Here is a 72089-nt window from a genome sequence, read left to right as displayed (position 1 = left end):
TTTTAATTGCACTCAAAAGTAGAAAGTAACATATTTTGGCCCCACAAGTAGTCAAATTTGATGTGCTGAATAAAAGTGGGTGGCTTCCATTCGATATGTTTAATTTGCTTGATGCAAGCCACCCACTTACATTCAGCACATAAAATTTGATTACATGTGGGATCAAAATAATGTATTTTCTACTTTTTAGTGCAAATGAAAGTATGTGCATTAAAAAGACTTGTGTTTTTTTAAACCTATATTTTCTTATTCTAAGTGAATGCAGTGGTGATCAGGGATTCGACCCCGAGCCCCACAATGCACAGTAGAGGACGAGGGACGCCCCCAATTTAGATTTGGGCGGACTTGGTGCTGGTGAGTTGAACGTTATTATTATTTCTCTACAGTGGCTTTATCGAAAGACCCAAAGAATACGAATTCCTGCAGTCACGAAAGCTTTCTCCAATCTTACCTATAAAAGTCATTTTTTGTCTGTCTGCGTGTCTATCTGTCTGTATGTCTGTCTGCGCGGGTACCTTGAAACGTTTTAACTGACAAACTGTGGGGATTACGTATCAAAAAAGTACACGGATACCACACCGTATGCCCCGGGATGAAAAGGCGCTATTCGTATTTCACATCTGTCAAGTTTAAAGTAGTTAAATTAACAATGTATTCCCTTTTATAAGCACAGGGTGGCGCAAGAGCACGCATGTGCGCATGTGCGAGAATGCCGGCTCCGTGGTGGTGGTTGCCCGAGCAATGCACACACGCGATCGGTGGAGGGAATTCTCAGTCGCGTTAAAAATGCAACAACAACTAAATTAATGCTGAGGTAAATTCTTCACAGTGTGATGTCCTCTTCTCCCCCCCCCATCCCAATGTGTGCACTTACTACTATAGGGTCAGTAGATACTGCTGCAGAGTCAGTAGTTACTACTATAGAGTAAATACATACTACTATAGATGCAGTAGATACAGTGATACCTCGGTTCACGAACTTAATTCGTGAACGGACTCTGGTCGTGAACCGAATTGGTCGTGAACCGAGGCACATTTTCCCATAGGGTTCAATGTAAATCCGGTTAATCCGTTCTGACCTTTTTTTTTGGTTTTTGAAGCACAAAAATATGAAACAAATGACAATACACATTACTGTAGTACTGTACAGTATAGTAATGTATAAAGAGAGAACACTAACCTTGCTTGAGATGACTTCTGGCATGGAGGAAGGCAGGTGGGAGGCGGGTGGGAGGCGGTTATTGTTTGGGAGTCCAGTACAGTAAGCACTCAAACGGGTGAACTGTACAATACAGTAAGTACAGTACAGTAGTACAGTACAGTACTGTATGTGCTAAAAAGCACACCAAAAATCAAAAAGTCACTGAAAGTGTCTTCACAGTACTCACAGTACTTTCTGTGTCTGCTTCTCTCCACGATCTTCCTACAGGAAGTCACGACCACGTGACGGCCTGGAATTAGCATAAAAATGGCCGCGGCTCCTGTTCGTGAACCGAAGCGGAGTTCGTGAACCGGAGCAGATTTTTATGAAATTTTCTGTTCGTGAACCGAGTTGTTCGTGAACAGAAGCGTTCGTGAACCGAGGTATCACTGTACTACTATAGAGTCGGTATATAATACTACAGTCTGTAGATACCACTATAGTAAGTATATACTGCTGCAGAGTCGGTAGATACAACGATAGAGTCCGTAGATACTGCTATAATCAGCAGATACTTCTATGGAGTCTGCAGATACTACTATAAAGTCAGTGGATACTACTATAGAGTAAATAGATACAACTATAGATTCAGTAGGTACTACTATAGAGTCGGTAGATACTACTATAGAGTCACAAGATAATATAGAGTTAGTTACTACTATAGTCAGTGAACACTACTGCAGAGTCAGTAGATACTACTGTAGAGTTGGTAGATTCTACTGTAGCATCGGTAGATGCTACTGTAGAGCCAGTAGATACTACTATAGTCGATATATACTACTGTAGACTCTATAGATACTACTATAGAGTCAATAGATACGACTGTAGAGTAGATAGTTACTACTGTAGGGTCGGTAGGTACTACTGTAGACTCTATAGATACTATCTTGATTTGAAGCTTTCGTGACTGCGATAAGTCGCGTCGATAGAAAAAATAATACACGAACACGACGTTTCGTCGTGTAATTCAAGACTCAAGATTTAAAGCTCATTGACTTGCTAATTTCTCCAGCCCCCACCCGTCCCTGCATGCCACAAACCCTCCCCCCTTATCCCCCCCCCCCCCCCCCCGTGAACTCCTGCAGCCACGACTCTACAAATCCCCCTCCCGTGCGTATATAAAGCCACAATAGCAGATCATTCTTTCTCACCTGATGATGGACGCGTGTGTTGCAACCGAAACATCGTGTTCCTATATTATTGTTTCTATCTACATGACTTTACCGAAAGAACCAGAGTATCTATAGATACTACTATAGAATCAATAGATACTACTGTAGAGTTGGTAGTTACTACTGTAGGGTCGGTAGATACTACTGTACAGTCAATAGATACTATTGTACAATACATAGATACTACTATAGAGTTAGTAAATACTACTGTAGAGTCAGTAAATACTACTGTAGAGTCAGTACATACTACAGACAGTAGATACCACTACAGTCAGTATATATTGCTGCAGAGTCAGTAGATACTACTACAGTCAGTGAATACTAATATACAGTCAGTAGATACTACTATAGTCAGTAGATACTACTACTGACAGTAGATACCACTACTGTCAGTGGTATATAATTGCAATCACTCCCCCCTTGAATCTTTGCACCTGATGAGTTAATGAGTTAATGATGACGTCACTCTGCTGCTGCTCTATATAAGAACGGGAGACAGCAGAGCCTCACCATTCTGGCGAATTGCCCGATGATGCTGGATGCAATTACCAGCGAAACGTCGTACTCAAATTGTAAATGTTGTGGCTTCAACACACCGGTGAGCTAAAGCAGTGAACTATTTGTCTTTGTCAACGTGACACATTTTTACTGATTGGCCGTGTCGGGTGGTGGAGGGTTACGACACATTTATAAATAACGCGATCTAAACCCAAAAACGTTGATTATGAATAACATTGGTCGCGAAAGCCTACGTGTTAAACAGATACCACTACGGTCAGTAAATACTACTACAGTCAGTAGATACTACTGTAGAGTGAGTAGTTAATGCTATAGTCAATGGATACTACTACTACAGTCCGTAGTTACTACTATAGACTCGGTAGATACTACTACAGAGTCAGTAGATACTGCTACACAGTAGTTACAACTATAGTCAGTAGATACTACTGTATAGTCAGTAGATACTACTGTGGAGTCAGTAGAACTACTGTAGAGTCACTACTATAGAATTACTAAATGCTACTTTACAGTCAGTACGTACTATTATAGAGTCACTAGATACTACTGACTATTGTATGTAGGGTGCATAGGTATGTATTCCTATGAAATAAAAGTTGGCTGGGTGCGAGGTGCAGAGAGATTTTTCTTTGGGCGGGGGGGGGGGGGTCGACAATTGTTTTAAACCTTTTAGAGCAACTATTTACCCCCTCACTTTCTATTACTTTTCAATTCAGGACTTCTGCAAGCCTCTAATAATTTTGTTGACGGAAAAATAGACAGACAAACAGAACGCCGGGCTTTCACATAGCTTAGTATTTGTGTACGTATGTTATGTTTTTAAGAGAAGACAAGTTTATAAATATATTTCCCCCCGGGGCAAAGCCGGGCACTTCCTGCTAGTAATATATACCTGTTTAATTGATATTGCTTGAATGTTAATCGACTGACAGGCACTAGGTAATGTTTATTGACTTTTGATTGAGTTTGTGGTAATGAAGATATGCACAATTAAGACTTTGATATTTAAGTTGATTTCAATATATAAACCACTTATAATAATTGGATCTACAATATTAACACTGGTGCGCAATCCCATTAACAGAGGAACCCAGCTGCAGTGTTGTGACGTGGAGGGTGTTTCTGATCGATATTTCAGGTACAAGATGTTCACTTTGAGTTGTATTATATTAAATGTGTCATTAAACCTGCCACCACCCGACACAGACAATTAGTAAGGTTTGTAACGTAAACAGAACATGCCAGTTCGTTAATAGTACAGCACACCAGTGTGCTGGAGAGCAAAGCGACAACATTTACAATCTGAGTACGACGTTTTGCCAGTAATTACAACCAGCTTCATCAGGTGATAGCCAGATTTGTGGAGAAATTCTCCTATTGCGTTCCTTAAATAGAGGGGTAGATGTGATGACATCACATGAGCACTTCTTGTGCTAAGTGGGGGGGGGGTGGGATTAATGATTGGCTGTGTCTGGTGCCGGCGGGTTTAATGACACATTTATATATTTACACAATGTAACAAAAAAACTGTATTATGGATAATATTGGTCGCGAAAGCCTACGTGTTAAACTTGTATATTTTTAGGCGTTTTTGCACAGGAAATTTAATAAGATGGCATCGGCCTCGTAGCGAGTTATTTAATTATATCTACGAGTGTTAATAACTTGTTTACTTTTGTAGGACTCGTACAAGGGTTGTCTTTCTCTCTCTTTATTTTCCTCTTAGAGTCCACCTTCGCCGCGCCACCGTTCCGCGTCTCGGCGCGGCCTCGCTCCGCTCCGCGTCTCTCTGCTGCGCCACCACTCCGCGTCTCTCCGTGCCCTCACTTCGCTCCGCGTCGCTCCGCGCCTCTCTACCTCACTATCGCTACGCTTGTCGTCTCTACGGTTTCTCCTACTCTGCATCCTTCCGATACATGGCTACCCTGTCTGCTCACTGCGTTCTCGCTACCACTGTCTCTCCATGCTTTACTCTACTGACACTGTCTCTCTACGCTTTACTCTACTAACACTGTCCCTCTACGCTTTACTCTACTATCACTTGCTCTGCGACTCCCTGGGCACCGTTGCTGCAGCTCCATCCACGACACCAACTCGTACAGGACTCCCTTCTCTCCGTTGCGCTCTGGCTTATATCCCCACACCAATTAATCTCCCTAATTATCTCTACCCCCCGCTTATCGCTCGCCCCCTGGCCCCCCGTATCACGTGGCCTTGTTTTCGCTGCCGGAGCGACGCCAGCTAATGCCCAATTACCTTTCCAGCCAATCACTGGCCTGTGTCCTCCCGGCTACCCTGACACCTGTTTCAACCCTTAACGACCCACTTCGCCTAAAGTCACAAAAACAACCATTACCTCACATCACCCCACTGTACTGTGCTTGCTCGCATAGCAACAGAGGCGGGCGATGCGTGGCGCGCTATACTCAAGCCCTACACTTTGATCAATCCAACTCGAATCAATCGATATAGCAGAGTTGGAAGATGATTAGTGTTTTGTTGTTGAAAATAGAGGTTGTTTTTGTAATAGTTGATAACATATGGTATTCATACTCTTTGGTTTTTTCGGTAAAGTCACGTTGGTATAAAATTAAATCAAATCACGACGTTTCGATTGCAACACAAGCAATCATCATCAGGTGGGAAAACCACAACAAGACATTTTTTACTGAAGTGGGAGAGAGAGTTGCCGTGGTAAGAGGTTATAAAGATAAGAAAGGGGGAGGGCAAGGGGAGAGAGGGAGGGGTGGGGGTGTGGGGTAGGGGGAGGGCGAGCGCTGGGTGGTGTCGTGGTACCCGGCAGATATGATAGACGACAACCAATACAAAGCAGTTAGGGTTTTACCTGGTTAATAACATCCTTCCAATGATTGCTCAATTTGTATCCGTCTTCTCGGTTGAAGTTATGTCCATGTTTTTATATCTGGATGGCTTCATGAACAAACATTTGATAGTACCCCGATGGTTTGCAGAGTACCTCGGTCTCAGAAAAAGCAATATCATGCGAGCCCACAGCGTTATAACATTGTGTTGCATTGCGCTGTTCATTGGGACGGCACAAAATTGGCTGACTTTGAGCTTGATTTTAACATTGAGCTAATGGGGTGAGCAGAATAGGTGTTTTGCAGAGGTTACGTTGCATAAGAAAGAATAATAGTTTTTAATGTTAATCGTCAGTAAAATATAATTGATCGAATTTACATATTCATATAATTCAATGTAAACATTTATTTATTTTACAAGTACGTATTGGTTCGTTTAAACAGTATTATCAGTAACTAGGAAGTTTAAGAGGTATACAGATGTTTGTCCTTTAAATGTTATTCGATACGATAAACAGCTGTATCATAATTGAGGTTTGGGCGGACTTTATGCTTAGATATTGAGTTGTGGTGTTGTGACAGAGGGTTTTTATGATCACGATAGCAGATACGAAATTGCCCTTCTGAAGAACACTTAAATAAAGTTTCGCTGTTTCACAAACCCCTGGTGCTCAGCCGTTGTGGAGTTGCCCACTTCTCTCCATAGGACAGAAGACAATGCGTCTCCGAACTTCATTATTTGTATCGTTGTTGCTGTTGTCTATTCATCCGACCTGTCCCCCTCGTTAGGACTCACGACTGGAGGAGGGACAGGGCGGATCGTCTACATGTCGTTGAACCTGGTTATTGTTTGGCTCGGTGACCAAACATCTCAACAGCTCACCAGTATTTGTTCAAACACTCCTGATTTCGCTGATGAGACACTAAACGTCAAAACTGGTACAGAGTTTGTTTGTATTGAACCAATGCCACTGATTGAGAAGGCTATGCGGATGATCGGTTGGAGAATTACAGCGATACCTTGAGTTTCGTCCACTTGACTTTCGTCGCTTCGCTCTTTCTGCCGTTTTCAATTATAAGCACATTTCAAATTTCGTCTACGTGGCTTTCCTCTTTCGTCCAATTTCATCCAACCTTCCACGACGTTCGCGCCACGCGCCATCTTTTTCGTTCAGTTTTTGAATAGAAGTTGTTCAGTGAGCATCTCTTATATATACTGTATATTCATCGTCCACTTACGCATGTGTAATAGCGTTCACGACTCTTGGACACTGGAGTTGGAGGCACACGGGTTTATTTAACACAGCACGTTCGTGGCATACAATACTGGAGGGGGTACTGGCCCCCTCACCCGACTAGCTGAGGATACACGTCCTAGCTGCTCCTAGCCTGCCTTCTAGTCCTCCACTAACGGGCTAGGGGAGGCTATCTGGCCCGACACTGGTAAGTCGGGCCCGGTACCCGGAGTCCCAGACCAGCACCGGCTCTGGCTCTCGGGACCACGCCGCTGGCTCGGTCCTGTTCGGCCCTTATAAGGACGGCGAACCAGGGGAGTCCAGGGCTCTATCTAAGACGTCTTCAGTCTTCCCTCGTTAGCTTAAACATAACTCCCGAGCCCTTTGATACATCCCCTTTTATACCCAACCCCTCGCTGAGGGGTGGGGCCCCGGGGGATCATAACGTCCGAATGAGCCCCCCAGGGTGCCTGGCGCGGACGTCGTAGAGGGCACCTCCCCGTGCACTCACGTAGCCCCGCCCACTGTGTTTGTTTGCCATAAGCTGCCATGCATAACGGGCTCTCTCTCTAACACCCCTACATCACTCCCCCCCACATAGCTTGCAGCCGTCCCGGCTGCCAACATACTAAAAAAAATGACAATAAAGGTGCATTCACCCCCTGACCGCGCGTGTGCCTCACTATTTTTCAACAATAACAGGAACAACAACAATAACGCAACAGCAAGAAGAGAAAATAACCCGGCGCACCCCCCACCCCCGAATAAATACGAATTCCGTCAAAAAAAAACCCCAGCCTATATACAGTTTGCAGGGAACCCACCACACACACACAACACATGGTGAATCCAACATATGTACATTCAATGAGCAGGGAACACACCACCCACACAACACACAATGAACACAACCTATGTACACATCTTCCGGCCTCACAACAGTCTGCGCATTTTAGCGCGCGTCCTTGCAGCGGGCCCCTCACACGGAGTAACCCCGGGTGGCGGACCGTCAGGTGGCAACTGTCCGTCTCGGAGTGAGTCCTCATCCGACGCCGCGCGACCCTTGGCATCCCCAGGAGGGGTGATCGGGCGTGAGCCCGTCACTCCTGATGCACCTGGAGGTGGCACAGCCGGCAAGGCATCAGGTGAGAGCGACGGAGACGGACCCAGTGAGTCGGTCGACCCCCCACATGTTTGGCCAGGCGTGTGTGAAGTGGGGATGTGTACCGCAACGAAGGGTTTTAATCTAGAGGGGTGCACGAACCACCGCCGCTTCCCCCATTTGATGCGCACGCACTGCGGTCGCAAAACCTCGACCACTTCCACAGGGCCCCGCCACGGCCACACCAGCTTAGAGGAGGTTGCCAGTGGCACCTGGGGACAGTGCAGCCATGCCTTGTCCCCCGGCTTCCACTGCAACATGTGCCCCCGACCCAGTCTGAGGCGCTCATTCGCTTTCTGATGGAGGTCAGAGTTTTGCATTGCAGCATCCCGTGCCTCTGTTAATTTGGCCAGATTAAATTTTACATGGTCAGCCAATTTAGTTTTTCCCTGCGGCTCGGGGATCTGCAGCTGAGCACGAACAGGCGGGTCTGATTCGCGGCCATACATGAGGTAAAAGGGGGAAAATCCCGTAGCTGCATGGGGTGCCATCCGATACGCCGCCAAGACCCCTTGAATTTGCAGGTCCCAATTGGTCTGCGAGTCCGAAACCTGCTGTGATAACATCGACGTGATGGTGCGATGCAGACGCTCGACCATCCCGTCAGTTTGTGGGTGATACGGGGAGGTATGAATTTTCTTCGTGCCCAGGAGCTCACAGACTTGTTTGAGTAGTTTACCGGAAAAATTTCTGCCCTGGTCGGTCAGCAGCCGCTCCGGAGCACCTTTGTCCAGGACGTATCCCTGAACAAAGGCCTCCACGATGGCTGCTGCCGACTGGTTGGCAAGGGGCCAGGCCATAGGCCAGCGTGTAAAATACTCCACACCAGTCAACAAATATCTATTGCCCCTGGGGGTGGCGGGGAATGGGCCCAAAATATCAAGCGCGACAAGCTCGTTTATTCTGGACACTTTGATCGATTGCAAGGGTGGGTTAGACTCCCGTGCCGGCGGCTTCCGTTGCGCACACCGAGGGCATGAACCCAATAAATCCCCAACATCCCTCGTCATGCCAGGCCAAAAAAAATCAAGTTGTAGCAAGGCGAGAGTCTTTTGGGTCCCCAGGTGTAGGAGGCGCTCATGAGCGGCCCACACCACCTTGCCCCGCAACCCAGCAGGGACCACCAGCCGATGTCGATGGGATTTCCCGTCCCAATGCATCAGCAGACCTTGCACCATTTCCCATGCGTCAGAATCACCCCTCCCCCGCCCAGCACCGCCGACGCGATGACGCCACCCGAGGAGGGAGGTATCCTCCATCTGGAGGCGCCCCCATTCAGTGACGGGCAACCCCAACAGGGAATCTTTTCCCTGTTGTTCGATCGAATTAGTAATCAATGTTTCGTCGTCGTCGGCGGCCGCCAAGACCGGAACCGATATGTCCCCTGGAGGCCTGCAACGTCCAGACCCCAGGAGGCATGCACATTCGGAGGTGGTTGGCATGCGTGACAGAGCGTCCGCATTGGTGTGGCGAACGCCCTTACGGTAGGTGGTTTCAAAATCAAAGTCCTGGAGAATCTCCAACCATCGAGACAATTGTCCCGATGGTTGTTGAACTCGCAGGGCGTACTGTAGTGCCGCATGATCTGTGCGGACGGTGAAATGCCGATCGTACAGATATGGGCGATACTGTTGGATGAAATAGACAATTGCCAACAGTTCTCGACGGGTGACACAATATCTTTGCTCCGCAGGAGACAACACCCGACTACCGTACGCGACCACCCGTTCCATGCCGTCAACCACCTGGGAAAGCACACCCCCAATACCCGTGTTGCTCGCATCGGTGTCGAGCAAAAAGGGCTTAGAAAAATCGGGGTAAACCAAGGGAGGAGCTTTTACGAGAGCGCCCCGAAGGGAGCGGAAAGCAGCCTCCTCCTCCTGTCCCCAGTGGAACCGAACCCCTTTTGACGTTAAAGCGTGTAGGGGTTTCGCAATCGTCGCAAAATCCGCGACAAATCGTCGGTAATACGACGCGAAACCAATGAAACTCCTAACCTCTCCCACCGAAGTGGGAGTCGGCCAGGAGCTGACGCACTGCGTTTTGGCGGGATCGGTAGCAATACCTGAGCGTCCCACGATGTGTCCCAAATAACGCACCGATTCGCGTAACAGATGACATTTTTGGGGTTTGAATTTCAAATTAGCAGCCCGCATCTTTAGGAAAACCGCCCGCAACCTCTGGCGATGTTCGTCAAATGTTTTACTAAAGACGATAACGTCATCCAAATAAATCAAGCACGATTCCCATTGCAATCCAGCCAAAACCAATTCCATCAAACGCTGGAAAGTTGCCGGCGCTGAGTGGAGTCCCATCGGCAACCGGTTGAATTGGAAGAGGCCGTGCGGTGTACGGAAAGCAGTTTTAGGCTTTGAATCATCATCCAGAGGAAGCTGCCAGAATCCCGAAAGTAAATCCAATGTGGAGAAGAATCGCGCTCCCGCCAAGGCGTCAAGCGATTCGTCCATCCATGGGAGCGGGTATGCGTCGGCAACCATAATTTTGTTAAGGCGCCGAAAATCAACGCAAAACCGCAACGAGCCGTCCTGTTTCTTAACTAGGACGATCGGCGCTCCCCAAGGGCTGTTGGAAGGAGAAATGATGTCGGCGGCTAACATGTCATCAACAGCCGATTTGACATGGTCCTTTTCGGCGGGACTTAACCGAAAAGGATTTTGGCGTATCGGCGCGCTGTCACCCGTATCAATATGGTGACGCAGCAGATGAGTGCAGCCCAAATCGTATTTGTCCCGACTGAAAACGTCGGAAAATTCCCGCAGTAGTGTTTTAAGTTGTTGACGCTCTGAATTTGACAGGTCCGTCGATCCCGCACAAAGCGCCTCGAGCCACCCTTCATCGCTGTCCGAATGTGGTCGCGGTGCAGGGACAGCGCTGACGTGATTCGCGACGGGTTCCTCACAGGGCACCGGCGTTGCGTGAGCAAGCACGGTCCCCTGTGGGACCACCACCGTCTGCGAGCCCACATTGAGGACCGCGATGAAGGGGTCTCCGTCCCCTCTTACTATGGTCTGGGCCGGAAGTAAATTAGGTCCACTAACCCCGGCCCTAGACGGTCCCAGCAGAACCCCTTGAGCCCCAATGCCCTTAGCGAAGGGCCGCCGAAGTTTCAAAGGAATCAACATTTGTGCCCCCGGAGGAACACGCACCGTTCTATCTACGAACGCCGGCACCGTCGCGAACGCCGTCCGACTCGTAACGGGGGATGGCAGAAACGCCATGCGTCGGCCCGACGGGAGCTCAATGCATCCCTGGTCGATTAATATCCTAATCGGCATTTTGGCCAGGAAGTCCGTCCCCAGCAGGCACGGAACCACCAGCGAGGAGGAAACAAAAATCGGCCCAGACAATTTAATATCCCCGATACAAATTTGGGCTCGAATCTGTCCGATGATGCCAAGTGAGCCCCCGTTAGCAGCAAAGAATGGCACATTAACAGGCATCAAAGGACGGCTCTGGGCAGGGAGAATATTGTAAATTAAATCCGAAATAATGGTCGCCGATGCTCCCGTATCGACCAGGATGCGCACCTCGACCCCGTCGATGTGCCCCACAATGGCCGACGACCCCGACGACGCGGCTACAACACGATGGGCCAACACGGACCACTGGCTGGGTTCAATCTGAGTACCCAAAGTGGTGCGTGTTGGTGCAATGGTGCGCGATATTGGCCCCCCATTCGCTGCGGTGTTTGAGTGTGTGACGGGCGTGTGCGTGGGCCAAACATGAGGGGTGCCGCGACTCGCCGGATTATGATGGTGGAGCTTGTGACGAGGGCCGGCGTCCCGTTGAGGTGTCGTCCCGCGCTGCCGAGGAGAGCGGCACCCTGAGGCGACATGGCCCCGGATGCCGCAGTTGTAACAGCGCGGGAGCGCTGGCGACGACGATGGATGTTGGAGATGGCTTGAACCGCCCCGGTCCACCCGTACTCCCGCTCCATGCTGCCGTTGATGGTCGATGGCGCAAACCTCTTCCGTCGGGAGGGTGGCTGCAGCGACGGCACGCCCGCTCGCCGCCTTGCTGGCCTTCCGTCGTTGTGAGCACAGGTTTGCGTGGAGGAGTCGGGCCGCTTGGAGGGAGCACATCTCTGCATCGTCCTGTGCGACGATGACGATATCTAAGTCGTCCGCCAGCAGGAGTATCTTCTCCGTAACCATGGCGTCGACACCTTCGTTGTCCATCCGTGGAAAGGCCGCCTTCGCCAGTGCCAGGAGGCTTGTGCGGTACGCCAGGGGCGACTCCTTTGCCCACCGCTGGCGATCGTAAAAGAGTTGCCGACAGTCCGACAGCGGACCGTATACTGCAGACAGTACCTGCATCGCCTTCTGCAGCGTGGAGCGCCTCTCCTTCGTTGCCGATGTTAGAGTGGCAAGGGCGTCGCTGTCGAGGAGTGCCGGCAGCGCGCGGAGAGCCTCGGCGTCCGTCCACTGTGCCGTCTCCTGGTGAGCGAGGAAGCGCCGCTGGAAGCCGCCCCAGTCGCCTTCCTCGGCCACAAATTCTTTGAGTGGAGGTAGTCGCTGATGTAAGGCAGCGGCTGCCGCGGAAGATCGCACTCCCTCGTCCCCCTCACTCGGCTCTGCGTCGGCGCGAACAAGCGATGGCATCGCCGGTCGCACCCGTGGTGACGTTCCGTCCGTTGGTGGTGACGCGGCAGGTACTGTACTCCCGCCGTTGGACGCGATGCTCAGACTAGCCACGCCCTCAACAGCAGCTACGGCGATGGCGGGATTTTAAAAACGGTGCTCCGTCGAAATGGCGGGAAGGCGCTGTGGTCGTCAGCTGCCGTCGCCCCGTGGCGGTCCAGCAGCCCCCAGCTGTGTGATGTGGTCGAGCATGGTGGCAGCGGCGTACAGCAGCTCGGCCAGCTTCGCGTGCGCCTGCCTCAGCCCCTCTGTCGACGGCTCCCCTTCCTCCAGCTGCTGTGGTGTGGATGCATCCGGGCCCGGCTGCTCGATGCCATCTTCAGCCGTCTCGGGCTCCCCGACTGCAGCGGTGTCCTCCGCCTCTGGTACGCTGACTCGAGTCGTCCGGCGCGTGTCCATGTTCGTAGTTGTTTCACTTCTGACACCAGATGTAATAGCGTTCACGACTCTTGGACACCGGAGTTGGAGGCACACGGGTTTATTTAACACAGCACGTTCGTGGCATACAATACTGGAGGGGGTACCGGCCCCCTCACCCGACTAGCTGAGGATACACGTCTTAGCTGCTCCTAGCCTGCCTCCTAGTCCTCCACTAACGGGCTAGGGGAGGCTATCTGGCCCGACACTGGTAAGTCGGGCCCGGTACCCGGAGTCCCAGACCAGCACCGGCTCTGGCTCTCGGGACCACGCCGCTGGCTCGGTCCTGTTCGGCCCTTATAAGGACGGCGAACCAGGGGAGTCCAGGGCTCTATCTAAGACGTCTTCAGTCTTCCATCGTTAGCTTAAACATAACTCCCGAGCCCTTTGATACATCCCCTTTTATACCCAACCCCTCGCTGAGGGGTGGGGCCCCGGGGGATCATAACGTCCGAATGAGCCCCCCAGGGTGCCTGGCGCGGACGTCGTAGAGGGCACCTCCCCGTGCACTCACGTAGCCCCGCCCACTGTGTTTGTTTGCCATAAGCTGCCATGCATAACGGGCTCTCTCTCTAACACCCCTACACATGAATAAAAATATTTCAAGGTATCATTTTGTTTATTTATTTAGTCTTGTTCATTTATTCTTACGTTTATTTATCTTTTATTTCTGTTTATTTAGGTTTCGCACGCATGTGTTATATAGTTACTGTAGTTATTTGCATGTACGTTTTTATGTTTACTGTATTTATTTGCATGTACGTTTTTCGCAGGCCAAAATAAATTAGCAAGCTAAATAAAGGTTCTACTTTCACATTTGTCCATTTTTGACATTCGTCCATGCTGTGTGGTCCCTAACCAGAGGAAAGTACAATGTATTCCTGTTGTCATTATATCCTGGATGTACCACGTGATGTGCGCAGCCATTCTGTCAATCCATGGCTGGATGTGGGCCTCTTATTTTACCACGCTGGTCAGTGCAGGTTGAAGGTGGGAAATATACAAGTGAGAGTTTATAAGTAAAGTACTGTATAACGAAGGACTGTTATCCACTGGTACAGGGTGTTACAGTACTTTCCCTCTGATGCTCAATCGAAGACTTATGCAGGCTCAACGATGCTTAGCTTCTGGGATCTGGCGAGATCGAGCGCATTCATGGCAATTTGGTTGGCTTCTTATAGTTACTTTCTGCAGGTGAATGTAGGGGGTGTTTAATTCTGGCCCATAGCTTAAACTCGCTCTATATTGGGATATATTAACCCATTGAATTGTAACAAGTTTAAGCTCTACATTAGCAGCATCAGACATACAAAGAATACGCAGATAGTCTTGAACAATGCAAAACTACTAGTTCAAAAGAACTGCACGTGTGGCCATTTTGTCTCAGACCAAACTTTTTGAGAGCGTTTGTTAAATCTATTTTCTTTTCTAGCCTTCTCAAATACTTGTAATGGGTTCTCATGATTTACAGACTTCACTTTGCAAAAAATGAAAAACACACCTTTCCCCAATTGAAATTCACAGTAGTGAACTTGCCCGCTCATCTGTCTTTAAAATGGTGCTACTGTTTTAAAAAAGGTAACAGTTTTTGGGCAGAATTTTTTTTTGGTGATAAACGTAAAACCAATTTTTGTGTAAAACTGTATCTTGTTGGGATGTCAACAAAGGAAAGTAGCTGCTGATGTTTTATCGCTGATACCTGGTGTTGTGGTTGCCATAGGCGTAGTGGCTGTAGTTGATGTTGTAGCAGCGTTGGTTGTAGCAGCGGTAGTTGTACCTGGCCAGATGGTAATGTTAACCACCGCCTCGCCCCAGCCCACCGAGTTATTGGCCCAGCAGGAGAACGACCCAGAGTCTGACTCCACTAGCGGCCGCTCAAAGGACAGGGAGTTGCCACCCACAACTGTCCTGTTGGGCAGGGAGCCGTCTTGCCTACAAGAAACCACATCACAACACAGGGAGCGCGACACACGGTCAGCATCGGGCAATTAAACTTGTTGCAGAAACTGTGAAGATAAATGTAATTGGATGTATGTTGAACTTCTTTTGCACCATGCGTAGCCAACCGTACTAATCAGAGGTGCAGGGAAAGGACAAACTAAACACAAAAAGCAGTTCTAAAGAAATTAGTTTTAAATCTATTAGTATCGCAAAACAAGGTTGAATAACCACCACGGTTGCGGGGGAGGGGGAGAGGCTTACATCTAGTCGTCGTTTAAGAAAGGGTTGAAACAACGACTAATTATTGACTATTTATTGCGGTTCGTTACCTATCCCACGTGCTGGGAGACTTCTAATGGTGGGGCTTGTCAAGCGAGGAGCAGCGGCCTCTGGCTCCCGAGCTCCTGGTTCCAGCTCACCTGGCCGCTACTACCCTTGCTGATAGGTCCCCGTCCTAAGAGATACAAGCTCCTGTCCCCCTGCCTTGGGGAGTCAGTTTTTGGTCAGACAAAGGCCAAGGATAAGTAAGTAAGGTACCGCTGATATAAATGTTGCCTAGCGGCACATAACCAAGGAAACCGTGAAGGGGTGCTCAGGAGATGACGGTGTTGATGGCCTCTTTGCAACCATGGCCCTCCCAGTGGTCACAAGCTTCAAAATACGAAGGAGACATCACAACAATGATACACTACTCCGCTACTGCTCCTGATGTCGTTGTCTGGGCTTGACTACCTGAATGTGAAATTGTAGTCGTTGCTCTGCATCTACATCAGCAGCCATACGGAAGAAGAGACTGCTTACCCCTATTACTACCCCTATGACTACCCCAACCCTATCACTACCCCACTACCATACACAACTTATAATAACGCAATGCCCCAGTCCACAAATACTAAGCTAAACTAGACACTTTTTATTTTACCAGGCAAGACCTACTAAACCATATAGCTCTATTTCAGAAGCGACGTGGTCACAAATGATAGCGCAATTAAGTGGCTTATCACATGGAAATGTACATCAACCAAATACTGTAAACGCATATTGATTCTAAAATGTGGAAGGAAAAACTGGAAGACCCAGGAGAAATATCCATGTGACCACAGGGAGAACATGCAAACGCCAATTATACAGGCGCTCGGGTCGGGATCGAACCCGCAACCTCCTGTATACCAGGCAAGGTAGTTAACATCTTGCCACCATGGTGCCCTAGGAGACGATATGAAGGAGACATCACAGCAATACACTCCCCTACTGCTCCCGGCGCAGTTGTCAGGGCTTGACCACCTGATTGCGAAATTGTAGTTGTTCTGTATCTACTTCAGCCGCCGTGTGAAAGAAGAAGCAGAAGCTTAGTGTGCAGCATCAAGGGGGTCGTGGGGCACCCTTTGTTGGACGGCCATTGCATCCAGTCAGTTCCTGGTCCCTTACCTGCCCCACAGGTAGCGTGTGACTTTTGGGTTCGCGGCTGCATCGCAACTCAATGAGGCTCCTTCCTTCCCCACATGCCAATCATCATCGTAGCCAGCGATTCTCACTCTCGGTTTGTCTGTGAATGGAGGAACACATGTAATTCAGTACGATTGCACGCCACAACGGTACAGAAAAAACCAATGGACAGATGGATTACTGAAGCCATTACTGAATCCATCTGTGTGGAACTTAGAGTATTATCCCCTGGTATGTGTGGGTATTCCTCGGGTATTCCGGGTTTCTCCCGCACAAAGCCGAACACTCACTATGGGAAAATACCAAATGTCTTTTCGCAGCACCCTCCCTAAACAGACACTTAAGACTCAGGCTTTTCTGGGTAAATAATGCTTATTTTTACTCTTGCACGATGTATGCATTTATGAAGGACTTTTATTGCACCGTACACAGCCAATCATGCTAATAAGGAGGTGCGGGGGAAGGACAACTTAAACTAAATTGTGGATGTCTATAAAGGACTCAGAGGTGCCAATGGAGATGACCACCAATCCAAGCTCATTTAAACAATCCTGGCAACCTGACTTTTTGACGTATTTATTTATCATGCCCACTACTCACAGTGGATGTCAAGGGTGGTGAAGTGCTCCACTTTAGGTGGCTCCAGGGCTGGGTGCTCCACCCTGCAGGTGAGCGTCCGCCCATGGCTCTCGTTTGTGGGCTCCATCCAGTAGTGGCTCCTCACCGTCACCGTGTCGTCCGACTCCGTCTCTGTGGTCTCATTGGAGCTGCCCTGATCGAGGCCACTCCAGGTGATGGAGGCTGCAGGTTTTCCTCCCTGAGCGACGCACGTGGCCACGGTCACCAGCCCCATGCCCTCGACTAACTGGAATGAGTTCAACTCCAAGCTGACATTCGGGGGAACTGGGGCACAGAGAGACAAAGCAAGACAGAGATAGTTAAATATCTGCCTTCTACTGTGTGGAGCAGAGGTCACTTTAAGGGATCTGAGGAGGTAGCTCTGTGTCATCTGTTTCCATGGATCGTTCTCTAACAAGAAGCGACACACTTAACCGTTGGAGATACAAACTGATTCTTCATCTCATGATACAGATTGCACAATTGAGATGACATTGGGGGGATGGTGGAAAAATATGGACGAAGGTCATGTTTTGGCATGGCTGATCCTGTACAACATTTCGTCCATCTAATGTTTTATCTCATTGGGTGGCATTCTGGTTAGTTATTAGGACTCACAATTGGAAGGTTGCGAGTTTAAATAATGTTAGAAGGTGGAATTAAAAATAACTCTAGGCTTGAGGTCATCATCATCCTTATTAGCTGTGATCAAGCAACTCTCAAGATCTCGCGACATAACAATCCGAGACTTAACGGTGGAGTGGTATCCAAGGGAGAGAATGTGTCCGAGAGATCTTCCACATCAGATCATTTGCAGGTATACCAAAAGGGGGCTTGGTGTATAGGTACCACTTTTTCTGAAGTTAACATTGGTTCCACACCAGAGAACTGTGAAAAGTTCACTGGTGTTTTGGGTATCACACATATCTATAAACTTCCCGAAGGGGGTGGAGGTTCCATAATTTAGAGATTTTTAAAATATGGCTTCTTGACATAAACAACAAGTCCTCGCTTGTTGCAGAGTAACATGTGAGGCATTGTGGGTAGAGAGAGGGTGAGATAAGTCAGGTGGGTTGCAGAGGTAGGCACTTGGTACCAGCTCCCAAAGCAGATTGTGCTGCACGTACCGTGTCCCTGCGGGAAGACGCCAAATGTAAAGAACAAGCAGAGCTCCTGTAAACGATGGTGTTGATGGAGGAAAATACAGCGAGTCCTCATTAAACGCACTAGTAAGAGATGCATTCTGGATGTGCCGGATTAAGCAAAAAACGCGTTAAGCAAAAACAAACTTCCCCCATAAATAATGTTACGATAAAGTTTGGTTAGATACAGTGTACAGGGGGTCCCGAATATACGTCGTCACAGTATATGTTTCGTACTCACGTCGCTGACTTTTTGAGAAACCCAACGTAAAATCTCCCTGCCCATACGTCGTTTTCAACTTCAGCTTAGTATATAAAAACATACAACCTCGTATTTTGCACATGCGCCGCCATCTTAGCATCTATCCTCAGCATCATGTTTGCTGCTTCTGTTCCATTGTGTTCTCTCATGATGTGCATTAGCGAGTGCTCATTGTAATTGCCCTAATCCTCTCAACAGCTCCAATCGAGCCAATCAAGCATAACTCCTTCCACTCCTCAAGGTAAGATCATAAAACGTAAGGGAAAATCTTGATTTAAAGCTTTCGTGACTGCAGGAATTAATATTCTTTGTGTCTTTCGGTAAAGTCACGTAGATAGGTTCCAAGAAAATAACAAAAATAACAAAAAACTCCAACGTTTCGATCGCAATGCAAGCGGTCGTCATCAGGCTGAAAAAAGAGAGGAAAGTTACCTCTAAGCTGTGTCTGCGGCAGTAGTTACATTGGGGAAACTAAGCGACATGTCTCGGACCATGTTTGTGAACATAAGGCAGATCTGAAACACGATAGGACCAACACCTCGGCCGTGGCTGATCATTGTTTTAATGCGGTGGGCTCACATGGAATTGATTTCTCCAAGACTAAGGTACTTTGCAAACCCACTGGCTATCAACAAAGATTCGTTTATGAAGCCATCCATATTTATAGACACAGACACAATTCAACCGAGAAGATGGGAAAAAACTGAGCAATCATTGGAAGAACGTTATCAACCAGTTTAAGTCATAACTGTCTGTGATGTTTCCATCGCTCACAATAACATAGCCACCTCTGCGCGCTCGTCATGGAGGTCGTCCTCCAATCTGCCATTAACATGCTAATTTCTCACATAAACATCACTAGCCCCGCCTACTTCGTTTATGACCCTGGGGCTACACAAATTTCAAACCTTTAAAACAATCTGCCTCAGCAGCTTTCCTCTCGTTTTTCAGCCTGATGACGACTGCTTGCGTGGCGATCGAAACGTCGTAGTTTTTTGTTATTTTCTTTGAACCTATCTACGTGACTTTACCGAAAGACCCAAAGAATATGTAAGGGAAAGGTAAGACCTTTTTGAAATGCTGTTTAGCTACATCTAAGCTGGAACCAAATAGTGACCAACGTAGAAGTAAAAGGTTGCATAGAAGACAACATTATGATGCAGGCAGTGATGAGAAGGAAACTGGCACTATTTTGATACTTGTAGGATGGACAACAAGGACATTTCAAGTGCGTTTGGAAAAATGTAAGGAACCAGAAAGAGAGGAAGACCTGACAGAGAATGGCTTGATGATGACATACGAAATTGGTGCCAGAAAGATCTGGCCACTACTTGAGCATTTTGGCACAAGACAGAGAGGGAAGTGGACACATTGGGAAGAGAAAGGCCCAGCAAGTCTGGTATTGAGAGAACAAACCTAGCAATTTTTTTGGAAATGTAATGCAATGCAACTAAGAGAGTCGGCTAACACACAGTTAACGCGTAGCCTGGTTGATTACATTCTCCAAAGATTGCTAAATTAGAGCTGTGTGGAAATCCACCCTGCGGCGGCAGGGGGAGAGAAAGACCCATCAAGCCTGGTAAATTTTAGAGACAGTTGTGCGGAAATCCACCCCGAAGCGGCCAGGGGAAAGAAAGAGAGAATGGACCTATGAGAGCTTGGTAAATTTTTAGAGAGAAAAAATGGCAGTTTGAGAAAACAAACTTAGCAAATTTTGGGAAATGCAATGCAACGCAAAGAGTCGGCTAACACACAGTTAATGCATAGCCTGGTTGATTATGTTCTCCAGAGATTGCTAAATTAGAAGTTAAGTGTGAAATTTGACAAACAGAGACAGAGAGAGAAATCCACCCCTGCCGCCGCGGGGTGGATTTCCACACAGCTCTCTCATTGACATGCTAATTTCTCTGCTCCAGCAGACCCACCTCTCTTTCTGCCCCCCCCTCTCTCTCTATTTAAGGCCACGACACATAGGCATTGGGTCTCTGTGTGTCTATGTTGTGTGTCTCTCTCTGTGTCTCTGTGTTGTCTCTCTCTGCTTGTGTGTCTGTCTGTGTCTCCGTGTCTGTGTTTTGTCTTTCTCTCAAATTTAGTTGTACCTGATGACGACTGCTTGTGTTGCAATCGAAACGTCGTATTCTATTTAATGTATTTTCTTTCTACGTGACGTTACTGAAATATACTCTTAGTTCTTTCGGTAAAGTCACGTAGGTAAAAAATGAAATTATAATAAAAAATAAAAACAATAAAATCACGACGTTTCGGAGGCAACACAAGCAAAATATCTGTATCACTTGATACATATATTTTGCTGTGACAGTTTCACCTGAAGACGGAAGCTAGTGTTGGCTCCGAAACGTCGTGATTTTATTGTTTTTATTTTTTATTAATTTTAATTTCATTTTTTACCTACGTGACTTTACCGAAAGAACTAAGAGTATGAATCCTTGCAGTCACGAAAGCTTCAAATCTAGAGTTACTGAAATAACCAAATAGTTATTCCTGCAGTCACGAAAGCTTCAAATCAAGTACAACATACACTTGTAGTAAACGGAGTAATTATATAAAAATGTGACATGGATACGTCGTGCGGTTAAAAAAAACCACCTCACCATTCACAGTCAGGCCGATTGTTGCTTGAGATTCGTTATCAAGAGTATCAAAACTGCAGGTGAAGTTTCCCTCGTCCCTCAGACGCAGGTCTTCAATGCGGATGGATCCGTCCGTCAGTGTAGAGTTGAGGTTCGTGAAGTTCAGTCGCCCATAGAAGTCGGTGTCATTGTCAATTCTGTAATCACTTGGAAGGGCAATGGCGATTCTCATTACAGAGTCTCCGTTTACTTGCCACCAGGTTATACTCCCAGGCGTCTGTGACCCTGTGTAGACGCATCTCAGGGTGACCTGTTGCCCCTTGCTTCCACTCACAAACTGATCCACCTCCATTTGGGAGGTTCCCAAGGTCACCAGACCTGCAGGAAGTGAAAAAAGAGAGTGGAGTCGATTTTTAAAGGGTTTTGAAGAATGCCGTCGTCTGTAATTCTGTTATCCAGAGACCCCATCAGAGGCTGGTCAATCAGACTGATGTCTTAAGATGTAAGTGACTTTATACATCTCTATTTCGTACGGTTAAACACTTAAAATTACATACAATGCACTGCCCTTATAGTAGAACACCACGTTAATTTGAAGCTTTAGAATGGTATTTGCGTTAACAAATTGTACCATTGTCCTGTGGAAAACTGGCAATTTATAGCATATGCTCATCTTTCTACACTGACATGAGCACACTTCTACCTTAATTCAACTTTCCTAAACAATGCATTGTAATTCTCTTTGGTTCTTTCGGTAAATTCATGTAAGTAAAAATAAAATAAATAAAATCACGACGTTTCGAGAAACGAGTTGTAAGTTAACTCCTACACACACGGTAACGTCTTTCATCCTGGAAAGACTAGCGAGCCTCAAGACTTTTTCAAGAGGGCCCGACTTCATCTGGATAATAATATCCATAAGAGTTTTTTTGGGTTAGATCGCGTAAATATATAAATGTGTCATTAAAACCCGCCACCACCCGACACAGCCAACTAGTAAGGGTTGTCACGTAAACAGAACATGCCAATTCGTCACTAGTACAGCACACCGGTGTGTTGGAGAGCCAAGCCACAACATTTACAATCTGACTACAACGTTTTGCCAGTAATTACAACTAGCTTCATCAGGTGATAGCCAGATTTGTAGAGAAGTCCGCCTGTTTCGTTCCTTATATAGAGGCATAGATGTGGTGACCACGCTTCTGCACTTTTGCGGAAAGTGGGGGGGGGGGGGATTAATGAGTCAACGTAATTATGCATGCGCATTATGTGGGTTGAGAGTTTTTCACACACTCGGGGTCATCTGTGTGGTCCAAGTACTAAAATTACAAAGGACTTGATTAGTCTTGGCACAGCCAGCAATTGGCACTAAATGAAATATTCTCATCAGCGAAGATTGATCCACTTCTGGATGAACGTCTCCCCCAAATCACCACCGTCTACTACAGTTCTGCGATGTAACAGTCTACCAATAAACTAACCAGGTACATACGTTATAACATAGCTGCCAATGACCAATGGAATGTGAACGATGGGCATTTAGGAAAAAAACTCAGTAAAGATGGCTGCAAAGTTGGTCGAGATATGCATTAGAAAAGCAAAATAATTAACAGAAACTGTAAGGTACACGGCTAGGACGAGGCAGAGAGTAAAGGACAGTTTTAAGAGGTAACTTTTCAAAACATATTTAATATGTAACTAACTATTCTGATTGTCGTTTGAGCAAGAGCCAAGTGTTCCAAAGCTTGGGAGCTGTACTGACAAAAGCTCAATCACTCCAGTACAATAAGTTCACCAAAACAATTATAGCTATCTGTTGGAGGACCAAAACTGCAGAGCCAAACAAACTTAAATCATATGGAGAAAACTAAACTGAACTATACGTATTGTTCCAGGGACGGCCCGCCGAGCTGTATAGCTCCTTTTCAGAAACGACCTGGCCACAAATGATAGTTAAACGAAGTGGCTTATCATCATGTGGAAATGTATAGCAACGAAAATCTCTATAAGGTAATGTTGATTAAAAATGGGAAAAAAAACCGGAGGGTTCGGAGAAATATTTACGCGACCATGTGACGAGACACGCAAACTCCAAATATACAGCAGCAGGCATCAGGGTCGGGATCGAACCCACAACCTCCTATATACCAGGCGAGGTAGTTAACATCGCGCAACCGCGGTAGCGAATGTCGTCAAAGCAGGCTTACCGTAAAGCACCAATAGCCGAAACGGGCCTTTCATATTTCACATGAACAGCACCAAGGTCTTGAATTTCCACTCATTCGGCCTCCCTGAAAGACTGGTTTTGCTTTTCTGACGGTACATCACCCGAGCACATTCGGGCTCACGACAGTGCCGTGGACTTGGGACTGTATGATTAACCACGCGCCTTAAATCGATAAACCATCATCACCCATTAACTAGGGAGACAGTAAACGTCGCTCAAGAGATTCGCTGGCCGAGTAAGGATGGCGCTAGAGGCGACCTCCTTGCACTCCACTGCTGGAATGTCCTCTCTGGACCTCGCTCGTCTCTGCTCCCGCTGACCAGACCAACCACCGAAACCCACACAGACCCTGGTGGTGTGCCGTTTACAACCATACTTTTAGAATGGCATGGCCATCCAGCCTTTTGTGATGGCAGAGTCGCTGCTCGAAGCATTCAACTTGGCTGTTCTCATTGGTCCGTCCATCTCTCCACTGCTGGCTGGGTGTTGTTGGCTGGTGCCCTGCTCCTGTGGTCTCCCCGCATACCGATTGTGTAGGAGGGGGTTCCCTGACGTAATAAACTTGGGCCTGGTTTGGCAAGTCCATTGGCTAATTTCCTGATGAAATTAAGCCCCTGCACCTTTTCTGAGTTAACAGCAGTACACACGGTTACTCCACCAATTATTTAACTCAAAGCGCATGATGCACCCCTCTTGAATTTTGGCGACCTGAATGAAGCTTATCAATTCCTTCATCACCTGGCAAACACAGAACTTGTTCATATCTTCGGCAACTTTTTGCCAGTATCAAAATGATGAAAAAGTAAGAATATGTATCACTCTTGCTTGCACTAAAACAGGAAGTGCTAAGATGTTCAAACATCAAATAGACACCCATTACAAGGCATCAAGTCTACATTGACCACACGTACTTGTCACATAACATGCTCTCATAATGTGTGCATTGTCTTTGAAACTGATTGGCCTATACCAGAGAGTGCATTCTTTAGAGCCTCGTCTCTGTACCAGTGTTAGACCAGAAAACGCCAAAAGGTGAACAGTACAAAGGCAATGCAAGTATTATCATCATGTGCATGCCCCTTGGGGTGTAGCAGTCCCCATGAGCCTCCATTAGGAATACTATCTTGTTCTAGCCGCCATGCTGAATGCAAACCAAGGTGGTGGTGTCGAAGATCGACCTCAATCATGCGTGTTTACGTCAGCCGTGGTCTGCCCTCCCGTCCTGCAGTGGGTCGTTGACGATCGCGGGCAGGGCTCTGGCGTGATCTGTTGATGCGTCCGCCTGGGCAACGTGTCCGAAGAGCCCTAAGTCTTCTGGCTCTGACCGTTTCATGCACAGCCGGGCATCCCATATGAAGGCGGACCTCGGCATTGGTGATGTGTTCAATGCCATGGATGTGGAGTATCCATCACATGTGTAGTGACGCAGATCCGAGATGGTAAACAGGACCCTGCGGGGTGGGCTGGTAGGAACGAATAACCAAAGAATATAAAAATAATGTATTATTACACTTGTTTAGCCAGGAAAGCCCCACTGAGTCTAAAGGTTTTTGTAGGATCCTGCTAAGTGTTTGCAGTAGGGAGCGATGTTGCTACACCGAATCGGATGATACGAAGGGAGAGTGTGAGGCCTAATTCTAGGCTTTAGGCCTAGCTGTAGGCGTTAGGCCGCTGTGAGTTAATTTGTAATTTAAATGTTTTAATTATTTATGTAAAAGCTTTAAATGTAAATGTTTCTATTTAAAAACACCAGGGAATGTAACATTGTAAAACATTAACTCCCTTTCACACACGCGGGGGTACGATACGAAGGGAGAGGTTGAGGCCTAGTTCTAGGCTTTAGGCCTAGCTGTAGGCTTTAGGCCGCCGTGAGTTAATTTTAAAATTAAATGTTTTTATTATTTATGTAAAAGCTTTAAATTTAAATGTTTCTATTTATAAATGTAAATGTTTCTATTTAAAAGCATCAGGGAATGTAACATTGTTAAACATTAACTCCCTTGCACACACGCGGGGGTACGATACGAAGGGAGAGTGATAGGCGTAGTTCGAGGCTTTAGGCCTAGCTGTAGGCTTTAGGGCGCTGTGAGTAAAATTTGAATTTAAAAGTTTTAATTAAAAGCTATCTCAGGGAATTATAAGGGAATGTTACACTTGTTTAGCTAGGAAAGCCTCATTAATTTAAATGTTTTAATTAAAAGCTATCTGGGGGAATTATAAGGGAATGTTACACTTGTTTAGCCAGGAAAGCGTCACTGAGTCTAAAGGTTTTTGTAGGGTCATGCCAAGTGTTTGCAGTAGGGGGCGATGTTGCTACACGGTCGGACGGACAGTCGTACGGACGATATAATCTTTTGTAGGCTGGTCCACTTCGTTCCTACCAGTATAATTGGAGGCACCTCTTTATTATTTACTCACAATGGGGACTATGCACACTCTACATGGGTGCACACTATTAGATAAATCTCTACACACAACCGTCTATTGTCGTTGACACTATCTAACTAAACAGTTGGCAGGCTGTCTAGCTAGCAGCGCCCAGTGATGGTGAAGAGAGCGGTGATGGTGGTGACGAACAGCAGCTTGGCGAGGGGATCCACATCCAGCACCAGCCCCAAGCTCTCGCTCAGGGCCCCCTCTTATCCTCCCGGTGTGGCCTTGCTCCACCCTCACCACACCCCCCCCCCCACCCTTCTGGAACCTACTAGCAGGTTCCCGGGACTTCCAGATGGCCCCCTCCATGAACTTTGCCTAGATGTTTTATCCCCCGTATATACTGTCGTCCCTTGACGTGTGTGCTGTCGTATCTTCTAGTTACACTTTGTAGACAGCAGCCAGCGCTATTGCACTACACATGCACCACTGGTCAAAGGCATCCAGCCTCTTTCTCAGGGATGCCGTTGTGGGGGCCGGCGTCCACCCCACTGCCCTCGCCGGACAGGTGGGGCGTGACGTCCGCTCCTCCATTCCCTCCTCCACCACGTCGATCACCCCCCGCCGGGCCCCCGCCGACTGGGTGATCGCCCGCCCCCCCCCCCCCCCACTTTAGCGCCCCCTCTGAGGGACATCGGTAAATTGCTGGCTCACCCCCGCACGGGGTTACTCCACACGTGCCCGGAGAAGGACGAGAGAAAACAGCGATAAAAATATTCAACTCCAACCAAGAGCAATTTGTTACCCCTAGCGGACGGGAGGAACGGCCCAAGGATATTCAGAGCAACTAGCTCATTAATCCGCGAAACTTCAATCGACTTCAAGGGCGGAATATATTTCTCACGCGGCGGTTTCTGCCTCACACATTCTTGGCATGCCTGGATAGCCTTGACGACATCCGCCGTCATGCCGGGCCAAAATAAATTCCTCTGCATTGTGAGCAAGGTTTTCTGCACACCAAGATGCATCAACTTGTCGGCATGCAGCGCGCGGATACGATCATGACGGAGTGATGTCGGCACGACAAGCCGCGATCGGCCTAACAAGCCTTCTCTGCACATAAGCAATTCATCCCGGATGGTAATGTGCTGTGAGGTCCCACAGGACGAGTCAGACCGCGACCCCTGTGCCCGATCGCGTAGAGGAGCCAACGAGGCGTCGGCCATCTGCTCACGTTGCTACACCAAACGCGACAGGTGCAGCGTGCTGTCTGTCACAACCGGCGCGGCCTGTCCGTCAACACCCTGGCACTGTGCTCATAATAGAGTGGGGTGGGGAAGGCGGTGCTGTGCAGCGATGTGTGCCCAACGAACAGGCACAGGGAGGGCCTTGAGGCAACCTGGAAAGTGCGTATGCATTCCCATGGCGGGTACCCTTACGGTAGGTTATATCAAAAGAAAATTCCTGCAACATCTCCAACCATCGTGACAGCTGTCCAGACGGTTGTTCCAATTTCAATGAGTATTGCAGGGGTGCATGGTCAGTGCGCACGAGGAATTTTCTACTGTAAAGATATGGCTGGTACTGGCGAACGAAATGAACGATCGCCAGCAACTCCCGGCGAGTGATACAATAACGAGTTTTAGCGGGGGATAAAACCCTGCTGCCGTACGCCACGACTCGTTCAATGCCATTTTTTTGTTGAGACAGAACAGCACCGATGCCGGTATCGCTAGCGTCTGTGTCAAGGATGAAAGGCTGCGAAAAATCCGGGTAATCAAGCGTCGGTGCGGTAGCCAATCGATCCCGGAGGGACTGGAAGGCCAGTTCCTCTTCCGATCCCCATTTTAACCTTTGATTCTTGCTCGTCAAGACATGCAGAGGCCTTGCCAGCGTGGCAAAATTTCATAATAAGACGCAAAGCCGATGATCCGTCACCTACGAAAGTGGGCGTGGAGGGGCGAAGAGCGTCTTGACAAAATAATTTGCATATCAAATAATTTTCTCAAGACGCTCTTCGCCCCTCCATCCCAGCACAAGTAGTCGCTCCAAGCCTGGAGCGTGCCATTCAGACTCTGTCTACTTGACAGACCTGTTCTCCACCTGAAGACGGCTGCTTGCGTTGTGGCTGAAACGTCGTGAGAATTATTTTATTATGGTTTATTTGTATCATTTTATTACTTCCCTTCTACGTGACTTTACCAAAAGAACCAAGAAGATGAATCTCTGCAGTCACGAAAGCTTTAAATAGGTATACAATCTTGTCCCTGACATCCTTGGAGAGCTCTTTGGTCTTGGCCATGGTGGAGAGTTTGGAATCTGATTGATTGATTGCTTCTGTGAACAGGTGTCTTTTATACTGGTAACAAGCTGAGATTAGGAGCACTCCCTTTAAGAGTGTGCTCCTAATCTCAGCTCGTTACCTGTATAAGAGTGTGCTCCTAATCTTAGGAGTGTGCTCCTAATCTCAGCTCGTTACCTGTATAAAAGACTCCTGGGAGCCAGAAATCTTTCTGATTGAGAGGGGGTCAAATACTTATTTCCCTCATAAAAATGCAAATCAATTTATAACATTTTGACATGCGTTTTTCTGGATTTTGTTGTTATTCTGTCTCTCACTGTTCAAATAAACCTACCATTAAAATTATAGACTGATCATTTCTTTGTCAGTGGGCAAACGTACAAAATCAGCAGGGGATCAAATACTATTTTCCCTCACTGTACCAATAATATTATAGACTGATCATTTCTTTGTCAGTGGGCACACGTACAAAATCAGCAGGGGATCAAATACTTTTTTCCCTCACTGTAGCCACCTCAGGGCGCCCGCCGTGGAGGCAGCTCAACGATCTTTCATTATCATGCAAATTTTTACTGGGCAGCCCTTACATTGGTGGGTAAACCCACCACCATCGCGGTCGCTACCCACCACTAACATTAACATTGGCTGCTGACATTTGGGCTACACCCATTTCAAATCTTTATAAACAGTTTACCTTTAAAAGCTAACCCCCTCTTACTCATGACGAACGCTTGTGTTGCGATCAAAACGTCGTAGTTTTTTGTTATTTTTTTTTATCTACGTGACTTGACCAAAAGACCCATAGAATATGAATTCCTGCAGTAACGAAAGCTTTAAGTCAAGATATTATCTCAATGCAATCTCATCCCAAGGCGCTGTATTATATGGTACAATATTTATTATAGTATTACGTGCAAATGTACACTATTTATTATAATATGAGTTTAACAATACTTAAGTTTTTTGTTGAATCGTAACACATTTCATAACACTGACCTTATGTGCATTTAAATACAGTAACATTGCGTTCAGACACAATTTACTTACGAACGGCTTTCAGGAACGCCCCCCCCCACACCATCGTAAGTCAATGACTGTCCGTATTTGCATTACCATTAGCAAATGTTACCTCGCGTTAATCATAAACACAACACGTGGTACAAAGGTTGAAAGTGTACCTAACAGTAAAAAACGCTATTCGACATGACATTTCAGAGTTGCTCCTTGTCTTCAATGGACTGCATGTGGAAAATGCGTGCGGACAAGTATTGCGCTGCATTTGTGGTATTTGGTAAGTGGAGGGGGAAAATGCATATCTGTCTAAAGGGGATGAAGCCGCAATAGTTTAAGGTAAACGCAGTCGATTTGTAAAGTATTTTTAAGGCGTCTCTTTATTGAATGGGGGCTGATGTTTGGATAATCCTTCTCAATGTGCTTCTGTAATTAAAGGATGAGGGAGAGAACAGAGGAGGGTGAAGGAGCGGTAGCATCGTGGTTTTGGCCCCTGTGCTACGAACCTGACGGCCCCGAATTCGATTCCCGATCACGGCCACCAACACTAGCGACGATTATCTGAACTGGTCCTGGGCCTTCCCCTGGGTCGACTAAGCGTTGAGTACCTAGCGGCGATGTGTTAAACATGTGTTAAACATCGCTACTAGGGAGACAAAGGCGGCCGGGCGGGCGTGGTTCTGGCCACCCACCCCCTCGTGTGCCGTAACGGCCTTCATAGGTGCTGTTCGCTAAAATCACTTGCCCCAACGGTCTGTTAAGGCTATGCGGGGCACCTTTGTCTTTGTGTTTTGCTGGGGCACGCAAGCTGGAAAACTCTCCACGGGTTCGGGTTGTTTGTCTCTTAACTGTGATTCCTAAATATATGATTGTTAGTTTTAATGTTATGCTCATAACACTTAGTCTGTGCTCTCTAGTTTTCTGGGTCAAGTTCTGGCCAATCCTGGCAAGCTGGCTGAAAGTCTTTACAAAGTCACCTGTAATCATAGCCAATGTTTCACATGCTTCTTTCTTCACTGAATACCGTTGTACCATATACATACAATATCTTTAGTACATGTTTATACTTAACTAATATAAGGGCCACTTTTAATAGTAATACCATAAGGAATCCTACTATGGATTACAAAATAAGGGACCAGAGGCTTCGTGACCGTCTTCCAGCTTGTATCTTTCTCCGAACCTCTCCACTCCTCGTGCTCTCCCCTTATAGATCCCTCAGCCCCATTTCTCGAACCTTGTTGTCCTTGTTTTTACCTCTAGCCAATCCCTCTCCTTTCCCTTCAACTTATCCTTTTTTCCTGTTCAACCCTTATTCTTCAAACCCTTTAAAGTCTGCCTCCCAACCAATCTCCGTGGAGGCCTCTTTCCTCAAATCGGAGACCATTCTTTATTTTCAAATAGCCGTTTAGGCTGCATATGGCTTGCGGTAATTTTTCGGTCATTACACTTAGAAAAAGCGAGTCCGAGTTGAATAACGATGAAGATTATGACAGTCCATCATGTTGTCTGCTGGCCTAGTCACCCTTGAAAACGAGCTTCTTAGCTCTACGGGCCTTACTCTGGAAATAAACCTCTTATTCTGAACAGCGGGCCTAGTTTATTGGTCACAACATTATATTAATATATAATTACACTTCAATTCTGGGCCCCTTCAATCGTTATATCTACAATCTGATACGTCTCGTCACACCACATCCTTCCATCACACCCTCTGACGTGATTGCTAAGCTCCAGGGTGATTTCAACAAACTACAACATCAGCTAGTTTCTCTTAAACTAGTCCTGAATCCTGCCAAAACCAAGGTGCTATGCTTCTCACCAGGACTAAAGCGGGAAGTTATTTTCCCCCAATTACATTCCTTAAATAATGATCAAATAGAGCAAGTCAAGATCTATAAGTATCTTGGGGTCATCCTGGATTCAAAACTGAATTTTGAAGATCACATTGATTATATTGGGAAAAAGACAAAAATAATTTTTTTTTTCTGTATCGACACAAGCACTGCTTCCCCCTGTGTTCCGTTTGGAATTGATAAAAGCTACCATACTGCCTCTACTTGATTACTGTGACAGTGTATGAATCAGCCCCAAGTACTGTACTGAAGAAGCTTGACTCAATGTATCACTCGGCCTTAAGATTTGCATTGAACTGCCATATAGGACTCACCACTGTGATCTCTACATTGGGTCAAACTTAACATCTTTGAATGTTGGACGGCTTGTGTACCAGATCTTATTTATTCATGATGTACTTAAAAAAAAATCCGCAGATTACCTGCTGGATCTCCTCTCTGTTTCAAAGAACAAATTTGACCGAAGGTCTACACTCATTTACTAGCTTCCTATTCCCTATTGCCGTACATATACTGGAGGAAGGGTCTTTGCTATTGATGCCCCCAGGGTCTGAAATGCTATTGCCAATAAATTGCAACTTGGGTCACTACCTGTGAGATCTTCACTCAAAACTGCTCTAGAGGAGTTGTACACCCCTAGCTGCCAGTGCTATTCAGTGGCCTAAAATGACATGTTTCGCTCCGGATGATCGCTGCAAAGTATGACCTGTGTTTTGATTTAGTGTGCTGATCTTAAAGGTGCATTGAAAAATTATAATACTCCGATTGATGCCCCTGCTGTTGTGGAGTGACTCATGCAGCCAGCTATGGCTGCAGGGTTTTGGTAGTACATGTTGTTTGTCGTTTATTGTGAAAATTCCGTCACAGTTCCTATGATCACTGTTTCATTGCTTTATTTTGGTGATTTCGAAAAGTTTATTGGTTTGGCCATGTTTTATTATTTGGTTCTTTCGGTTAAGTCACGTCTAAAGATAAAATAATAAATTAAATTAAATAATAGAATACGACGTTTCGATTGCAACACAAGCAATCATCATCAGGTATAATGAAATAGCGACATAAAATTTAACCAGAAAACTATAGACAGACATATTAGCAGACAGATATTACCAAGATACATAGCGAGAGCAACACAAGTAACAGAGAGGGATGATCGTCTCTGTGTGGTGGCCTTAAATAGACAGAGGGGGGGCGGAGGCAGAGAGGGAGGGGGGTTAGAGAAAAAATTAGCATATCAATTGGTGCTGCAAGAACGATTACACGGCAAGCAAGCCTGAAAATCAGGAGAAAGACACACTAAAATTAAATAACCTAGTAAAATATCGAAATGTAATGTAATACAACACAGAGGGTCGGTCAACACACAATTAACGCATAGCCTGGTTGATTACGTATTTCAAAGTTCTAAAATTAAGATTGGCCATGTTTGTTTGTTGTAGTACGAGTAAAGACTGATGGCCTTAATCTAAGTTGTCTTGTGGTTGTTGTTGTTGTTTGACTTGCATCCCACTGGGATTTTTGCACACAGCGTTTGTGTACGGTGTTTTTTCTGCAATATTTTGCTGCCTTTTCTTGGATTTTCTGTTTGCACTTAGTCACATATTCACTTTAAGATGTTTTCTTGTTGATATTTGTTTTTTGTTTGTTGCGGTTGCACCTGATTCAAAAGCCGAATGGCTCACAGGGCTACACCTAATAAATGAACTTGAACTTGTTCTCTACTTCTATTACTTCTGTCCTGCACTCGTGGTACCTTCATAAAACATCTAAATCAGTGCTGGGGAAGTTACGTGCAAAGAATAGTAACTTTAATAAAATGTAAAGTTATATGTCCAAAAAAGTAGCTTTGTAACAGTTTGTTCAAATGTTCATATCTTTGACGTAAAAAACAACTTCGCTAATTATTACATTTCAATATTTTTACTTGGAAACATTTTATGCTGTTAATAATTTCAATAAACGAATGTGACTCATTCTTGCTTTTAAAATTAAATGTATTACAATGTTATGATTATACTGTTTGGTTTTTTCGGTAAAGTCACGTAGGTAATAAATAAAATAAATAAAATAGAATGAAAACAGGTAAAATAAAATTGCATTCTATTTAAGTTAAGTTTTATTAAAATTTTTACCTACGTGACTTTACCGAAAAAACCAAAGAGTATGAATCCTTGCAGTCACGAAAACTTCAAATCTAGAATGTTATGATTATTTCATTTTTACCAAAAATATACTCATCATATTTTAATTCTTAAAATAGACCGATCGAGTTGTGTACAGCAGAAATATATTTTATATATTAAAAAAATGCACTCAATTCTCTGTTCTGTCCGTGCAGGTCTGGTGACAATGGTGACTTCCCAAGTGGATGTGGATCAGGTTGTGACCGGGATTATGGGGGGAAATCCCACTCTGAGATGCATCTACATAGGCTCGGGCACGCCTGGGAGTATATCCTGGCAGAAAATAAAATCAGGCAATCCGGTGAGAATCGCGCAAGCCACTCCCGATGGTTACAGAGTCGATTTTGACGCCGAATTGTCCGGGCGACTGAACTTCACGGACCTCAACTCTGAACGGAGGGTCGGATCCATCCGCATAACAAACCTGTATCTGAGCGATGCAGGGAACTTCATCTGCTCATTCGCCACTCTCGACGCTTCTGAAGCAACAATCAGCCTCACTGTGTATGGTGAGTTCCAAACACTGCTTGAAATCAACTTTCCACATTCAGAACTTGGATTTTTCGCTGACATTTTTCTTCGGGTCCTCTGCGTTTTTTCCCTTCCACATTTAGAAACATGCACTTAAAATTATTTGGCTGCTATAAATTTCCACTTGATAAGCTACGTTGTTGAACTACCATTTGATACCAGGTCGTTTCTGAAAAATAGCTTATACAGCTCAGTTGAGACCTGAAGCAACGATCGGCTTTGCTGTGTGCAGTGAGATGTCTTTCAAGTTGAACTTTGAGCTGGTCATGTGTAAATGAGGCTTATATTATTGCACTCTGCGTGACAAAGTTGCTTCTCATGATAGTCCAGCTTTGCCAATGGAACACCAGCCAGCTCTCATCTGTGCCATGTTGACACGTCTGCCTTCAAAACGTTTCATTAATGCGATACATATGCTGCTGTGTATTTAATCGGTGCCTTTCCATAAATATTTTGTCAATGAATAAAATACTACAATGAAAATTGCAATATGAAAATATTTAGCAAAACGGATGTTTATCCTGGATCCTAAATCACATTAATTATCGTATCATAATATGGCCGATTCACAGTTAACCTCATATAATTTGAGTATTGTTTTAAGATGGCAGCACGTTTCTTTCTGTGCCCCAGCTTCCCCGAATGTCTTCCTGGAGTTGAACCCATCGCAGTTGGTCGACGGCATGGGGCTGGTAACTGTGGCCACGTGCGTCGCTCAAGGAGGAAACCCCGCAGCCTCCATCACCTGGAGTGGCCTCCATCAGGGCAGCTCCAACGAGACCTCGGAGACGGAGCCCGATGGCACAGTGACGGTGAGGAGCCGCTACTGGCTGGAGCCCACACGCGAGAGCCACGGGTGGATACTCACCTGCAGGGTGGAGCACACGGCCTTGGGGCCTCCAGCGGAGCTCTCCACCACCCTCAACATCCACTGTGAGTGGATAAAACTTAATTTCATACATTGACTTTCATTAATACTCCATATTTCTCCAAATTTTTCATTTCTGCGGCTTTGTATTTTGCCGAGTAAGATTCTAACAATGCCAATCGAATGTTCTAGATGGCACGGATAACTGGACGATGTTTTACGTGCAATTCCACTCATCTACAATTCCTTGCAGTTCAAAAGAAGATACACGTTGTCTGTTGCTCTGCATTTAGCGCTTACGGTTTCTCGTTAAATACCAACATGAATATTCCAACAAATTGCGATGACTTTGGTGTGCAGTGGGAAATATTTTTCATTGGGATGTTGGGTGTGATAAATACGCTTTGCTGATGAGATAAAAAAATAATTAAATCCAATGTGTCACCTTTATTTTTGGCAGTGGCATAGCTTAAATAATAGCATACGACGTTTCGATTGCAACACAAGCAATCATCATCAGGTACAAATGAAAGAGAAAACAAACCTAGTAAACTTAGAAATAAAATGCAATACAACACAGAGAGTCGGCTAACATAACAGTCAATACCCTACCTGGGTGATTACGTTCTTCCAAAGATTGCTAAATCTAATTGTGTTGCAATCGAAACGTCGTATGCTATTAATGCTATTATTTAATTAATTTTCCTTTCTACGTGACTTTACCGAAAGAACCAAAGACTAATTCCAGCAGTCACGAAAGCTCCAAATCAAGTTAGTGGCATAGCTGTCAAGTATGGAATGCAGTGCAACTGCATTATAATTCCCATAGGGCCAGGGGTGTACCCCCACCACAAAGCTCTACCTGTTAATTGAATTATGTCGTACAGGTGCAGTACGCTCGCGACGCTGTAGTGCGTATTCTCACTCGGAAGCATGTTCTTTGGGCATTTGTTGACGTAATTCTACCGAGGCATTTGAGAGATTGAGTCTGACGCTTAACAACTCAGAAGACGTGTGGTCCTCCATCGACGAAGCCCCGATTGGTCAGTCCCCAGCTCCGGCAATTCAGATTCTCGTTGAGATTCTGGAGAACGAAAAAAAAGAATGGGCTACACCCTTTCTGGCAACAATACAGGAGGTGTTAAGATGTTCAATCATCAAGTGAATTCCTATTGCAAGATATCGAGTCTGTATTAACAACACATGCTTGTGGTGAAAAATGCAAAATAGACACGATTTGATACTGGTAGGAACCTACTGGTTCCACCAGCCCACAGGGGATTATTGTGTCCGTCCGTCCGTTGTGAGGGGCTGGGTGGGGAGGGAGGGGCTGGGTGGGGGGGGGAGGGTGGGGTGGGGCTGGGTGGGGAGGGTGGGGAGGGGCTGGGTGGGGAGGGTGTTGCTGGGTGGGGAGGGTGGGGCTGGGTGAGGGGTGGGAGGGGTGGGGCTGGGTGGGGAGGGGCTGGTCACCCCGTGGTGCCCTTATAAAACTCAACGTTTAATCTACTCACGCCGGCTTGTGCCCGTCCTCACAGTCGGCCATATTTGCGGAATACACCACGCCGACGTTGACCCTGGCCATTGACCGAGCAACCCAACGTTCCTACCAGCTCCCTCCGCAGGCATGTGTTAGTGTATCCACTGTTCTTGAAACTGATTGGCCTACACCAGAGCTACAGCTTCTGTTATGGCCTTGTCTCACCGGTGTTAGAACAGCATACAAGCAAACATAAAATCAGTCATAGTTTGGGGTTGAGCAGTTAATGCACACTTTATACCTTGCAATAGGTATGTCTTTTTGATGTTTGAACATCTTAACACCTCCTGTATTAATTGCCATAAAGATTATAGCCTATTCTTATATTTTCATCATCTTTATACTCAGAAAAAATGTCCCAAATATATTCCAGAGAACCCCGAGCCTCTCCCCTACCTCAGAATCCATCTATCCCATAATGCTGACACTGACGACGAAATCCAGCATCTCCTCAACTGTCCAAGTGCAGGGTTCGGTCACTTGAGGAAACTGGTGTTCGAAGATCGCGACATCAGATCCTAAACCAAGCTCGTGGCTTATCAAGTAGTCATAATGCCCACCTTATTTTATGGAGCCACTCAAGTCGCCGGGGAAGCACCATCAAAGTCGCCTGCTGCAAGATCCTTTGCATCGAATTCGAAGACCAATTTTCGCATCCTTCTTGCAAGCTAAACACTGTGAGCACCAAGGCGATGGTTGCTTGACGTCAACTTCGTCGGGCTGGCCACGCCGTCCAGATGTCCGGCACCAGACTCTCGAAGCAATGTTTTATTCTCTCGACCCATGTCAAGGCGTAGGCCCAAGAGGAGGGCAGAGAAAGCACTTCAGAGGCGACCGCAAGGCCGACGTGGACGAGGGACATCGACACCAACTCGTGAAATACTATTCCATGGGAACGCCCTAGACGGAAGAAGAGGCTGCACTTCGGAACCCCTAAAAGAACAACAACAATATCAGGAGAAAAAGCATGACAGAAACAACTTAATCACCATCCCAGGACCACCAGTACCCTCTCGGAAATACAAGCTTGAGCTGCGAACAGAATCTACTGATTCTGGGACGGCCTCTCATCACTCGTCTTTAGAACCCACAAATTGGACATCGATGGAAGACAACCATCGTCGACCATGAGAGATTTCCAGAGAGGTGCCAAGGTGCTGCCGGGCTGTGAAGATTGGCGGGGGGGGGGGGTGTGCGGCTGAAATATGATAGTGGACCTCAATGCATTCCCAGCACCAGAGCCCGTGCCAACTATGCCTCACCAATTATTCTTGGTTCTGTCTCCAAATAGCATTGTATTGGTTGCACTGAATGCATGTTGTGTGCCTTCGTTCATAGATAAACCAAATGTGACGATCACTGGATACAATGGCGATTGGCTCGTGGGAAAAGAAAGTGCCTCATTAACCTGTAACGCGGACGCTAACCCAGGCGTGGAAAGATACCAGTGGGACAGGTAAGGGTGGAGGGCGTCAAACGAGTTGTATGTGCAATGAAGAGTATATGCGGGACACATTGACTAAAGACACTTCCTTGTTAGCCATCTCTTTCACGATTTTTTTTCGTCGGTTTTATGTGATCTCAGTCAAAGAACCCCCCCACCCACCGCTATGATAAGCTTAAAACGTTTCATATACTTTATTCACAAATGTTGATCTTGTCCATTATAGTGAACACCGAGTGTCCACCAGCTGTTGGCATACCAAATACTAAGCTATGGCTTTAGCCGATGTGTCTGCCGTAGTTGCCATATTATCCATGGCTTGGTTATCATACAGAATAACAAAAAAAAACTATTTATTTTCACTTTACCAGTTAAGGCCCACTGAGCTACAAAGCTGATTTTTAAAAAGGGACCTGGCTGTCGCAAATGATAGCTCAATGAAGTAACTTATCACGTGGAAATACATTGCAGCCAAATGCCATAAACGCATGACGTTGATTCTAAAAGTGTTGGGAAAAACAGGCATCAGGGTTCGGATCAAACCCACGACCTCTTGTATACAAGGCGAGGTAGTTAACATTTCGCCACCGTCACACCCTCGACGTCCTTTATGGACAGGGGACTGCTCGCACCAGTTTGGGGCGATGCTGCCATGCATTCTGCCAATTCAGTAATTAGCAGAGAGATTTTACAAATTTGGACCATGACGCTGACACACATTGCCTAAGCACAATATTCACAACAATGTCCTTAAGATCTAAGGCCTCTAAGGACTCCTGACGTCAAGGCTCTGTCCCTGGACTGATTGGGATTTTGCCAGCACTGCGCAGCTCCTAAGCTTTGGAACAGCACTTTAAACTTTGCTTATAAGGCAATAGGAGTCGTTATATATATTTGAATCCTCTTTAAACTGGTCTTTTACCTGCTGCCTAGTTCTGGCCGTGTACCCTGCAGGCTCTGTTTATTTTCTGGCTTTCCATATACGGTGGCGGCGCATTGGTGGTGAGGATCTACGTATGAAATGCACCACTTTACAAATGTACATTATTATTACAATCCAGTTTTGAATAACATTGTGATTATTTAATGCCCATTGGGAAGCAGATAGCGCATATGTATGGCCGATACATCGCCAGCGTTATCCCAGGTTGGCCGTTGGGCTCAAAGCATGATCCTCTGTAACAAGAGGCAGACGTGTATTGTCACTATCACGGTGGCCATGATGCGTGTAGAGTTCACTATTGGACCCTTTTTTGCTCTTTATCAGGACAAACAACTCAAAGTGCATATGGTGCAATAAATCGCTAAAACTGAGAAGCGAACTGGAAATTAAAAAATACTTCCTGGGAAAACAAAACAGCCAGCATTAGGGTTAGCGATAGGGTGAGGGATTGGCGATAGGTCAGTTGGAAAGGTTTGTACAGTACTCATAGTTGGTTAGCTAGGTCATTACCTGTCCTCCCTGTTGCAAAGTACAGTGGTCCCTCAGTTGATGATATTAATTGGTTTGCACTAAAACCATCATTAATTTCTATAATCGTTAATAAATACACTTTAAAGGCTTAATTTGTTCCAAGACGGTTGGAAGTTGACATTTTCACCCTAAGAACGTAGTTAAACATATTTAAACCGCAATTTTAATAAATAAACTTTATAAGAACATACATATTATTCAAGAGAGCTGTTTCAATAAGCAACGCACCATCAAACATTGAAAAGCTAGTGGCCAGTTTGTCTCAAAACGCTCATAAAAGGGGCACATCGCTGATTGGCTGAGGTTTGCTGCCAAGACGTCCACTTTAGGAGTGCTCCGATTGGCCGACATTGGCTGGTCCACGTGATATCGTAAAATACATATCGTTAATCGAAAATGTACCCTTAATAGAAACGAGGGACCCCTACAGGAGGCGGATCGTTAATCGAAAATATCGTTAATCATCGATGGCACTGTAACCCGAGGAGCCACTGTATAGCCTTTTCAGTTTTTGGCCACTGTTAGTTTTCTGGTATTTTCTTGAAACCATGCAATTGTCGTGATTTTTTGTTATTTTCAGCAAGCTGTTGTCAATGTCTGCACATTCTTGTTTAGCAGAGGTAATTCGAATATGTTCGTGCATCTAGAAGAGACATAGACTGGATGTAAATTACGTACTTTTGTCCTTTCTTCTTCTTTCTTCCCTCTTCTTATTCCTTCTTCTTAATCTTATTTTCGTCTTCTTCTTAAATTGTGTTGTATGAATCTGTCATCCAGAATTTTCAATGTTCCTAATATTGACCTTGTTGCTTCTGCAGACTTGGAGATTCGTTGCCCAGCGGGACGGTTGAGAGAGGCAACTCCCTGTCCTTTGAGCGGCCGCTCATGGAGTCAGACTCTGGGTTGTTCTCCTGCTGGGCCAATAACTCGGTGGGCTGGGATGAGGAGGTGGTCAACATTACCATCTGGCCAGGTATGACCTCATCAATGACTACACAACAATCTCGGATGGGAAGGCACGACGCAATGGGATAAAAATTTCGATTTAAAGCTTTCGTGACTGCAGGGATTCATCTTCTTGGTTTTTTCGGTAAAGTCACGTAGAAGGGAAGTAATAAAATAATAAAAATAAAACATAATAAAATGAAACAATTCTCACGACGTTTCGGCCACAACGCAAGCAGCCGTCCTCAGGTGAAGAATGAGACACTTCAAGCTAGGAACTTACATATAAGCTGGGTTGGGGGTGGTAGAAGAGCGCCTTAACAAAAAATATTTTTCTTGATATGCACATTCTTTTTGTTAAGGCGCTCTTCTACCACCCCCAACCCAGCTTATATGTAAGTTCCTAGCAATGGGATAAGGCCGTGCCACTTTGTAAAAAGTGGAGGGAATTTGACAACCTGTGCCAAAATGCATAATGCTACCTGATGATGATCAATCCTGCTGTGCTCTATATCCTGTCAACAGCATCCGAGAATGGCGGCGCCATCTCTTTTCATTTGGACAATGCGGTGATGTCGACCATCTTGATGCTGCTGATCTCCTCGCTGGTGGCGTTGCCATAGAGCACAAAGCTCGTAAGTTTCAAAATTCTAATCAAATACACTAGTAGGGTTGCCGCCACTGAGGTGAAAAGCAAATTACAGGAAGATTAATATCTTGTGCTATGGCAAGAGGTGAGAACTATATGTAAATACATCATCTTCATAGGTGTAGTATTAGAAAACTATCCTATTCAACTCCAGTGTGTTCTCGAAATAATGCGGGTAGATATCGAAATTTAGAGTTATAAAAGCATCTATACCGGCAGATTTGTGGGAAAACATTGAAAATAATTATTGCATGCTTGAAATTCCAACGGAGAATGGAGCTCAAAGCGACACTGTCATCTGTGTCACCATGTTGCGCATAAACGTCACAAGTCAGGCACTTCCAGATTAGTCCTGTCCTGCGCAATAAATACTGAACCATTGGATTTTGCGTTCCGGAATTTTTTTGTGATTCGTGGTGGTTTTAGAGGCGTGTGTTCTTTGTTTACATTTAAAAACGAAAACTTACGTCAAATAAATATTTTTAAGCACATTACAGAGAAATTAACAAATTATTGTACTAAATCCTGACTCGAAGCTTTCGTGACTGCAGGAATTCATACTCTTTGGGTCTTTTAGTAAAGTCACGTAGATAGAAAAATAATAAAAAATCACGACCTTCCAATCACAACACAAGCAATCATCCTCAGGTGAAAAATATAGCTATATTTTTCAATCTACATGACTTAACCGAAAGAACCAAAGAGTATTGTACTATCTTCTTGGTTCTTTCGGTAAAGTCACGTAGAAGGGAAGTAATACAATAATAAAAATAAAACATAATAAAACAATTCTCACGACGTTTCGGCCACAACGCAAGCAGCCGTCCTCAGGCGAAGAATGAGAACATTATCAAGCTAGGAGCTTATATAGGTGTAGCGAGGAGGAGCGCCTTAACAAAAGAATGTGCATATGAAGAGGAATTTAGCATACCAATGGGCAATGCGTAGGAGGTGGGCGGAGGGGTTTCAAAGTCCCATTATGCCCATGCATTATGCAGGATCAACAGCACCACGGGGGGGCGCAAGGAACAGCGTTAATAAAGGGAAGGAATGTTAATGATATGTAGCTGCATTTAACAAACAACCACGTAGAAAACCAAAGTAAAAACTACATAAAAAAATAAAATATAAACTGATACTTACTATACTCTACAATAAGCTGAGTTACTAACAACAAATAATAAATTACAATTCTACGTCGTAAGAAGTATATAATATACTTCCATCTAAACTTTATTCTCTTAGCATATACAGTACTATATACTGCCATAGATAAACCCAACATTAAATTATATACTGTATTGCTGTAAACCACCCTATACTTTATACATTTTAATATAACACTATGTATTATTCAACTCACCCTAATGTGTATCGAAATGGTTTATTACGTCCTTCCAATGATTGCTAAGCCTGAATCCATCTTCTCGGTTAAAATTGTCTCTGTGTTTGTATATGTGGATCGCCTCATGAACGAATCTCTCATGATAGCCAGATGGCTTGCAGAGAACCTCCGTCTTGGAGAAGTCAATGTCATGTGAGCCCACTGAGTTGTAACAGTGGTCTGCCATGGCTGAGGTGTTTGTCCTACCGTGTTTTAGATCAGCTTTATGTTCACGAATGCGGTCTGAGACGTGTCGTTTGGTTTCCCCAATGTAACTGCTACCACAGAGGCAACTTAGTTTGTAGACGCCAGGGTACTGTATGTCTGGAATCACATCTTTTACAGACGGTACCAGATCACGGATTTTATGTACTGTGTTGAATCGGACCTGGATCTTGTGTTTAATCAGGATTTTGGAGATCTTTTTTGTGACCCCAGCAATGTAGGGTAAGGTGATGGTCTTGAAAGGCTCCTCAACAGGATCTTTCTTGATGGTTGGAGTGATGGCTTTGCGGATTGTGTAGTCGGAGTAACCATTAGCCTTAAGAGCTTGGCGTACGTGTTTGAGTTCACTGGAAATGTGTTCATGGTCGGAGATGCATTGGGCTCTATGATATAGAGTCTTGATGAGGGAATTCTTCTGGGATGGATGGTGGTGGGAATCCGGTTTTAGATAAGCATCCGTGTGGGTGGCTTTCCTGTAGACAGAGTGGCTCATTGAACCATCAGGTCTCCTTTTGATTAGGACATCCAAAAAGGGTAGCTTGCCATCATTTTCGACTTCCATGGTGAATCTGATGGCTGGGTGTATGGAATTGATGTGGTCGAGAAATTGGTCTAGAGCAGGCCGGCCATGTGGCCAGATGACAAAAGTGTCGTCTACGTACCTCTTCCATAAGGTCGGGCGTAGAGTGGCAGTCTGGATGGCGTCCGTCTCAAATTTCTCCATGAAGATGTTGGCTACAACCGGAGATAGGGGGAGCCCATTGGGGTGCCCTCAATTTGCTTGTAGAAGGTTCCATTCCAGGTGAAGTATGTATTGGTTAAGCAGTGTCTCACCAGGGGGGGTACCCCAGCATTTAGTCCTTGATGAACCAAGTCTTCAATGATTGCGATGGTGTCAGGCACAGGCACCTTGGTGAACAAGGAAACCACATCAAAACTGACAAGCAGGTCGTCTGGGGACAGGGCAATCCCCTTGATTGTCGATACCAGGTCAGTAGAGTTTAGTACTGCAGAGGTGGTTTTTCCAGTGAAAGGCCGTAGGATTTCGGACAAAAAACGAGCCAGTTTGTAAGTGGGGGAGTTGATAGTAGAGACAATGGGACGAAGAGGTGTATCTTCTTTATGTATCTTTGGCAAGCCGTACAATCTTGGTGGCCTGGCTGCAGAAGGTTTCAACGAGAACTGTTTGGTCTGATCAATTAATGCGGTTGAAGCAGAAATGATGTTGTTGGTTTTGGAGACGAGGCTGTTGGTGGGGTCTCTTTATTTTTGTATAGCTGCCATCGTTGAGTAGTTCTTGAATTTTGTTGTTGTATTCTATTTTGTCCATGATGACAGTGGCATTGCCTTTGTCGGCTGAGAGGATGACAATGTCATCCCTCTTTTTTAATTGAGCTAATTCAAAACGCTCATCTTTGCTGATGTTGCTAGCTGGCATCTTAGCGTTTTTGAGGGTTACAGAGATTTCAGATCTTGCTACGTCTGCAGCGATGTGACTCAAGCCCTTGAGAGCTACATCTACTCGAGCAATTATATCATTAACTGGTATGTGTCTAGGTGTGACTGCAAAGTTTAGTCCTTTAGCTAAAACGGATTTCAAACCTTCAGAAATAGGACTGTTACTGCGATTAATTACGACTTTGTTAACATCTTGCTTTTCAATGTGTGGGTCCGGTTTCTTGTTTGAGAGGCGGTTGAATTTGGAAATCAAGTTGTCCTTGCATTTAGTCGACATAGCGGCAGCTGAAGAGGCAGTCATTTTTTCCACGTGTTCCCAATCCGATGTGGACATTGTTGCACTCAAAGATAAGTGTGATTTGTAGAGTGTCTTGTCTAACTGATCTAGTTCGGTGCGCGTAAGTCTGATTTTCTCTGAGATAAGAGCTAAGCTAGTTCTAGACAGAATTCGTTTCGCATTAGAAGAAGTTACAGCAGCAGATGTTAGTGTAAATGCGTTTGGTATTACCTTAGAGTCGCGGCATCTCATCAGAAAGGTGAGAGACTCGATTAGCTGAGCCTTCTTTTCCCGGAGCTTGTTGAAGGATCTCAAAGTTATGTGGAAACCCTCCCCGTAGAGGCGGTTAAATTTCGATTTAAAGCTTTCGTGACTGCAGGGATTCATCTTCTTGGTTCTTTCGGTAAAGTCACGTAGAAGGGAAGTAATAAAATAATAAAAATAAAACATAATAAAACAATTCTCACGACGTTTCGGCCACAACGCAAGCAGCCGTCCTCAGGCGAAGAATGAGAACATTATCAAGCTAGGAGCTTATATAGGTGTAGCGAGGAGGAGCGCCTTAACAAAAGAATGTGCATATGAAGAGGAATTTAGCATACCAATGGGCAATGCGTAGGAGGTGGGCGGAGGGGTTTCAAAGTCCCATTATGCCCATGCATTATGCAGGATCAACAGCACCACGGGGGGGCGCAAGGAACAGCGTTAATAAAGGAAAGGAATGTTAATGATATGTAGCTGCATTTAACAAACAACCACGTAGAAAACCAAAGTAAAAACTACATAAAAAAATAAAATATAAACTGATACTTACTATACTCTACAATAAGCTGAGTTACTAACAACAAATAATAAATTACAATTCTACGTCGTAAGAAGTATATAATATACTTCCATCTAAACTTTATTCTCTTAGCATATACAGTACTATATACTGCCATAGATAAACCCAACATTAAATTATATACTTTATTGCTGTAAACCACCCTATACTTTATACATTTTAATATAACACTATGTATTATTCAACTCACCCTAATGTGTATCGAAATGGTTTATTACGTCCTTCCAATGATTGCTAAGCCTGAATCCATCTTCTCGGTTAAAATTGTCTCTGTGTTTGTATATGTGGATCGCCTCATGAACGAATCTCTCATGATAGCCAGATGGCTTGCAGAAAACCTCCGTCTTGGAGAAGTCAATGTCATGTGAGCCCACTGAGTTGTAACAGTGGTCTGCCACGGCTGAGGTGTTTGTCCTACCGTGTTTTAGATCAGCTTTATGTTCACGAATGCGGTCTGAGACGTGTCGTTTGGTTTCCCCAATGTAACTGCTACCACAGAGGCAACTTAGTTTGTAGACGCCAGGGTACTGTATGTCTGGAATCACATCTTTATTGTACTAAACTATTTTTTATTTTATCAGGTAAAAACCACTAAGCTATGTAGCTCTTTTTCAAAAGCGACCTGGCCTCAAATGATAGCTCAACGAAGTGGTTTATCATAATCATGTGAAAATGTATAACAACCAAATACTCTAAATGCGTGACGTTGATTCTAATTGTGTATGGAAAAATCCTCAAGACCACGGGGAGAACATATAAACTCCAAATATACAGCAGGCGTCAGGGTCAGGATTGAACCCACGACCTCCTGTATACCAGCGAGGGAGTTAATATTTCACCACCGCGGCGTCTCTATGCGTGTTACATTTGGTCTTCTTGGAAATAACGGTGCAGCACACCCCAGAATTATCTTGGAACTTTGAGGACAGGCTGTAGATCTTTAATGCTGTGGTCATCTTTAGACCAAAAACAAAACAATCCTTTGTCCAATGTTTCAGAGTCGTTGTGGGAGATGAAAAAAAAACACCCACCTCAATGTTCGTTTGTTACGGTAAATCACTTTGGACTTTCCAAATGTAAAGACAAATTATGTGGTGGCCTGGCGGCTCAGAGGTCTGAGACACTGGAGCTGGCACCACTGAGGCCCCCCGAGTTCGATTCCGGGTTTCAGCTGTGCGTGCGTTTGTAAGAATAACCTTACGACTTGAGCTCATCATGCCTCTCACGAAATTGCTCACAACATCCACACCACCCCCCAAAATTGCTCAAACAAAAGCTGCATAAATTAAAAAAGGAGCGAGTCACCTTGTCCCTGCACATGTGTAGTTTTCGATGGAGGCGCACACCTTCTCTGGAGGCAACACGTTTATTAACACAATAACACACCCTAACGAAATGACCTAAGGGGTGGGGGGGGTTAGTCCCGGCTAACTACATCTACACTTATTCTTTGGTTCTTTCGGTAAAGTCACGTATAAAGATAAAATAATAAATTAAATAATAGCATACTACGACGTTTCGATTGCAACACAAGCAATCTTCATCAGGTATTAAATAAATAGCAACAAAAATCTAACCAGAAAACTATAGACAGACATACAAGCAGACAGACATCACAAAGACACACAGAGAGAGAGAACACGTATCAGCACAAAGAGAGAGGTCGTTTCTGTGACAAGGCCTTAAATATAGAGAGGGGGCGGGGGCGGAGAGAGGGAGGGGGCAGAGAAAAAATTAGCATGTCAATGAGTGGATAACGACGTGGTACGGTACGCAAGCTTGAAAATTATGAGAAAGACACACTAAAATTAAATAACCTAGTAAAATATCGAAATGTAATGTAATGCAACACAGAGAGTCGGTCAACACACAATTAACGCATAGCCCGGTTGATTACGTATTTCAAAGATTGCTAAGTTAGAATTTAAGTGTGAAAATTCAAAAGAGAGGACACATGCATGTGTGTTGACCGACTCTCTGTGTTGCATTACATTACATTTCGATATTTTACTAGGTTATTTAATTTTAGTGTGCGTACCGTACCACGTCGTCGTCTTTTAATGAAGAAATACAATCATCTAATTCAAAACATAATACAATTTAAACATGTTTCATTTTAAAACTTCAAAACGGAGCATCGGTGCTTGCGTGAATGCGTCGTTCGTGTGCAATTTTTTTGTGACTTTCTTGGCCGAAGGCCGTAAATGGTTGTGAGGGGCGCCATAGGTGCCATAGGCGCCCCCAAACAACCTCTAGTTAATATTTTATTCCTATTACGAGCAGTCACAGTCAATGAACTAGTCAGGACGCATGCAGATGACTCGGTAGTGGTGTGTTCTGTACTGACTGATAGGCCTCGGCAAGGTAAGGTAATTTACCCTTTTTACCGGGTAAAAGGGTAAAAGTAAAGGGTAAAGGTGTCGACATGCCAAGGGGTAAGGTAAAGGGTAGGGTAGAGGTAGCTCGGAAAAATTACCCGGTAGGGTAAAGGTAGCGCGAAGTATTACCCGGTAAATACGGTACCTTGTTTACCGCTAGAAGCTCCGTGGTGCAGTCCGTGGCCTCCATTTAATAAGTTATATTCAAACAAACTTTTTTTTAAACACGCTTTTATGAAATGTACGAGTAATGGCAGAAAACCACGACTCCAGAAAGTGGCCCGAAGCTTGTCATAACGTAAGGGACCGTGGTCAATTACAGCCAACGTCAGTTGACCGTGGACAATTAGACCCAAGCCAAAACATAACATCTAAAAAGAATGTTAAAAAATATATTTTTTTATGATAGAATACAGTATATTGTCATCAGTATGACATAAGTATACCAAGTTTGCAGTCGATACCACATTAGGAAGTGGGTAAAAATTTAGTTACAATATTTGAGAATACGACAATGACGACAACGACAACAATGACAACAACGACAACAAGCGTGTAAAATTGGAATCATCGAGAGTATTCTATATAAATGAAGCGCTCTACCTAGCATTTACCGTTATAAACCTTTTTCATGTGTAGTACCCCAGTAATTACCCTGTAATGGGGTAATTTGTATGAGGTAAGGGTAAAAGGTAGGGTAAAGGTAGGCTCGTTGCTTTTTACCTTTTACCTTACCTGCTAAAGGGTAAAAGGTAGGGTAGAGTGATTGTATTGTGGTAAGGTAAAAGGTAAAGGTAGGCTTGTTTTTTTTACATTTTAACTTTTACCTTACCTTGCCGAGGCCTACTGACTGACCAACGATGTCACACTGAGTGAACACGTCATTAACCCTGCCCCTGGCTCTGCTTGGCCCACCGAGCCAGGTTCAGACGTCTTTGCATCGGGTTGGTTCCGGCTCGGCACTGCAAATGTCCAGTGGAACACCACAGATATTCTTCACAAGAGCCCCGTACTGACTGGCTTGCATGTGCCAGCAGAAAATCGGTATAATAGTCTGGTTACTAAGAATGCTAGAATTGGCATGCAAATTGTTGACAGTTGAGTTAATCTGTGACTAACAATCTTGTGTTCTGTGTGTGTTTTAGTGCACGGACGAGAACAGACGGACTGAACGAATGCTGTTTGACGGACCTGGTTATATTTTCTCAGCGCCGATGTTTGGCAACTTTGGCATCCTCCTGGATCGGTGACGGGCAACCTGGACGAATCGGTGGGGGGGGGGGCACATAAGCAGCCGCCCTCCTTCACCTCAGTTGGCCGCAGCCTTGACACCGTGCTCATGCACTCATCACGACCCCCACGCATCATCCATTACACACTTAGAGCGCTGTTTCTCAAACTTGTTTGGCCCCAAGGACCACTCAGCTGATGCAAACATTTCTGCGGACCACCACCCAGCCCAGCCTCCACCAGCTACCCCTGGTGACAAAACGCATTCACTCCTCCCTCTAAATACCAACAATAGAACATTATAAATATTATCGGTAAATATTTTTTTTTAACGCAGGTTTTTTTAGGTGGGGCATTTAGATCTCAGGTTTAGGGTAGTTTCACCGGGGTAGTTTACCTCACTTCATTTTTTTTTTTATTAAATGGCATAAGTAAAATATGAATTAATGCCCGAAACAAAAGGTAATATAATAAACGTAACTATTGTTCGGATCAACCTGCGTTTGCATCACAGCCCCGAGGTCCACCGATGGTCAAGGGGACCATCGTCTTGAGAAAAGCTTCCCTAGACCCACTTAGACCAGGTCACCACGAGGGACTCCATGGGTCTCCGGTTGCCCGCCACCGTCCTGGATCCTGAGCCAAGCTCTCTCTCCAACATCCTCTCAGTCACCAAGACACGGTTGCCTTCTTCCACCTCTGCAGCACCGCTGTCTTGGGCCATTCCTCATCGCCACGGCTGCTGAGATTCCCCCCCGGCACCTTGCTCCACAATCTCCAATGCCCTACCTAATTACGACTGTTGTGCTCAATAACCGTAATAAATTTAAAAAAATGAAAGCTAAGCACCTGATAATTTTAAGAAAGCAAATCAAAATGCAATTATACTATCAAAAAATCTTGACTATAACAAAAAACGATTCAAGGATCACATTACGATTGGAGTCTAGTGGAGCCTCGTGCAGCCGTACCAACTGTGGAAGATGTTCGACATAATGCAAAAAAACGATATCCGATTCATACTCGTTGGTTCTTTCGGTGAAGTCACGTAAATAGAAAAATACATAATAGATCACGACGTATCGATCGCAACACAAGCAATCGTCTTCAGGTGGAAAATGTTTATACAGCAGGCAGACTGCTGAGGCAGGAAAGAACCAAAGAGTATGCATTCCTGCAGTCACGAAAGCTTCAAATCAAGATTGATATCCGATTCATACACTTAAATAAAATGTACACATTTAATTCATCATCGATTAATAGAAATGAACACAGTATTTGCAATGTAATAGCACTTTTAAAATACTGCTTTAAAGAAATAGTTTCAGTAACATAAAATAGGATGCAATATGAAACAAAACGATGAGCAACTCAATATGAATGAGAAGTTGTACAAAAGGTAACGATACAAATAAACAAATGAGTATTTCTGAACTGCCTTTCTGTCCAATCGGCATCCTATTCTGGCTGTACTTCTTCCCCATGTCTTCTCCCATCCGTCAGCAAATCAGAAATACATTGTATTTGTGAAATTCGTATTTTGAAATAGGTTTGCACAAAAAATGTGAAATACATCAAATATATTAAAACTAATTTCATTAGAACTGCTTTTTGTGTGTTAGTTTGTTGTCCTTACCCTACACCTCCAACCAGCACGGTTGTCGACGTACGGTGTGAAAGACGTTCAATTTACATAGATTAGCACGGTTGGCTACGTATGCTGTGAAAGACGTTCAACATACATATGTAATGTAATCATTAGATTACTTAAAGTTAAAATTGAGTGAACTGCAGATGAATAACTTTTAAGCAATCCATATTAGTATTTAAAGCACGGCAAAAGCACAAAGTTAAGGTAATAAAAATGTGATATACAATTACAAACTAACCAAACCTTAATAACGAGAATTGCCGTTGTGAAAATTACCATCGTATCGTGAAAAATCATATCACGACAAAACTAAAATACTGTATACACAACGAATAAATCATCCAAAAGTTCAACTGTGATTGAGATTTTTGTTAAATCCACTTCATTTGAGTTATGCGATAACTGATCAAGACCTGGTTAAGGTGTACTCGGCTCAATTTCCCAATTTTCGAACCCATGCATGAGATGGGGACTGGGGGAGAGAAGAAAGAATGTGAGATAAATCAGAATATTTATTTAGGCGGCAGGAGTAATCCGATGAGCTATAAAGAATGTTACAACAACAAACACTACAAAAACACGATAGGAGTGAAATGTATATGAAAGGCAAGAAAATCACACATAAAACAATTTTTTTTTATTTTATCAGGTAAGGCCCACTGAGCTATTTAATTATTTTTTCATAAGCGACCCAGCCACAAATGATAGCTCAACGAAGTGGCTTATCATGTGTAAACTTATACCAGCCAAATACTCCAAATTCAAGTTTCTAAATATGGATGGAAAAACTGGAGAATCCGGAGAAAAATCCACGTGACCATGGGGACAACGTGCAAACTCAAAATTTACAGCAGGCATCAGCGACAGGATTGAACCCATGACCCTCCTATATACTCGCTGTAGGTGGTTAACATCTCTAGCCACCACGGTGCCTTTAAATTAACGTGAAAATGTATAGGAACAGCCAAATACTCAAAAAGGGGAGTCGAGTGGGAAAGTGACAGGCGGGAGGGCATCAAGAAGGTAACAAATCAAAGAAACAGAAAATTAATTTGAACATAAGGCCCGCAACCGCCTAACTACTCAACAACCGTCTCGGATCTTACAAGGTACTATAAGGGTTGAGCAAGCCATTGAAGCACGTCTCCTACCACGCCACCATTCTGCTGCTTTGGCAAGTTAGATTTACTCTGCGGTGCTCTCCTGTATCCAGCCCTATTGAGGAAGGCTGGCCCGAACCGACTCACACTCCTGATCCTTCCCTAATCCATTGCAGTGATTCCTAATTCGATCAACTATGCTCGTAAAAAAAAACGCTCCATCACAGGATACTTTGTACCGTGGGTGTTGGTATCTGACAACTGTCGTATATTATTACCGGACCTTGACCCATACCATCAACCCGTTATCAGTGCCTAGCTTATTACAGACCAATTCAGACCTTATTGGTCACCCCGTATCCTTATAAATCTCAACATTCATCCGACAAAGTTCCATCACAAGATAGAAACACAAAGACAAAAAATGATTTTGCCCGTATTGAAACGGCCGTATGGACCTGAAAACTAAATTTCCCTGTTACAAGAAAATGGGTAAACCGTATGGGTTGGTTTGACAGCTATGTTGACCTTCGGCGTAGGACCATTATCATACCCCAACCTGCTTTTGACCAACGCGTAGTTTATCACGTCTCAAGGTTCTTTGACAGCATTGTAAAACGCAGGCAGGTTTCGCTCTAAAGAGACACTTTGGACTTCGGTCTTAAACATTATACAGATGTCCCTCGCCCAAACTGGAGCTGATTGTTTGCACGTTAAGGTTTTAGGCTACATGCGGTTGAAGTGAAATCATTCGTATTTCATTGGAGCTTTGACCAAGTGTTTTGTTAGGAGTAAGGATAGGAAGCCATTTCTGGCTGCTTTCTTATTTTATTTTAATAAAGCAGAGTTAACTGCAAGAAATGAAGTTTTGCCACCTCGGAACGTTATTTTTATCGTTTGGTGAGTTGTATTTTACTGTATTACCACGTGCAATGACACACTCACGCGTACAAAATACTGTTATTGTATGGAAAATGGAAGTTCTGTTGATCAATGCTTATTCGTGGTTTAGCACACGGTATTTGTTTGATGCTGTTGTAATTTGTGACGCTGCTGATGGTATCATGACTTGTGTGCGCATTACCGCGGCTGTCATGATACAGTTGATCATTGATAATCAGGTGGTTTCGGGGGGGAGAGGGCATCGGAAGAAAAACATTGATAATCACTAAAACATTATTTAAAATAGCTTATTTTTGAACATTATTGGATAACATTATGTTTTTAAGTGTTGTGTTAATGGTTTTATTAGTATTTTAAAATTGTTTATTATATGAAATTTGGATAAACAATTAGACAAACGTAAATATCCTATCTTGATTTGAAGCTTTCGTGACTGCAGGAATCCATTCTCTTTGGTTCCTTCGATAAAGTCACGTAGTTATACAATTAAATAAATCACGACGTTTCGGTCGCAACACAAGCGCCCGAAACGTCGTGATTATTTTATTTTATACCTACGTGACTTTACCGAAAGAACCAAAGAGTAATAAATATCTTATTGTAAAAAAGTTACTTTATTTACAATACCGAACTTACCACTAAAATCTCGAAGACGCTGTATCATGGAGTTGATGTACGTAGCACTACTCTGCTCTTGTTTCAACAACATGATTGTGTTTGACGATCGCCGGACTGATGCAGCATTTAGACCGGTGCTCCGGCGAACTGTGTATACATTGTTTTTACTACTGTAGTTATTAGTCATGAATAGCGTATATACGTCTAGTATTTTCATTTTCAAGTTGTTTGTACGTAGTGTATAACGTACTCTATATAATATTTAACATTGAAAACAAGCATAACTACTGTTTTGTCACACACACGGTGCCGATCGCCAGACTCGATTACAGCCTTTTGAGCGGTGTTGCCGGTTTCGCCAGATCGACCTCGACTTCAGCCAGATAATGTTGGATGCAGCCGGATAATCGCACGGTGCCGGATAATAAATGATCGACTGTAATTACGCGGAAAGCTAAAGCAGCATCATCAACAATTGCAATGTACACATTGTCTTCGTGTGACCGCGTCTCAATACGCTGTGCAAGACAAAAAAGATAAACGTACACTAAGGGGTAAGGAGGTTGACGTGGGGGACAACGCGCGGAGACAAAGGGTAGAGGAGAGGACACACCATGGGTGAGATAGCGAGAACCTTGAAAGGACCGCTTATGGGGTGGGGTAGCGCAACAAAAGGCAGCTTACGTGGCCCGATGAAAATCTGATATCAGAATCAGAAAATGTATACTGGAGGAGAAATCCGATGAGCTTAAAGTTATTTTTCACATATGTTCAGTAAGGGGCACGGGGTAAGAATGTTACTACAACAATACAAAAAACATGATCGGAGTGCAAAGTACAAAGGTAAACAAATAACCCAAACAGATACAAATACAACACTAAACCATCCCCATCCTACCAGGCAAAGCCCACTTAGGTATTAACATACTTTTCTGGGATTGGAACCTAATCTGCGAGGTCTTCAGGTGATGCCACGAACTCTGTTCGCTCTACACATCTGTAGGTACGAGTGACTCGCTCCTTTTTTACTTGACGCAGCCTTTGTTTGATAAATTTGGGGTGGGGTTGGGGGTGGAGATGTTGGGAATAGTCCGTGAGAGGCAAGAAGGACTGAAGTATTACATTTATTCTTCCAAACGTTGAATGCAACATTATTTATTTTTTAAAGGCAGCGTTCAGGTGGATTTTTGTCAAACCGAGGTGAATTCCAAACCGTAGGTTGCGGGATGAAAGCTAACCATGATTACATCGGTGATTTGTGACTCAATATGGAGGCACAATTAGGCAGTCTTTGGACACGGTAAGCGTTACTGAAAATGGCGACAGCGCCGCAGCTGTCTGCAGTCCCGGGTCGCTCACAGTTTATCAACTTATCAGTTTATTTTTCACGACATTTTTCTTATCATTTATTTTGTTTTATTATTTTCAATATTACTTTGGCGTCGCCCGTGTTTTGAGTGGTGGCATATCCCTGCACCCAACCCCGCCTGCTCCGTGTTCACTGCACACGCCCCGCGGCGCTACAACAGCTGAACAATGCCGGCTGCCGCAGTGTCACACAACCCGGCTTAACTGCCGCATCGCACAGCTGAGGGGCAGTGCGGGTAAACGAGGCCTGCTGCTCCGACTCACGAGGCTGGAGGACGCTGGCTGCATTGTTCATGCAGCGCGGCTTAACAGCCGCCCTGGGTACGGTTCCTGCCAGCAACGTCCTCACAAGGCACCTCATCCGGCACTATCAGTGAGTGTGAGCTTGACGTGCCCCAGCATCGCCAGCAAGTTGGAGCTCGACGTGCTTTACGCCACCTCCTTGCAAATTCGCCTTCAATGTTATCCCCATCATCAGATCCAACCGTTTGCGCTCTCCAAATAGAAGCTGACATGAGGGCGGCGCTGGACAAACTGGCTCCATTAAAATCACGAACCGCTAGGCAGTCTTCCCACAACACTCACTGGCTCTCAAGATACGCCATCATTGCTAAGCGAACCAGGAGGCGCCTTGAAAGTATCGCATCCCGTAGTGGTCTACCTGCTGATCGACTTGCCTACAGAGTTGCCTGCAGGAAAACTAACAAACTTATCCTCGTCTCACGTTCCTCCTACATCAAAGAACGCATCAAAACGGCAACCGGAAAACCGCGCATTCTATGGAAAACCCTCAAAGATCTTCTACATCCTGGTTGCACCATGGTCCATCACCTTAGCGATCCCCTGGCCTCACTGAAACTTGCCACCTCTTTTAATACTTACTTCACCAACAGGCTAATCACCGTCGCAAACTCTTGCACGTCTACTCCCACATCGCACCATTGTACCCTGCTCAAATTACCTGAAATTGTAAGCACTCACCCTGACACGTTTCTAACTACGCTAAAGCCGGTGTCTACAAAAAACGTTTTTTCTTTAATCGAATCACTTCAATTGAAGTCATCTCCCCTCGACGTGCTCCCAGGTTCCTTGTTCAAGCATTGTGCTCCGGAACTCGCCATCATGATCAGGAGCATCGCAAATGCCTCCTTCTCTTCGGGGTGTTTTCCATCCAACCTCAAATCTGGCCTGGTTTCTCCCTTGTTAAAGATACCAAGTATCTACCGGGATGACCCATCTAGTTATCGTCCCATCACTAATCTCTAGAACCTATCTAAACTACTTGAACGACTAGCCCTCGCCCAGCTAAAACCACACATCACCTCCTCCGCAAACTACTGCTGCTTCCAGTCAGCTTACCGTCAAAACTACTCCACAGAAACAAGAAACAGCACTCACTAGAGTGCTCGATGACATTTTAACGATCATTGATTCTGGCTCCACTGTTGCACTTGTAAGTCTGGACATTTCGTCAGCCTTCAACACCATCAACCACTTGCTCCTTAATTCCCTCCTGAAATCCGACTTCAGTATATGTGTGGCTCAGCACTCAAGTGGATAGTTTCGTACCATTCTGACCGGCAATCTTCAGTCAGGGTGGGCACGTCCACATCGCCTGAAACAAAAGCATTATGCTGGGTTCCCCAGGGCTCTGTACTAGGTCCCCTGCTCTTCACAATCTACACTTCTCCGATCGGCCGGCTCATCGCAAGCTTCGATGTTAAGCACCACTCATACGCGGATGACACTATTTTATTCACCGCCATCGATTCTAGCAATGCATCTGGATTCGAGAGGCTCTCGGAATGTACCACCGCCTTGCAACAGTGGTTCACTGCACACAACCTAGCCCTTAATCCGAAAAAGTCAGTGGTCATCATGTTAGGTACCAAGCAACGTCTCAACTCATCAGCACTCCCCACACACATACACATCTTCGGTCACAGCATCAGGTTCACCGATCACTTCAGCTACCTCGGTGTCATCCTAGATTCAACTTTATCCTTCGACCGTCAAACCAACCATATCATCAGTTCATGTAACTTTCACCTGAAGGCTCTCAGACACCTACGTCCTCTCATCTCCACTGAAATTGCCAACACATTGGCATGTTGCATCGTTGGGTCTCGTCTTGACTATTGCAACTCCGTCCGAGTCCGGACCTCCACTGGCAACCTAAAAAAAACTTCAAAGACTACAAAGCAACCTAGCACGCGTCGTCATTGGCCACACTCATCCCTGTCTCGACACACTAGCCTGTCTCCGTGCCCTCAACAGGCTACCCATCGCCAGTAGGGTCATATACAAGATTGCCTGCCTCTGCCACAATGCCTTCACATCTGCCTGCCCGCCGTACCTTTCTTCATTATTGACAACTTGCAGCTTGGCACACGGCAGATTCCTGCGCAGCGCGACTCACGACCTCCTCTTGATACCAAGATCCAGGATGGTCACGTCTATGCGCCGCTTCTCGGTGGCAGCCCCAACAGTCTGCAATGCTATCCCTCTGCTAATTCGCAGCATCACATCAATCGCCTCCTTCAAGAGAGACTTAAAAACTCACCTCTATAACCATGCTTTCGAGCGACTCTGAGCTTGGCTCCGCGCCTCTGAGTTGCGGCCGTTACGTCCGCAAATTTGCGCGCATTATAAATTGCATTTTTATTATAAATACTCTTTTTTATTAGGAAAATGTTGGCAATGAAGGTGGTCAGGAGATAATTTGCTTGTAATTGTACCTAAAGGGTTTATAATAATCTTGACTTGAAGCTGTCGTGACTGCAGGAATCAATACTCTTTGGTTTTTTCGGTGAAGTCACGTAGGTAGAAAAATACCTACGTGACTTTACCGACAGAACCAAAGAGGATAGTTTGCAATAACTTTGTTAATTATCTCAATTCTGCCTCAACATGGTCTCTCCGTGCAGGTCTGGTGGCAATGGTGACTTCCCAAGTGGACGTGGATCGGTTTGTGATTGAGAACAGGACGGAGGAAGTCACTCTGAGATGCATCTACCAGGGCTCTGGCACACCTGGGAGTATATCCTGGCAGAAAATAAAATCAGGCAATCCGGTGAGAATCGCGCAAGCCACTCCCGATGGTTACAGAGTCGATTTTGACGCCGAATTGTCCGGGCGACTGAACTTCACGGACCTCAACTCTGAACGGAGGGTCGGATCCATCCGCATCACAAACCTGTATCTGAGCGATGCAGGGAACTTCATCTGCTCCTTTGCCACTCTCGACACTTCTGAAGCAACAATCAGCCTCACCGTGTATGGTGAGTTCCAAACACTGCTTGAAATCAATTTTCCACATTCAGAGCCTAGGTTTTCATTTAAATTTTACTCCAGATCTTCCGGGTTTTCTCTCCACAAACATGCGCTTAGAGTGTTTGGCTGCTATAAATTTCCACATAAGCCACTGTTGAGCCAGGTCGATTCTGAAAAAGAGCTATATAGCTCAGCCGACCTGTGTCTGCGGCAGTAGTTACATTGGAGAAACTAAGCGACATGTCTCGGACCGTGTTCGTGAACATAAGGCAGATCTGAGACACGGTACCTCGGCCGTGGCTGATCATCATTTTAATGTGGTGGGCTCACACGAAATTGATTTCTCCAAGACGAAGGTACTTTGCAAGCCCACTGGCTATCAACAAAGATCGTTCATGAAACCATCCATATATGTAGACACAGACACAATTTCAACCGAGAAGATGGGTACACACTGAGCAATCATTGGAAGGACGTTATCAACCAGTTTAAGTTATAATTGGTTATGATGTTCCCATCGTGCCACCTTCCAATGTTAGTTGTGCTTTACACCCATTTCAAATTTGTGCTTTCACAGGGTTCACACCAACATAGCCACTTCGCGCGCCGACCTGTGCGTTGCAGCTCTGCGATCTGCCATTAACATGCTAATCTCTCATTAACATGCTAATTTTCACCTGGCAATCCTTTAATTAGTGGAAAACCAACGACCGTCGGGTTGGGCTGCCCCCCAATTACATTATCATTGGCTGCTGACATTTGGGCTACGCCCATTTCAAACCCCTTATAAACAGTTTGTCTTGGAAGCTAACCCCCATTTTCCTGAAGACGCCCGCTTGTGTTGTGATCGAAACGTTGTAGTTTTTTTTCTTATTTTCTTTGAACATATCTACGTGACTTTACCGAAAGACCCAAGAATATAAAAAATAATTATAAAAAAACGGGCCTTTTGATGTCTAATGCAGACTTAATTATTACCATCACAACAATGTTTGGAAAACAGGTGGCAACCACACATCTTCTTGGTTCTTTCGGTAAAGTCACGTAGAAGGGAAATAATAATAAAATAATAAAAATAAAACAGCATAAAATAATTCTCACGACGTTTCGGCCACAACGCAAGCAGCCGTCCTCAGGTGAAGAACAGGTCTGTCGGAAAGACAGCGTCTGAATGAACACCACCAGGCTTGGCAGCGTATATTTAAGATTGGCAGCATATATTTAAGCTGGGTTGTAATGTATAACTTACTGTTAGTAGCTCAGATTATTGGAGAGTATATTTAGTATACTGATGATACTGATGTAGTTTATATTTTAGTTTTTTACGTGGTGGTTTAGTTGCTGCAGCTCCATACTATTAACATTCCTTCCCTTTATTAATGCTAACCCTACTCCCTCCCTTTGATGCTGCTAATCCTGCATAATGCACGGGCATAATAGGACTTTGAAACCCCCCGCCCACCTCCTACGCATTCCACAAGTAGTGACTAATCCCATATTTGCATTTCCCATAAATATGCTAAATTCCTCTTGCTATGCAAATTCCTTTGTCAAGGCGCTCTTCCCCCTCCAACCCAGCTTAAATATACGCTGCCAATCTTAAATATACGCTGCCAAGCCTGGTGGTGTTCATTCAGACGCTGTCTTTCCGACAGACCTGTTCTTCACCTGAGGACGGCTGCTTGCGTTGTGGCCGAAACGTCGTGAGAATTATTTTATTATGTTTTATTTTTATTATTGTATTATTTCCCTTCTACGTGACTTTACCGAAAGAACCAAGAAGATGAATCCCTGCAGTCACGAAAGCTTTAAATCGAAATTCAATCACATATCGTTCTCATCCCCAGCTCCTCCAAATGTCTCGCTGGAGTTGAACCCATCTCAGTTGGTCGAGGGCATGGGATTGGTGACCATGGCCACGTGTGTCACTCAGAGAGGAAAACCCGCAGCCTCCATCACCTGGAGTGGCCTCCATCAGGGCAGCTTCAACGAGACTACAGAGACGGAGCTTGACGGCACGGTGACGGTGAGGAGCGAGTACTGGATGGAGCCCACGTACGAGAGCCACGGGTGGTCGCTCACCTGCAGCGTGGTGCACCTAGCCTTCCAGTTTTCAATGAATCTCTCAGCCACCCTAAACGTCCATTGTGAGTGAAATGCATCTTAATAACAGTGCCGGCTCGTGACATTCCCAATAGGTGGGGCAATTGGGAGTAACCTCTTAACATACGGTGTTCTAATAAAAATAAAAACCTCGTCATGGTATTGGCCTTCCCGTGAAAGTAATACAACTGTCTTATCTACCAACGGTAGGAATTTATAAAAAAAAAATATATACGAAACAAAACAAAAAACTAAAATGATGTCCCCATGACCCTCACACGACGTTACCCCTTTGACACTGACCATTTTTGCACACTGCCAAAATTTCCAGTGTAACCTAACGTTGTGACATCGTCAATACAGCTATGGCGCCTTTTCACTGCTCTGAATGGATCTCAAACGGAGTGGCGAAAATGCGAAGCTAATCGCAATGAAGGCATATCTCTCACTCAGACGCCTTCACAACAAAACTATTTATAGTAAAATACTTTTTTGTATAAAAAATAACTTCTCATCTCCAGCTGCTTGGTGGGGCAACGCCCCAACGTCCCGAGTGGACGAACCGCGCCTGCTCAATAACCTCTCATGGTGTGCGGGTCGTGGTACTTCACAGTGCTTGTTCATGCAATTTGGTAAAATTGGGGAGTGGCCCCTAATATCAGGATGTTTGGTTATAAAAAATACCATTCTTGTCTTACTTTGATTCATCTTTGGACAAAATATGTTTTTTTAAGCGTACGTGCAATTAATTAGTGTGCTTTGCAGACTGTAAGTTATCATTTGTGTGTGGGGCCGTCCATAAATTACGTCACGCACCTAAGGGGGAGGTCAGACATTTGTGACGATGTGTGACGAGGGGGGGTGAGAAATGTGACGTCACATCAAAATGCGCAACTTTGAATACATATAGACAACACGTTCTACTTAATTAAATAGACTTTTTGATAAATGTTCTCCTACAACATCAGAGTGCAGCGGCACATTAAATACGCACTACAATGACAATAGGTTAAAACGATTTGAAGCATGTTTTTTTTTTGGGGGGGGGGGGCAGAGCTTTGTGACGTCATATTTGAGGGGGGGTCTGACTTTTTGTGAAGCCGTGTGACGAGGGGGGGGGGGGTCAAAAATCGTCCAAAATCGCGTGACGTCACTTATGGACGGCCCTGTAAAGTGTTCTATTAGCCTTGTATTTTTATTCTGGATGTACCATGTCGTTGCACAACTCTCCTGGCCTCGCTATGCGCTGTATTGTACAGCTATTCAGGAAGGTAACCTCGCATCTCAAATCACACACGTAGTGCCAGGATGAACATCTAAACTCCGATGCGGTTATTATTTGGTTCTTTCGGTTAAGTCACGTCTAAAGATAAAATAATAAATTAAATTAAATAATAGAATACGACGTTTCGATTGCAACACAAGCAATCATCATCAGGTATAATGAAATAGCGACATAAAATCTAACCAGAAAACTATAGACAGACATATTAGCAGACAGATATCACCAAGATACATAGCGGGAGCAACACAGGTAACAGAGAGGGGTGATCGTCTCTGTGGGGTGGCCTTAAATAGACAGAGGGGGGGGGCGGAGGCAGAGAGAGGGAGGGGGGTTAAAGAAAAAATTAGCATATCAATGAGTGGTCAACAGACGTGGTGCTGCACGGCAAGTAAGCCTGAAAATCAGGAGGACACACTAAAATTAAATAACCTAGTAAAATATCGAAATGTAATGTAATACAACACAAGGGTCGGTCAACACACAATTAACGCATAGCCTGGTTGATTACGTATTTCAAAGATTGCTATGTTAGAATTTAAGTGTGAACATTCTAAAGAGGACACAGGCAGAGAAAACAAGTCGCCAGAGAGAGAGAAAAAAGATAAGCTTAAAACTTCCCCGTAGAAGTGGTTCAATCTTAATTTTTAGAACTTTCGTGACTGCAGGAATTATTATTTGGTTCTTTCGGTTAAGTCACGTCTAAAGATAAAATAATAAATTAAAATAAATAATAGAATACGACGTTTCGATTGCAACACAAGCAATCATCATCAGGTATAATGAAATAGCGACATAAAATCTAACCAGAAAACTATAGACAGACATATTAGCAGACAGATATCACCAAGATACATAGCGGGAGCAACACAGGTAACAGAGAGGGGTGATCGTCTCTGTGGGGTGGCCTTAAATAGACAGGGGGGGGCGGAGGCAGAGAGAGGGAGGGGGGTTAGAGAAAAAATTAGCATATCAATGAGTGGTCAACAGACGTGGTGCTGCACGGCAAGTAAGCCTGAAAATCAGGAGGACACACTAAAATTAAATAACCTAGTAAAATATCGAAATGTAATGTAATACAACACAGAGGGTCGGTCAACACACAATTAACGCATAGGCTGGTTGATTACGTATTTCAAAGATTGCTAAGTTAGAATTTAAGTGTGAACATTCTAAAGAGGACACAGGCAGAGAAAACAAGTCGCCAGAGAGAGAGATAAAAGATAAGCTTAAAACTTCCCCGTAGAAGTGGTTCAATCTTAATTTTTAGAACTTTCGTGACTGCAGGAATTATTATTTGGTTCTTTCGGTTAAGTCACGTCTAAAGATAAAATAATAAATTAAATTAAATAATAGAATACGACGTTTCGATTGCAACACAAGCAATCATCATCAGGTATAATGAAATAGCGACATAAAATCTAACCAGAAAACTATAGACAGACATATTAGCAGACATATATCACCAAGATACATAGCGGGAGCAACACAGGTAACAGAGAGGGGTGATCGTCTCTGTGGGGTGGCCTTAAATAGACAGAGGGGGGGGGGGCGGAGGCAGAGAGAGGGAGGGGGGTTAGAGAAAAAAATTGCATATCAATGAGTGGTCAACAGACGTGGTGCTGCACGGCAAGTAAGCCTGAAAATCCGGAGGACACACTAAAATTAAATAACCTAGTAAAAAATCGAAATGTAATGTAATACAACACAGAGGGTCGGTCAACACACAATTAACGCATAGCCTGGTTGATTACGTATTTCAAAGATTGCTAAGTTAGAATTTAAGTGTGAACATCCTCCGCCCCCCCCCCCCTCTGTCTATTTAAGGCCACCTCACAGAGACGATCACCCCTCTCTGTTACCTGTGTTGCTCCCGCTATGTATCTTGGTGATATCTGTCTGCTAATATGTCTGTCTATAGTTTTCTGGTTAGATTTTATGTCGCTATTTCATTATACCTGATGATGATTGCTTGTGTTGCAATCGAAACGTCGTATTCTGTTATTTAATTTAATTTATTATTTTATCTTTAGACGTGACTTAACCGAAAGAACCAAATAATAATTCCTGCAGTCACGAAAGTTCTAAAAATTAAGATTGAACCACTTCTACGGGGAAGTTTTAAGCTTATCTTTTTTCTCTCTCTCTGGCGACTTGTTTTCTCTGCCTGTGTCCTCTTTAGAATGTTCACACTTAAATTCTAACTTAGCAATCTTTGAAATACGTAATCAACCAGGCTATGCGTTAATTGTGTGTTGACCGACCCTCTGTGTTGTGTTACATTACATTTCAATATTTTACTAGGTTATTTAATTTTAGTGTGTCCTCCTGATTTTCAGGCTTACTTGCCGTGCAGCACCACGTCTGTTGACCACTCATTGATATGCTAATTTTTTCTCTAACCCCCCTCCCTCTCTCTGCCTCCGCCCCCCCCCTCTGTCTATTTAAGGCCACCCCACAGAGACGATCACCCCTCTCTGTTACCTGTGTTGCTCCCGCTATGTATCTTGGTGATATCTGTCTGCTAATATGTCTGTCTATAGTTTTCTGGTTAGATTTTATGTCGCTATTTCATTATACCTGATGATGATTGCTTGTGTTGCAATCGAAACGTCGTATTCTATTATTTAATTTAATTTATTATTTTATCTTTAGACGTGACTTAACCGAAAGAACCAAATAATAATTCCTGCAGTCACGAAAGTTCTAAAAATTAAGATCCGATGCGGTTATTGGATAAAATATATCCGCGTATGCATACACATACTGAAGGCTTACGGTAAAACTGCAGCACAGGAAAAAATATATTAACACCGATACATTAAATAAAGGAACATAAAAATACAGCCATACAGCATTCTCACAATGAAGTGTATAGACTGAGCCATCACAACCAGTGAATGGTAAAACAAGGTTGTTGCATGACTGTCATATTCTGCATAAATAGATGATATCACAAGCTGGATACACATTCCTACATGTAGCACTCATCTCTGCATACATTGCTCCCTCATTCTTATATCACACTGTGGAATTAACGTTCATACATTGTGACTCTCTAATAAACCATCTGGCTGGGCCATTGAGTTAACATTTGCAGAGGCGTCTTAGATAACTAGGCCAGAGGTCAAAATAAGAACTCGTATTTTACAATCGCTTCGAGTTCACGAGCCTTAATGCTATACATCGGTGTCCGAACGAGAGTGGATCTACTACACGTGGACTCAGAGGCAGCCTCACGTGCGGTACCGTCTCGAAGTCTCCACCATTTTGTTTGACCCTAGTCATGTGATCGGCTCCATGCTCGTGACCAGGGTTAGTGCCTCTGCATGTCTCCAGAGGTCCTCCAGGAGACAGGGCGCGTGGGTCCACGCAGGCTGCCCAAGATAGAACGGGGCCTTGCTGTTCGGAAGTTGTTTGTGGAATCATATTAATGTTTTCGTGACTGTAACCAGGTTTTTGTAACCAGGGCCCCATCGAAAATGAGTATTGATTGGCCAATGGGTTTTTATCTCCTTCCAACATACAGTAACACCTGTTATCTGAAGACATGGGAGCATATAAGTACATTACAAAAACAGATGTTGCATTGCCCTCTGCTTCCCACAATTTAATTTCATATTGCATCATTCATGCTGATTGCATCCCACAATGCTGTACATTAATTGTATATAAGAGCCAAATCCTATACATAGCCCAGCAGTAGCCTACAACCACCTGGCGTGCATTGTGGTCACCGATCCCAGCACTATGCAGGCTCAACCCTGCCATAGCTTAGAAGATGTGGCGCATTCAGATTGATTGGCAGAGGAAGTGGGGCAAGAATACCGTGGGTGGGGCTAGTGATCGAGTCGGTGTGGCTATGTAAAGTGGGCAGGCTTATATGCCCTGGTTGAGCCTTTCAGATATTTGATAGCTTTACAAAATCGGTATTAGACCAAAGGAGTAAGAGTTACAATTTTCTGCACTTTTACAAATTGTATATCTACAAAGGTAGGGTATATACAACAGAAATCCAACAATATTAGTATTGGCGTTTGTTAACTCACTGCTATTGGGAATAATAATTCGATGTTTGGATCCACTGAATTACTTGGGAATGTATCAGTAAATACAATGTACTTTAAATGTTGCATTCTTTGCCGTGAAGAAGCATCGCAGTTGTATGGAACATAATTCTTGCACAATAATTCAACACACACAGGGCAGATGGTGAAAGTGGAACAAACTCGTGGCTTTGCAATTCCGGCATGTATATATGAAATATATTGGTTATGCACTTAATTTGTCTAAATTCCAGATATGAGAATTAAACATATTGATTTGAGTGCCATGCGATGCATATTACCGTCAGTGACGAGCGGCTGGGAAAGTGTTGGCCCCTGCTGTGTGCAACAGAGGTTAACTGAAAGGATCTCAGAGGTTGCTCTGTGATATCTGCTTCCGTGGGCCATTCTCTAATAAGGGTTTGCACTCTGTGAGAAATCCGAATGGATACTTCGGCTCATGACAAAAGACCATGAGCACATTGGAAAACAAAAATATTAACATACCAATGTATCTAAAAAATAAATGTTCTAATTGGTAGCTACAGTTATCTTCAGAAAGAATAATTCTGGCTGCATCTGTTCTTCCCTTAATAGATACACCAAGAGTGAGCATCGCAGGATACAATGGTAAATGGTACGAAGGAAAAGAAGGTGCCTCGTTGATTTGCGAGGTGGACGCGAACCCTAACTTCATACACTACCTGTGGAGCAGGTAAGGCGACTGTGACTGGGGTGAATTAAAATGAATTCCTTCAAAATAATAGAACAGTGACTGAAATATAGGACAAGAAGTACATTAAATGTTAAAATGAGCCAGTCTCATGGAATGTAGTGTTATAATTGTTCAAAGTGGCCAGGTGACTCAGAGGTCAGAGCACTGACCTTACACCACTGAGAGTCTAGATTTCAACCTGACACTTTGTAAGTAAGTCATGTTCTCAAGGTGTAGTTGTGAGTTCATGTTTTCTGCTCAGCCAACCAATGACTGTACTAACAAAAAAAAATTAACCCGTAAAAACAAAGTTTATCACTATAAATCCTTTTAATGCGTGGCGGCTAGAGTCCTCTCGTCCTCTGGCTTGAGATGGCTGCCACCTATGGGTCAGATGATTGTTTGCCACCATTAAGCAATTGGTTATTAAATATTTAAAACATTTTCCCTAAACAGTGTAAAATTTAGGGAAAACATTTTCACGAAAATTAATTGTCACGCACAACGAGTCTGTGTGCAAAATGTCAGCTCGGTTGGATCACGGGAAGTGGGTTAAAAAACGACCGAAAGATGTGCACGGTCGTAAGCAAGCAAGCAAGCACGCAAGCAAGCAAGCAAGTTAACTTAATATAAAGGATTTAATTACGGAAATTAAAATTCGTCTCTGCACTGAATCGGACCAAATTACGAGCTCTGAGAAAAAATATATATATTGGTTTGACAGTCACGTGATAATCTGATAGCAATGTGCGTGGGAAAGTGCACTCTCTGATATGTAAAGGACATAAAGTTGAAGGGTTGTTTTTGAAAGACCTGTGAAAAATCTCCTCCACGGGCCATCCTCTCTCACATGTACCGCTTTGAAAGTCTTGAAACGATTCTTCGTTACATGGCATGCCACCAATAGCACGATCCGAGTAGTCTGTTCTCCTATAACGCTGTATGTTGTTTTCATAATGCAAATTGGCTATAATGCGATGAATGTAAGACGAAACACATTTTTTATAACGCGGGTGCGAATTGGATATAACGCGATTCAGTGAACGGAGCTACGTCACGTGAGTGGGAATAAGTGGTTGTAACAGCTGCCTCGGTGTAGCATCAATGCACAAGGCGGCATGCTGCTGGATCCTTCTAGATGCTTAGTCTTTGTTTAGCCTGTCTACGCATATCACGTGTTATCGCGGATTGTGCTTTACCATATATTATTTATTATAATGCGATCTTTCCATAACGTGGTGTTTTTTTTTATGAACGCAACTACTACCGCGTTATAGGAGAACAGCCTGTGCATTATTAAAGAGCCCAAAATAAATACAATGAAGAAAATGCACGCAAATGCATACATTTGTAATCGGCAGTGTTTAATTTGCGATAAAAAAAATACATTCCAAGCAACACAACGATGGCTCAACATTTATCAATGATGTTGCGGGGAAGCATGGTGTTTTCATGGCACGTGACATCATCACCCTTGGCCGAAGGAGACTTCTACATTTAGTGCCGTTTCTTTTTTATCGCCAAGCTTTGGGTAACTCTGTGATAAATTTGCCTGGTTTTCTGGAGGATAAGTCCCTAATAGTCACATGTTTTTTCAGCACATTTAATGTATATTGGAACATCTTTACAATGGTTATTGCGACCCAATGTTACAGACAGACGAACGGACATAATTAATTCATGCTTTTTAATAAGACAAGTAATCATCGCTGTTGCAGGGATGGAGGTTCGCCACCGAATGGAACTTTCGTGAAAGAGAGCTCTCTTTCCTTTGAGCGGCCGTTAAAGGAATCAGACTCTGGGTGGTACCTCTGCCATGTCAATAACTCTGTGGGTTCGGGCGAGGAGGTGGTTAACATTACCATCCGGCCAGGTACAACCACATCGATTGCCACAACCATCACTAAAACGGATACATATTTGCAAAATACCACAACAGCAAATTTTATGACCACAGGAGGAACGACTATTCCAGTTGCAACCACCAATCTACTGTTGTCCTCACCGACGTCAAGTACTTCACCACCAGGTAATTGCAACTCGCTACTTTTCGGGATGTCTGGCAAAGATAAAACACTAGCGGGAAGTACCCGGCGTTGCCCGGGTCTTAAAAAGATTAAAAAACTACTCTTAAAAATCTAACAGCAGTGCGTACTAACTGTGATGGTACCTGCTATGATTACAGCAGTGCATACCGACTGTGGTGGTACCTGCTACATCTAGCGACTTTTTATAGCCTTTTTAACGCAAAGAAAATGTCCCCCCCCCACAAAAGGCGCGAGAGTTGATATGGTCGTGCGCGCGTGATAAATAAATAAATTAAAGGTCTACTGCCTATAGTGCTAGTGTAGTGTTGTAAGGACGGACTTCTAAACTTCTTTATGGCACACACTGTTTATTATCTTAATACACAGTCCCTATCACACTAAGGGGTTATTGGTCCCATCACCCGTTACCCTCAGAAGGTACAAGCCTCCGGACCTTGCAGGCTATCTAATCTCCCTGCTCTCCCAACGTCCTCTGGCTGGACCTAGGGGATCTCTCCCCGACCACTGGTTACTCTGAGCCCTAGCCCTGATAAGGGCTGGAGGGCTTGGTCCAGGGTCCTAGACGTATTCGGCCGACTTGGGTCTTTGTGTAGCAGAACTCCTCCAGAGCTCTCAGCGCTCTAGCTTTTATACCTGTTCGTGGCCGGGTTGTCCAATCCCCGACCACCTTGTGAGACCCTCTGATTGGTCCTTCCCAATCTGGCATTTGGATCCTACCTCACCCCATTTGACCCTGACCGTTTGATTGAGCGGGAAAACCTTGTTTACGATCTGCTCTCACAGTTTGCGAACAGCGAGTAGTTAACACCATTACATCACTCCCCCCTTCGGAAGCCTCAGCCGTCCCGGCTTTTACAAAGAGAAAAACCTTCCATCAATGAACCGATGTGTGTGCCAAAATAACAACAAGAACCACAAGAACAACAAGAGCAACAAGAACAACAAGAAAAACAAGTTCCCCAATATAAATACCCCCCCAATAACACAACATATGTACACGGTGAGAGACAATCACCAATAACGAAATTCACGACGCAACAACCCATGCAGCGTTCCGCTGCAGAAAAAAAAACGATGGCCAATCATGAAAACCGACGCGATTTAGCCCGCGTATATTTCGCGGGCCCATCGTAGGGGATGGGTGTCCTCATCTGGGTTGCAGGCTGGTCAGGCAGCCTGGCAAAAATGTCGGTAGGGACAAGGGGCCTCTCTGCGGAGACTCTTGGTGCAGACGGGTCAGGCAGCCTGGCAAACATGTTGGGTGGGTCAGGAGGCCTCTCTGCGGAGCCTCTTGGTGCAGATGGGTCAGGCAGCCTAGCAAACATGTTTGGTGGGTCAGGAGGTCTCTCTGCAGAGACTCTAGGCGCAGGCGGGTGAAGCAGCCTGGCAAAAATGTCGGGCGGGTCAGGAAGCCTGACAAAATGTTGGGTGGGTCCTGAGGCCTCTCTGCAGAGACTCTTGGCGCCCCCCGGTTCCCAGCGGCAGAACGCGGCTCGCACGACTCCCTCAGTCCTGCATCATTTACAGTACCCTGGCGTCTACAAACTAAGTTGCCTCTGTGGTAGCAGTTACATTGGAGAAACCAAACGACATGTCTCGGACCGCATCCGTGAACATAAAGCAGACTTGAAACACGGTAGGACAAACACCTCAGCCGTGGCAGATCACTGTTACAATTCAGTGGGTTCACATGATATTGACTTCTCCAAGACAGAGGTTCTCTGCAAGCCATCTGGCTACCATGAGAGATTCGTTCATGAGGCGATCCACATATACAAACACAGAGACAATTTCAACCGAGAAGATGGATTCCGGCTTAGCAATCATTGGAAGGACGTAATAAACCATTTCGGATCTTAACTGATTGTGTCCACGTTTACGGTGACTTTCGGACCGCGTTCCACTCACTGACATTGACTATATATCTTGTATTCTCCGCAGGGAATGGATTCTTTGCTCTGCTGCAAGCTTCCTATCACCACTCTCCCATTGACATATTTCGTTGCTTCCTCTTAGTATCTTTCACGCGACGGTCAATGGTATAGTGCATAGCATATTGTATAATAATAAATAGTATTAAAGTGTAATGTTTAATACAATGTATAAGGTAATATATAGTATCGTAATTGTATAGTGAATATACAGCAGTGTGGTATACAGTTGGGTGGGTAGAATAATACATAGTGTAATATTACACTATGTATTATTCTAAGACATAGGGTAGTGTATAGTAATACAGTATACAATTTAATGTTGGGTTTGTCTATGGCAGCATATAGTACGGGATAGACCCGTGTGATGTAAGGAAAAAGTTTTAAAAGTTTAGCTGGAAGCATATTATATTTTTTGCGACCTAGAATTGTAATGTATTACTTACGGTTAGTAGCTCAGCTTATTGAGAGAATATGTAGCATACTGATGATACTATGTAGTTTATACATTAGCTTTTTACGTGGTTGTTTAGTTACTGCAGCTACATACTATTAACATTCCTTCCCTTTATTAATGATACCCCTACCCCCTCCCTTTGATGCTGCTAATCCTGCATAATGCATGGGCATAATATGACTTTGAAAACCCCCCGCCCACCTCCCACGCATTTCACAATTAGCACTAGTCGCATTCCTGCATTTACCATAAATATGCTAAATTCCTCTTCATATGCAAATTATTTGTCAAGGCGCTCTTCCTCCTCCCTCCCAGCTTAAATAGACGCTCCAAGCCTAGGACGTGTCATTCAGACTCTGTCTTATCGACAGACATGTTCTTCACCTGAGGATGGCTGCTTGCGTTGTGGCCGAAACGTCGTGAGAATTATTTTATTATGTTTAATTTGTATTATTTTATTACTTCCCTTCTACGTGACTTTACCGAAAGAACCAAGAAGAATCATTTTTAATGTGAAGGAAAACGTCCCCCTGACTCCCACCGAAGGTGTGCGACTTGGCATGGGCCGTTCCCCCCACCAAAGGCGCGTGAGTTGGTATGGTCGCGCACGCAGCATAAATAAATAATAGCCAAGCGCACAAAAATGGCACTAAATCGTTAATTAAACTAATTCAAAGTTGACTGATGTAAAAAAGCAATAGTGCTTGCTGACCGCGGGGCTTACGGCGTGGTACCTGCAAGATCAAACCGTGTCCCTCCGGTGCTCGCTGAGCTGCATTGGCTTCCGGATTGCCAAATGAATACATTGTTATAAGGTCGCACTCATTACACACAAAGTGCTTTCCACAAATCAACCACAATGCCTTGCTGATTTCGTCAAGTGGCATAAACCATCACGTGAATTCCGGTCGTCCTCGCAGAAGAGGCTTTCGGATAACCATCGACCAAAGATAGTCACCACATCGCACGCTCTCATATGCGCTTCTGCCGCCGTCTGGAACGCTCTTCTTTCCGATATTAGGAAGCCACGGAGCTATAGCACTTTTAAATCATCTAGATTGACAAACTAATTTCTTTATAATTGCTTTTTGAGTTTAGTTTGTTGTCCTTCCCCCACACCTCCAATTAGCACGGTTGGCTATGTAGGTGCAAAAAAAGTTCAACATACACACAGGGTGTTTCAGGTACCTTTTCACAATTTCAAAATTGTATAACTTTAAATAACTCTTTTCGCATTAAATTAAGCTCACTTCAATTTTATTCGTTTCAATTAAAAATGTTCGGTGGGAGGTATTGCCAGTGCGTTGATGACAGCAGTTTGTCCACAACGCGAGTGGGCGACATCACCATGAATTTGACGAATACCTCCTCCGCCGCGGCTCGATTCAGTTGAGAGAGGGATGGGACTTTCTTCTTGGGCTATGAGCATTTTCGTGAATTTGCATTGAAAACTTGTTGTCCAGGGATTGAAGGGTTGCCCTCCAAAAACGCACTGCACCCTCTTGCTAAAGCGTTCATCTGCTGTCCAAATCAATTGTCTGACGTGTCGCGAGAGGAATTGTAATTCACGCTTCAAAACTTTAATGAAGTTCACGACTTTTTTTGCTTCCTTACTTAGCTCACAACTTTTGAAAGATATATTTTATATTGTCAATTATTTCATTTCTTAAATTTTTATTTATTCATTTTTATTATTATTCATTTATTTTTATCTCATGTGTTATGTCTGTCACGGAAAAGAAGTGTTTTATTGATTAAATCCAACTTTAAAACTTCTTAGCTCAGAGGGTACTTCAAAATAAACTTAACTGAACTGTGAAGATAAAACTCGTGGATACGGTACGCATTCAGTAATGAACAGCTATATTGAATTATTGGTTCTTTCGGTAAAGTCACAAAAAGCTATATTGTACTTAAATTAATATGGTTTGGCACTCCACGGTGATGATAAACCCCCATTTCCACTGGCACATCCAAGCCAAGCCAGTGGGGTGCCCAGGTGGTTGTCCAATTGGTTATTCACCGTGCTGAGGCAGAAAACAAAACTGTAATTTCCTGGGCTTCGCAGGACATCTGAATCTGGCTCGGGGCCAAAGCAGGGTCAGGGGGCCACAGAAACAAACGACACATTGACTCACTAATGTGTGATACAATGTCAGTCCAACCCAAACACAGCATCGCAGCATCGTCTTACATGCGTCATCGACAC

This window comes from Lampetra fluviatilis, chromosome 65 (assembly GCF_964198595.1).
Source record: "Lampetra fluviatilis chromosome 65, kcLamFluv1.1, whole genome shotgun sequence".
Lineage (NCBI taxonomy): Eukaryota > Metazoa > Chordata > Hyperoartia > Petromyzontiformes > Petromyzontidae > Lampetra > Lampetra fluviatilis.
The sequence above is the reverse complement of the archived record's forward strand: the minus strand, read 5'-3'. Positions refer to the sequence as shown.